This window comes from Wolffia australiana, chromosome 7 (assembly GCF_029677425.1).
Source record: "Wolffia australiana isolate 7733 chromosome 7, ASM2967742v1".
NCBI classification, from domain to species: domain Eukaryota; kingdom Viridiplantae; phylum Streptophyta; class Magnoliopsida; order Alismatales; family Araceae; genus Wolffia; species Wolffia australiana.
Window position 1 is genome coordinate 9,952,990 of NC_135841.1, and position 71,614 is coordinate 10,024,603.

The 71,614-nt window shown below is 40.0% G+C and overlaps 4 protein-coding genes and 1 long non-coding RNA gene across 7 annotated transcripts; 2 read left to right on the forward strand and 3 right to left on the reverse strand.

Annotated features, from left to right (window-relative positions):
• Positions 1-726: 726 nt before the first annotated feature.
• LOC144706085 (pectinesterase-like) lies at positions 727-2,848 on the reverse strand. The gene is made up of 2 exons (XM_078578975.1): positions 1,682-2,848; positions 727-1,531 (listed from the first exon to the last, which is right to left on the reverse strand). Exons 1-2 carry the CDS (start codon positions 2,538-2,540, stop codon positions 852-854), a joined length of 1,539 nt encoding a protein of 512 aa, XP_078435101.1. The 5' UTR covers positions 2,541-2,848; the 3' UTR covers positions 727-851.
• A 7,145-nt stretch (positions 2,849-9,993) lies between these two features.
• Positions 9,994-12,003, reverse strand: LOC144705815 (uncharacterized). The gene is made up of 3 exons (XR_013582118.1): positions 11,866-12,003; positions 11,002-11,801; positions 9,994-10,821 (listed from the first exon to the last, which is right to left on the reverse strand). It is a non-coding gene; the product is annotated as an uncharacterized LOC144705815 (long non-coding RNA).
• LOC144705811 (Leucine-rich repeat protein kinase family protein) lies at positions 11,956-15,023 on the forward strand. 2 transcript variants are annotated; one of them, XM_078578637.1, is made up of 7 exons: positions 11,956-13,556; positions 13,626-13,759; positions 13,831-14,071; positions 14,188-14,399; positions 14,468-14,523; positions 14,597-14,708; positions 14,793-15,023. In XM_078578637.1, the coding sequence occupies exons 1-7, from the start codon at positions 12,197-12,199 to the stop codon at positions 14,985-14,987; spliced, it is 2,310 nt and encodes a 769-aa protein (XP_078434763.1). In that variant the 5' UTR covers positions 11,956-12,196; the 3' UTR covers positions 14,988-15,023. The 2 variants fall into 2 exon arrangements, with proteins under 2 accessions (XP_078434763.1, XP_078434762.1); XM_078578636.1 differs by having other exon boundaries at positions 11,962-13,556; positions 14,781-15,023.
• A 44-nt stretch (positions 15,024-15,067) lies between these two features.
• Positions 15,068-19,902, forward strand: LOC144705812 (EEIG1/EHBP1 protein amino-terminal domain protein). Of its 2 annotated transcripts, none has more exons than XM_078578638.1 (8): positions 15,068-15,177; positions 15,263-16,263; positions 16,588-16,813; positions 17,830-17,997; positions 18,106-18,279; positions 18,783-18,959; positions 19,041-19,154; positions 19,222-19,591. In XM_078578638.1, the coding sequence occupies exons 2-8, from the start codon at positions 15,272-15,274 to the stop codon at positions 19,486-19,488; spliced, it is 2,118 nt and encodes a 705-aa protein (XP_078434764.1). In that variant the 5' UTR covers positions 15,068-15,177; positions 15,263-15,271; the 3' UTR covers positions 19,489-19,591. The 2 variants fall into 2 exon arrangements, with proteins under 2 accessions (XP_078434764.1, XP_078434765.1); XM_078578639.1 differs by lacking the exon at positions 15,068-15,177 and having other exon boundaries at positions 15,265-16,263; positions 19,222-19,490; positions 19,575-19,902.
• Positions 19,486-21,950, reverse strand: LOC144705814 (P-loop containing nucleoside triphosphate hydrolases superfamily protein). The gene is made up of 4 exons (XM_078578640.1): positions 21,621-21,950; positions 20,642-20,782; positions 20,010-20,252; positions 19,486-19,833 (listed from the first exon to the last, which is right to left on the reverse strand). The coding sequence occupies exons 1-4, from the start codon at positions 21,921-21,923 to the stop codon at positions 19,681-19,683; spliced, it is 840 nt and encodes a 279-aa protein (XP_078434766.1). The 5' UTR covers positions 21,924-21,950; the 3' UTR covers positions 19,486-19,680.
• Positions 21,951-71,614: the final 49,664 nt, after the last annotated feature.

Sequence of the window (71,614 nt, forward strand, 5' to 3'; positions counted from 1 at the left end):
GGACTAGTCTTGGTTAAGGTTATTGGTAAGACCAAACCGAGACTGGACCCAGTGTCCTTTCCTACCAATACCTGCCTTTCAAAGTTCCACTATAAATAGGTAGCAACCGCGAAAGTATACGGAAGGAAAAACAGGCCAATTTCCATAACTTCCTACCAGAGGCAACCATCTTTCTAGCATAAAAAGAAGGCCCCCGCCCGTCTTCCCCCCTTCTTTCCATCCTCCTTTCACCTTCCGTCTTGGCTGAATAAGGATAGACTGCGATAAGAGGAGACCCTTGTCGTGTCACAAGATTGTTTTTCCATTTTTATTCTTCCTCTTCATACATTCAAGCGAGCCTTTATCGGCATCTTGTCGTCAGCATGATCGAAATTTCGAGTCACACTTCACTAAGTTTGCTGTTGTGGTTCGCGGCTTTTTCATCGGCTCGCAATGGGGGTTTTAGATGCCAAATAACTCCTGTTATTATGGTAGATAATCTCTTCGTCTACCGCCCGATTTCCTTAAGCGTCTCTGATAAAAACTTGATCAATAATAATGACACATCCATCATCCATGACATAAAGAAACACAGAAGGGAAAATTTTATCGATATGATCCTCTCGTAACATTCTAATATGTTATTTCCCCGGAATTTATTTACGCAGCGTTCCTGATGCGGATTGGTATAGCCCGCTGCCCTGGCATTGACCAAACCTTTCGAGCAGATCAGATCTCGGATACCCATTTAGATTTTACATTCCACCGAACTATCTTTCAAGAAGATGACGATGATAAACTCCTTCTTGGGGATAATATTTATCTGTACAGGATTGATTCAACGTATTGTTCAAACGCATTACGCGAGAGAATTATATCTCAGGGGTAAAAGGTACGCCTGTGGATGGAATCCAGAAACTGCCGCCGATGAAGTTATTGACAGAGAATTGGTCAGCCTCCGCCGCGCTGGTGATGACCCGGTAGCCTCCCCACTTAACACGGCCGCTCGTTGCAGCCCCATCGCCAGTGTTCTGATACTCTCCGTAGTAGAGTGTGCTGAGAGCGAAGTCGCCACTCCACTCAAGCCACCCCGCCGGGTCAATCAGTCCGTCCAGATCGCAACGCAAGAACACCGTTCTCGAGTACTCCTTCCATGGCCGCCCGAGGAAAGACCTTACCGAGCCCAAGCTTTCCGCCGGCGAAACTCTCGAATCAACGATCGAAATCCCCGAGTTCTGGTTCGGGTCCGACCTTCCCTGCGCCGTGATGACGTTCTTCTGGCCGTTCATCGGCCTCCTTACGAGGATATTGCATTTCTGCAAGACCGCCGCGGCGTTGCCGAAGATGAAGTCCACAGTCCCGTAGATGTCGCAGTCGCGGTAGAACTGGCGCTGCGCGTACGCGTAGAGCGTGTCTTGGTAGCCCTTGAAGCTGCACTGGAAGTAAACCGAGAGGTCGGACCCGGACCGGAACGCCACCGCCTGGTACTTTCCTGGCCCCGCGGTGTTCTCAAAGGTCATGCCCTTGGCGATGAAGCCACTTCCAGTCACCGCTGCCATGGAAGAAATCAATAGTAAAACTCATCTCACTCGATAAGTTCAACTTATCGAAACGATACTTAAGATTATATTCCATAAACTCCCGCATAGATCATCGATCCTAACTTGTAAAATCCCGCAGAAACGACGAATTGAGAACGTACCCACGGTGGCGGAGGCGTAGGTAGTGGAGCCGTCTTGGACGTTCTTCTCCCCCGTGACGACAGTCTTATCCATTCCATCGCCGACGAGCATAACGTTATCGGCCGAGATCTCAACGTTCTCGCTGTAAACCCCGGCCTTGACGTAAACTACGAATCTCGCACTCCCGCTTCGATTCGCCGCGACTGCCGCCGCCGCTGAGATAGTCTTGTAGTCGCCAGACCCGTCCTTCGCCACGGTAACGTCAGCCATCGCCGGCGAACTCAGGAGGAGTCGCCGGTTCGCGGCGGAGACCCACGCCGGAAAACCCCGAGAGAGGAGGCGGCGATTCCGCCTTCCCAAGGTCGAGACTAACTCGGACCGAGCCACGGCGAGCGAGTTGCTGAGCATCTCTAAAACGTTGCCGGAAACGAACGGCGACGACGATAACCCCGAGCCCAGACCCAATTCTCTGAACCCGTCTCGGCACGTTTCGTGGTGGGTGATGGCCGCGCTCAGCCAGGTTAGTTCGTCATCGGCCGAGGAAGTCTCGTTCAGGACTCGGTTCAGCTGGCGAAGAGTCTGCTGCGAGAGAGCCAAGCAGTCCTCCCACGCGGCCCTGGTCCGTCGATCGAGCTCACCGCGGCGAACCATCGACGCGCGGGCGTGGACCAGACTGGCTCGCTGCAGCGCCTCAACTACGTTGGCTTTCGCAAAGCTCAGAACCGCCTTAGATTCCTCTTGGCGAGTACCAGAGCCCACCGCAGCTCTACAGACGTCAGGATACGGCGTCTCGCTACATGAAGTTATCGGCCCTCCTCTCACGAACCCCACTACCAGAGCAACGCCTACGTAGAACTCGCGCACTGAAACTCTCCCCATAGCTTCTTCGACCTGTTGTACGTTCAGGAGCTGCCATGGCCTTCTTATTATAGAGAACGAAGATTCTTTCTTATTCTGTGACTTTGTGTGGATAAAGGATTGGACTATAATGTGGAGACATGCTGACCAAGAACTTACCCCCCACTAAGGCGAATCCCAAGGAAAAGGAGGCCGAGTTTGTCCACGCGATGGTAGTTCTTTCGATCAAGCAAGCCTCTGCTCTGCGGGTTTTAACTAAGAGTATTGATCGGGATCCATTGACAAAAGAAGACAAGAGAGAAGAGGACTGTAGATTTCTCTGAGTTAATCTCGTCTGCGAGAAGGTTGCAGAAGGCAAACGATATTATTGTTGATATAGGTAGTTTTGAGATGAAAGTCTAGAAGGTCCGCTTGAGCATCTCGAAATGGACGTTCGCCGACTTTTCACCCTGACCAGTGCTTTACGCCGCGAGCCGGCGAGAAAGCTCAAAAAACGGTGGTCTCGTGAAGAACTATTCCTGTCTTCTCCTGATATTTTCTTCGATTCGACATAGTCATCTTCCTTGACATCAACTTCTTTGTCTCTAATTCTTATCTCCAAGGAACCATCTTTCTTCTTGCTCTCTGTTAGGGCCAAGTGTCTCTCCGGGGTGAGAAAATTGACAAGTGTATCGTTTTGACTTGCAACCGAACAATATTTGGACATGCGGACATCCGCCTCACGAGAAAAACTGCGAGGCGTGAACATGCAAAGACTTTCAGACATCATAGAAAATGATGAACTTAGACGAGGGGCCGGTGATTGTACTCTCAGTGGATTTTGTCTAAAGCCGCGAGTTTGACACACACTATGACACTAAAATGGGTTTCCCTGACTGACACGGAAATGATTACCAAGGTAATGTACGGGTTTTTCTACATAAAAAAATTATTCCCCCTCGACCGTCGTTCCAGCCCATTCCCTCGCTTGTCTCTCATATATTTTGTTTCTATCTCGTTCTCTCTCTGTCTATCGCGTTTTCATCTCTCTCTCTCTCTACTTCATCCCTCTCTCTCTTTTGTTCCTCGCCTCTCTTATCTCTGTCTTTCTCGTTTCTTGTATCTCTCTCTCTTTTGTTCCTCGCCTCTCTTATCTCTGTCTCTCTCTTTCGCGTTTCATGTATCTCTCTCTCTACTTCATCCCTCTCTCTTTGGTTCCTCGCCTCTCTTATCTCTGTCTCTCTCTTTCTCGATTCTTGTATCTCCCTCTCTCTCTTTTTCTTGTTCTTCATACCTCTCTTCTCTCTCTATCTCTCCTTTACGTATCTCTTTCTCTTTTTGTCCTTCTCTCTCTTATCTGTATCTCTTACCCAGGAGTCAGCAACTCGCAAGCCCAGTCAGTAGCAGCATTGGCCAATAGGACTTAACTTAAAGAGTAGCTAGTAAAAATCGAACATGTTCTCTTAAAACCGCTAGGATAAAAGTATGGTAAGTTACTATTAATAATAACTGTATGATATTATAAATACCAAGCAATGTTAATGCGAAACTTTTTGGATCAATAATAAGTTAATAAAGCACATGCTCTCTCTCTCTCTCTCTCTCTCTCTCTCTCTCTCTCTCTCTCTCTCTCTCTCTCTCTCTCTCCCTCTCTCTCTCTCCCTCTCTCTCTCTCTCTCTCTCTCTCTCTTCTCTCTCTCTCTCTCTCTCTCTCTCTCTCTCTCCTCTCTTCTGCTTTCTGTTCTTGATCTTCTTGCGTCTCTTGGGCTCGCAGAATCTTTACATGTTATCAGAGCACACTTGTGTTTGATATGGCTGAAGGAAAGTTTGCCGCCGTTATCGCCACCATCATCAGAAGTCCTTCCAATCAGATAAGCATGTTTACTCCCAGCCATGTTCCAGTGGTAATTACCTGGTACCACAATGTCAATAAAACTGCATTCTGATAATTATCAATTTTGGAAGCATATTATGCTCCCACCACTAATTGGATATGATCTAGCCAAGTTCATTGAGGGATTATCTATCCCAGGTTCAATACTGGCTCGTAGGGGAATATGGTGAAAAATCCCGAATTCAATATTTGGTGGAGAACTGACCAGTACGTTCTTATATTTCCCCACTAAACCATTATAAAAGAAATCATTCACCGTGTGAGCAAGGAAAGTCTTCAACAGAGGCAGGGGAAAAACTGAAAATGTATTTTTGGTCGTCAGAAGCAATCCCTCATTATGAAATTACACATGTAATTTCACAACAGCAGCAAAGGGACAAGAAAAACTGATGAGTAAGTAAAGCACTTCAGGTCAATTACAGAATCTTTAAAAGCTGTCTGAAACCAAGTGAAACCTTTAAACAATCTTTACATTTTGTGAGGTTTTGGTACAAAATACATACAATTTTGTGATTAGCATGAATGCAAATCTTGGTCGTATGAATTTTGAGCAAATAGTAGCAAATTTAAAGGCCCACGATGCATACTTAATGCATCACCAAATGCAATATGGAAATGTATTTTCCCTGATGGAAAACAATGCATATTACATGAGTAGCTTTCGTCTAATGCACAGAAAAATTTCTTCTCTAGAAGAGAGTATTACCCAAGGAACTACTCCTAAAACTATTGTCACATCGGGGAAGAGGCAGCAATCAACATTTTCAACCTTGCTGCCAGAGAATGCGAGGATCTACCCAGATTCTCAAGAAATATGCAAATCTCTCAGCTAAAATTCACAGAAAAGATATGTCACTATTCTTTAGGCTAACTCTGGAGAACATCAAGGATGACACCCTAACACTGGAGTTACACATCACATCACGGCAGAACGCAACATTATCAATCAACCACAACCATACCAAGACAATGATCATCTTCAAATGGGTAATGGTACATGTTTGAATATTCTTGACATTTCTTCGTCCATAGTTACGAATTGTGATAAAATACAGTGTTCTTAGAAGCATCTTATATGTTCTCGATATCAATCAGTTTTATCTATTCATAAATTGACATCTAACAATGATGTATTCGTCAAATTTAATTATTCTTGTTGTCTTGTGAAGGATAAAACAACCAACAGAACTCTCCGTTGAGGAACAACTGAGGACGGACTCTACTATATGAGTCCTGTTCCATCCAAGTCAGGCTACATTGGTGAAAGAACCTCCTTTGAAACACGACACTCCAGACTCGGACACCTTCAAATTCGGGCTCTAAGAAACATCATTTAAAACTGTGGTCTCCTTGCCACTCATCTTCAAAAACATTATTTTTGTGATGCTTGCAATATTTTCAAATCCCATAAGATCCCCTTCTCATCCGCTCTTCACGTTTTCCAAATGCTGTCCAGACATTATTCTCTCAGACTAGTGTGTACCCTCACCAATTCTATCACATTCAGGCTATTATTATGTTGTTTTTGTAGATGACTTTAGTAACCATTCATGGCTTTATCCTCATAAGAGAAAATTTGATCTCTTACATACATTCATAGAATTTCAGAGACGGGTAGAAAACAAATTTTCTTCCAAAATTAAATATCTACCATCAGATTGGGGTGGAGAACATCAATCTCTCCACATCCATATTAAAACTTGTACTATTGTTGACCGAGTGTCTTATCCACACACTCCTGCACTTACTTTGGTTCATAATGCCAACATGCCAAAGCAATTTTGGGATGAAGCAATAGTAACCTCAGTTTATCTTATAAACATATTAATAACTCCATTATTAGAGAATAAAACACCTTATGAATTTGTGTTTAAATTCAAGCGGAGCTACCCGAAAGCCATACATAATGCACTAATTTTATGTGAGATCATAAGGTGTGTGTTCATGGGGTATAGTCCAGCACATACTTGTTATTGATTTCTTTCAATCCAGCCAAGTAAATTATTATATCTTGTCATGTAATTTTATTTGAGATTTTTTTTTCAACTATCTTGGACACATGAAAAGACAAAAGGGTGATTAGATCTTATCACATTGATAACCCAAGCACAAAGGCATCTTCTCTTGTTAAGTCTTGACGAATCTATCCAGTTGAAAAAACTTGTTCAGCAGTACATGAAACCGTGATGAATCAAGAATCAGTTTCTTTAGAAAAATCCCTCAGTACTCTTTAACCAAGAGTTTGCAGAGGAACAGGTTCAGTTGTTAAACTCAATAACAAATACCACTAAGTTTGATCCACATAACCCAAAAAATCTGATCTACCCATCATGAGTGCTCTAGATCACTCTCCTAAACCAGTTGATATTCTAAAAACCTAAAATCTTCAAGATATATACTTACATGAAGTAATGAATCGAGCACCCTAGCAACATAGGAATACCTCAAGATGTCCAAAACCAAAAATATTATCATACCTTACCATCAAGCAACATCTCCTACAATGCTTAACTTCAAGTACATTTAGTCGTGATGAACCTACTACATTGAATATTGCATCCAGAAGTGATAACCAGATGCAAGCTATACCATCAAAAATCAGGCCTTATTGCATACCAAAACATGGTATTTGGTCCCTAGAAATCCAAATCTGCATGTTATTGGGTGCAAGCGGGTATATAGACTGAAATATAAATTCGATGGTGAAGTTGAAAAATATAAGCCAGATTGGTTGCAAAGGGATTCAAGCAATGAGAAGGCTTTGATTTTGATGAAACTTTCACTCCAGTCATCACAATACTACAATTATGTTGTATGAAATTGCAGTTAGTCAAAGTTAGAAAATCCATCAATGAGATGTTCCAAATGCATTCTTGCATGGAGATTTAAATGAAATTATGTACCTTGAACATCCACTTGGTTTAAAAATCCTAAACAATCAAATCATGTTTGTCTATTAATTTTCAATCGAAAGCAGCAACATAGAGCTTGGTCCACTAAGTTAACATCCTTTTTACATACTCTTGGGTTTGTTGGAAAAAAAATAGATACTTTAGAATTTTTTAAAAATTTCAGCTGCACACCATATTTTTATCTTAATATATGTGGATGACTTGCTAATATCCTCCCCACACTCTTCTGAAATAATCATTCCGGTAACTCACTTCAACACTACATTTTCTATCAAGGATCTCGGTCATGCTCATTACTTTCATGGGATAGAATTCAGTAAACATGATAAATGATATATGTCATCACAATCTAAATTCATTTATCAAATCCTAAATTGTTCAACCATGGAACATAGTAAACCATTATCAAACCCATGTGTTGTGTGTACATCATTCTCACATATTAATGGTCCAGTTGATCGTGGTATGTAGAAAAATAGTAAGATCTCTTCAATATCTCACTCACACGTGTCTTAACATAGTTTTTGCAGTTAATATAGATTGCCAAAATATGCACAACCCAACTCAAGATGACTGGAGGGCTTTAAAACATCAACTTCGTCATTTAAAAAAGAACCCTTTGCCATGGGTTACTCATTTGCCCAAACTTAAGAACTCACAATAAACACATTCCGTGACACAGATTGGGCAGAAGATAAATAAGATATATGATCCACATGAGCATTCCTAATCTATATTAGGCATAATCTCATATCATGGAGCTCAAAGAAGCAACCAAGGTGCATAGATCAAGCGCTTAAGCCGAATATAAATCTCTGGAAAATACTGGAGCTGAGGTAATCTGGATTCAATCTACTAAGATAACTTCAAATAGAAACATCCTTGGCTCTAGTACTGTGGAGAAACAACTTTGAAGGCACATATATAGCTGCAAATCCAGTCTTTCATGCCTGGATGAAGCACATAGAAATTGAGTCTCATTTTGTCCAAAATAAAGTGGCAGTAAAGTCATTACAAAGCCAATTTATATCAAGTCATTTTTTTGGATAGCTTCTTCATTCAGAAAGCCTCTACCGAAAGCAGACTTTGATCAATTGAGGAAGAAGTTCAATGTTTCTCCTCCATTGTGCTTGAAGGCAGGTATTGATGAGTCATCAGCAGTAGTGGCTAGTTGTACTTAACTTAAAGAGTAGCAAGTAATAACCAAACATGCACCTTATACTCGTTTAGAGAATTGCAAGACATAATCAAATATAGGTTCAAATATAGATAGGATTGGAAACACATACACAGTCATGATTCACTTAGGTCTAGCCGTTATGGTCTGATGTAACTTCTGGGTATAACTACTGAACGGTATTATAAATACCAACCAATGTTAAATTTAATCTTTGTGGATTAATGATCAGTTAATAAAGCTCACGTGTGCACTCTATCTCTCTCTTCTCCTCTCTCTTTTCTGTTCTTGTTCTTTTTGCATCTCTCAGGCTCTCAGAATCTGTACATCTCTCTCATTTCTTACCTCTCTTTCTCTCTCTCATCTCTCTTGTTTCTCTATCTTTATCTCTTTTATCTATCTCATTTTTTGTATCATTTTCTCTCATCTCCCTCCTTTCTCGGCTCTCTCTCTCATTGCTAAAATATCTCTCTCTCTTATCCCTCTCATTTATTGTCTCGCTCTCATCTCTATTATTTCTCATCTATAATAGAGATGAGAAATATCTACCTCAAGCTGCCCTTCTGGGTTTGATCTGGGGTTGACTTATATCTTCTCCTCCATGATGCCATATCTACCTCAAGCTCTGTCTCCTTAGAGCTTATGATTGATGTGCGCCAATGGCACAAAATTCTCCTGCTACTATTGTTTCCCATCATGGCATGACACCTGTTTCAGTTGACTTCCAGTTCATTGCACCCACCTATAATCTTCAAATGCCAAATACATAGAGGTGCCCACAATTATGAGGCATCCTATGATTGTCACATGTTTGAAATATGTGTGTTTATAACCAAGAAAAATAAAGGTGTTATTTTTAAGGTCATTGTACATTCAATTTGCCTAAATCAGATAATGGGAGTGAGGTCGTCTCCAGAAGGAAAGGATTTTAAAGATAGATCTAACAATTGATCTAGGGTTAGGGAAGTAAGATGATGAGTTAAGTAATACGAGTAATGATGTATAGAGAAAGATAAAATAAACGATGCAGTAATAATAATGATAATAGTGATAAGGAGAAGAGAGGCAATAAGTGGAAATCAGTAATTAGAGTACGGTAAATTTTTAGATGATATGTAATGATAAGTAATAGCAGATAGTGTGAGGGAGAATACATCTTGTTAAAGTCAAATTCTCTAATCATTAACTCCCTAGTCTCAATATACCTTTATTTAGTATCTCTAATATCTGAAAAAGGATAAAGAGGCGAGGGAATAAAAATATTAATGATAATAAGAAAGATAGTGTTAAATTATTTATAGCTTAGTGAAGTGGAGAATATTTATATATAATAAGAGTTTCATATTAAGAGAGAAGGGGCGAAGATAGGTTTTGATTTTTAGAAGAGTTTATTTAATTAGATAGAGAGGGAGAGGATAAGAGATGATATTTAGGATTAGTAAGAGTAATTAACAAGTCAATAATTATAGTATATTGTAGTCATTGGTAGATTATAACTATATAATATGGATTTTATAGGTAGATATATTTTATAAAAATATTTTTTATAATATAAAATGAAGAGAAAATTAGATAAATTGGTAGCATACGGTATGTGTTTGTCAAAATGCCTCAACGAGGCCGATCTCCTAACTTCTATTAAAACCTTACTCTGGCTGCAATCTAAATTCAACCCAAGAATCTATAACTGATAAAAACATTGAGATCTACCATACGGAGTTCATAAGCTCACCTGAATCGCGCTGATCCAGGCACATGGAGAATGGGAGCACCAATTGATGATGGTCATCCTATTTTTTAAGAGAGAATTCAATGGCTACATTTAACTGCAGCCATGTGTCTCACTATTTTCTGGTGGGGGCAACGTTAGTAAGCCCATAAGCCTGACTAGTCATTCACCTCATCAACCTTATGTGCTTTGATTCGCCCTTCGCTTGGCCTGTTGTCCTCATGAGCGTTTGCCCACGAATAAGAGGCCTATAAAAGAAATAAATTAATAATATCATGTATATTAAATGTAAGCAATCTTGCTGCTACATAAATCCCCAGCGGGATTCTACTATAAAATAATTATGCCTTCCCCCCGTGCAGGGTACATTATATATGTATTGGGTCTTCAAATGTATGTCATCTTGCTCTCTATCCACCTGGGGGGTGGTTTGATGGGCCCCTTATTTTGTGGATTATGCCTTGCATCTTGTGGGCACTCTGCCCTGGTTGGCCTGCAGCTCACTGGCTTGGACGCTGCTGCACCTTTCTTGCTTGGCTGGTGGTAATTTAGTTATAATGACTTTTCCCGTATTATTTACTTATTTATTTCTTTAAATTTTTTCTTCAGCCCTGAAAAATATAAAATAGAGAGAAAATTACACTAAAAAATATTTTCCATCCCATTATAACTTTAAACGTTAAAACATATTTTGCACAACAAATAATCGGGCCTTTAAAACATGTGAAAATCCTAATAAAATGTGTAGTTTTAACATAATGGTCAAATTAATGCATGAATTGTAAATTCACCTTTAAAATGTGGATGAATCATTAAGTTATGAGCACAGAGAGAGGGAGAGAGGGGGAGGAGGGGAGAGAGAGAGAGGGAGAGAGAGGGGGAGGAAGGGAGAGAGAGAGGGGGGGAGAGAGGGAGGGAGGGAAAGGAGGGAGAGAGAGAGAGAGAGAGAGGGGGAGGATGGAGAGAGAGAGAGAGATCTTGCATCTTGCTCGCCCGTCTGTTGTCCATCACGCTTGCCGACACCTCGCCACAGCCCATCACTGTTTCACCCACAGAAGAAAACAACGAGCAGCAGAGCAGCCACCTCTCTCTCTCTCTCTATCCACGGACGGCGCAGAATAATCTCGCCGGCGAGATTTGACTGGGGAAGAAAACGATCGCTTCTGCGCAGATCGGTGGCGGTAACTCTCTCTGAACCCAGATCAATGGAAGCTGCACAAGTCTGTTCATTTACCGCATCCCACCAAGAAAGAACTCTGCAAGAACAGTCTCTCTTCTCCCCTCTCGAACGATAATCACTACGCGTTAAGCTTTCCCTCGCCCACCAAAGATTTTTATCTTCGCGTTGCTCGTCAGAAGTGTAAATAAATTAGAGAGCTTTCCAAGCCGCCGAAAGGTGCGATTTCACGTCTAACTTTCACCGCGGAAGACGACGCCACCGGCTACGCTCCAAACAACGAGCACGCCGGCTCATGAAAGACTTAAACTTTTCTTGTTTAGAACAATACCCATCACCGTATTTCCTTGTATTTCCTTGATTTATTTGTCACTCCCAAGTCAACGGCGTTTTTCTTCTTCTAACTGGAGTAACCTGAAAACCCGGGGTTGTAGGAATTAAAGCGAGAGATAAATGTAAAATAGTCAAATATCATTACCTTTACAGACCCACTTGGGTGGCGTGGGTTCCTCCCTTTTCACAGAAGAACCCACGTTAACAAATCCTTGATCTTGTCCGAAGTTATCGATCCCTATTCACTTCTTGTTCGTATGATTTGTTCTTCAGCCGAACGATTCTTCGCGATTCAATGCAATCTCTCGAGCACTTAAGTTTCCCTCGCGTTTCTTCCTCCGGCTGACCCGCTGGAATTTGCAGAGAAGACATGGAGGCCGCCTCTCGCTATGAATGCGTGCAGTTCAGGGTTTGAATCATGAAATCGCTACTTCTATTTCATCGGTCCTCTCTCGGGGCTTGAATCGAGGACTGAAATGGCATCTTCTCGAGCATTTCTAGCCTCTTTCATCCTTTCTTGTTTCTGGGTTTTCCCCCTTTCGGAGCAATTGCAGTCATCCCAGACCGAAGTTCTTCAGCAACTGAGGAAGCAGCTCCAGTATCCGACCCAGCTTGATCCATGGAGTTACGCCGGCGATCTCTGCAGCTTCCCCCCTTCGCCTTTTCTATCAGTTATCTGCGAGGACAACGCCATCACCGAGCTGAAGATCATCGGAGATAAACCGACGAAGATCATCGGCAACTTCAACGGGCGGCCGATTCCGGGGCGGACGCTCTCGCCCTCCTTCTCCGTCGATTCCTTCGTCACGACCTTGGCGAGGTTGACGAGCTTGAAATCTCTGATCATGGTGGCTTTAGGGATTTGGGGCCCTCTTCCGGACAAAATCCACCGCCTCGATTCCCTCCAACTCCTCGATCTGAGCTCCAATTTCCTCTACGGCTCGATTCCTCAGAGAATCTCCGCAATGGGAATGCTTCGCAGCCTCACCCTCGACTCCAATTTCTTCAACGGCACCGTTCCCGACTTGTTCGGCTCTCTCTCAAATCTCACCGTGCTGAGCTTGAAGAACAATCGTTTGACAGGCCCTTTTCCTAGTTCCATCTCCGCGGTCGCAACGCTGACGAGCCTCTCGCTCTCGAAGAACAACATTTCCGGCGGATTGCCTGATCTGACGGCAATGGCGAGCTTGGAGGTCCTCGATTTGAGGGAAAATATGTTCGATTCCGGGATTCCTTCGATGCCCAGGAGGATAATCACCGTGCTCTTGAGCAAGAACTCCATCGACGGCGAGATTCCGCCCCAAATCGGCGATCTGACCCGGCTGCAGCATCTCGATCTCTCCTATAATCTTCTTCGAGGCAACCCGCCATCATCCCTCTTCTCCTTGCCCAATTTAAGCTATCTTAGCCTCTCTTCCAACATGCTCGGCGGCTCTCTCTCCCGCAAGCTGGCCTGCGGGGCAAATTTAGGGTTCGTCGACATCTCGATCAACAGATTCACGGGATCGCTTCCGCTGTGCTTGAGCGATAATTCGAGCGAGAGGGTCGTCAAATTCAACGGCAATTGCTTGTTGGGGGAGCTCAGCGGCCAGCACGAGCCTTGGTTTTGCAGAGATGGAGGGATGAAGACGGGGAGGAAGGGAAAATACTTGGGTCTGCTGATTTGCGCCATTGTTGGAGCTTGTCTAGTGATGCTGGGCTTCCTCTTTGTTCTTCTCTATCTCTGCCGGAAGTTTCGCCGTCGAGTTGTCTCCAAGACGGAGCCTCGTTTACTCTCAAATCCGTCGATGGAGCACCGTTCAACCGGTTATTCTCCTGAGCTTCTTGCCAACGCCAGTGAGTCTTCTTGTTCTTGCTCTTCGTCTTCTTCTGGAGTTTTTTCTCAAGTTTATCGCGATTTTTTAGGGTGTATTGCCCAAGCAAAGAGAGTCGGATCGCAAGTTATGCCGGCGTATCGAGTATTTTCCTTGGAAGAATTGAAGGCCGCGACGGATGATTTCAGCGCGGCTTCGCTGATCGGAGAGGGTTCTCACGGCACGGTGAGCGATAATTCATCTGGGTTTTGAAAAAGATTGGATTTTTTTTTTATTTTTTGTTGTGGGAAGAACAGGTTTACAGAGGGAAGCTCGAGAACGGGTGTCAGGTGGCGGTGAGATGTCTGGCGTTGTTTAAGAAGTATTCGATCAGGAATCTCAACCTTCGTCTGGATCTTCTATCCAAGCTCCGCCACCCTCACTTAGTTTGCCTTCTTGGGCACTGCGTGGACGGATCTTCGGATGATTCCAGCGTTAACAGAGTCTTCCTCGTTTACGAACACGTAGCCCACGGAAATCTCCGGCTGCGTCTTTGCGGTACTTTGATCAATACGGAATTTTTTTTTCAGTTTTCTTCCCTCGTTTTGAAATTTTTAAAGAAAGCAGCGTTTTACCGATGTGGGTTTCTCTGATTTTGGTTTGATTTTCCTCAGAGAAGAGCGGGGAGAAGTTCCTGCGGTGGGAGCACCGGCTGGCTATCCTGATCGGCATCGCCAAGGCTACCCATTTCCTGCAAGCAGGCGTTCTTCCGGGGTTCTTCAACAACAAGCTAAAATCCCACAACGTCCTGCTCAATGAGCATCGCGTAGCCAAGATCAGCGATTACGGACTCTCCATCATCACCGAAGAAATCGACAAGCGCGAGGTGCGATAATCGCCCGAGATTCTTCCGATGAAATCGTTCCTTCACCCTCCTTCCCCTTTCCTTCTCAGGGAAAGGCGGAGACGGCGAAATCCTCGCACGCGGCGCAGATCAAGCGGCAATCCTTGTGAGAATCTCGTCAAGTTTTCAACTTTCTTGGTGGGTTTTCTAATATCTGACGAGGGTCGGTCTCGGATTAGGGAGATGACGACCTTGGACGACGACGTTTTCTCCTTGGGATTGATCATCCTCGAAACGCTCGCCGGGCCTTTGCAAGAGGGGAAAGACCCATCCGTCTTAGCCGACGAAATGGTGAGCAAAAACAAGGAAAAAAACTTCAAAATTCGCTTCAATCAAACGTTTTTTCTTGATCTTTCGACGCAGAGAACGTCGCAGGGCAGGCTGGAATTCCGCGAGACTATGATCGACCCTTCGGCGATCGGCGGGGCCGCCGAGGAATCTCTCTCTCTGGTCATCTCCATGGCCCAGAAATGCGTATCTCTCGACTCCTCTCTCCGTCCCTCCGTTGAGGACGTCCTCTGGAACCTGCAATACGCAGCCCAAGTCCAATCCACCGCCACCCACCCTTGAAAAAACTCCACAAGAAGAGTCCTCTTCTCTCTCTTCCTCTTCCTTCTCCATCGAGAAGCGCCGGCTATGGCGGGGCCAGAACTCCGACCAAGGCCAGCGCATCGTCTGTCAACGTTTTGGCAGTAGTTTCGGGGGCGCTATCAAGCTCAAACCCAGAAGAGAGAGAGAGAGAGACAGAGACAAAACAAGGGTATTTATCCCAATCTCAAACCCATCGCCGAACAGCGATTGTTCTTCGGAATCGCAGAGTTGATCGAATTGAATGCGAAATTCAGGATCGAGCCATGGTTTTGGGGCTGAGATCGAAGTCGAGGAGGGCGACATCGGTGCAGGTAGAGTACGCCGTTCATCTGGTGGAGATTAAGCCATGGCCGCCGTCTCCGACGCTGAGAACCCTCCGATCGGTGGTTCTCCAATGGGAGAACGGCGATCGGAGCTCGGGTTCTTCTTCCCCCGTCGTCCCCTCCCTCCTCGACGGCAGAATCGCCATTAACGAGACCTTCAAGCTCCGCACCTCTCTCAAGAAGGCCGGCAATGGGGGGGCTTTCCTGAAGAACGTCCTCGATCTGAACCTGTACGAGCTCCGCCGCGAGAAATCCGCCCGCGGGCAGCACCTCGGCGGCGCCGCCGTCGACCTGGCGGAGCACGGCGTGATCCGCGAGCCTGTCAGCCTCTGCCTGCCGATTTCCTCCCGGCGGAGCTTCCGGAACGCCGCCCAGCCCTTCCTCTTCCTCCGAATCCAGCCCTTCAATCGATCCGACGCCGGCGATGAAGAGGAGGAGCTCGCCTCCTTCACCGACGACGAGGTGGAAGAAGAGGAAGAAGAGGAAAAACCGGAGATTGGACCGATTGAGGAGAGATTGGAGAAGAGTTCTTCGGATGTTCTTCCGCTCGATCGGAGGGTGCTGAAATCGGTTCGATCGCCGTCGATCGCCGCGCGGAGCGAGGATTCGGCGGAGGAGGTGAAGGAGATCGATGTTCTTGAGAGGGTCGATGGCGGGTCGGGGAAATTGAGGGGCAGGGAGAGCAGTTTCTCGCAGAGATTGAGAGTGTTCGAGCTGGAAGCGAGGGTGGGGGCGCTCGAGACGGAGCTGAGAGAGGCGGCCGCGGTGGAAATCGCTGCGTATTCTGTCGTGGCCGAGCATGGGAGCTCGGCGGTGAAGGTTCACACCCCGGCTCGGCGTCTTCTCCGGCTGTACGGCGGCGGCGGCGCCGCCAGGTCCGCCGCTTCGGGCCTCGTCCTCGCCGCGAAAGCTTGCGGGAATGACGTTCCGAGGTAAAAAAATTCAAGAAATCTTCGTGAAAATTTCTAGAAAAACTTGTAGAACTTCTAGAAAGCTTCAAGAAAACTTCTAGAAAACTTGTGGAAATCTTCTAGAAAACTTCTAGAAAGGTTGAACAAAACTTCTAGAAATCTTCAATAAAACTTCTAGAAATCTTCGAGAAAACTTCTAGAAATTTTTGAGAAAACTTCTAGAAAAACTTTCAGAAAAACTTGAACAAAACTTCAGGAAAACTTCAGGAAAACTTCAGTAAAACTTAAAGAAAACCTCAAAAAAATGGCGTTTCAAGAAAGCTTAAAATTTTTCTTCTCTTGTAGGTTGACTTTCTGGCTGTCTAATGCGGTGGCGTTGAGGGCGGCGGTGGCTGAGGGGGTTGACCCGCTGCGGTCAAAGTCAAATGGGAAGGAGCCGAGCCCCTTGAGATGGGAGTCGTTGACCAGGGAGGAGGGTGAGAGTTGGGAAGAGCCGAGCTCGTTCGTCGCTGTGCTGGAGAAGATTGAGGCGTGGATCTTCTCCCGGGTGGTTGAGTCTCTTTGGTGGCAGGTCCGAATCTCATCGTTTTTTCTTCCCCAGTTGAAAAAAATTGCATTTTTTTTTCTACCCGGGTAAAAAAAATATCATCATTTTTCTTCCCAGTTGGAAAAAAGCACACTTTTTTCTAGCAGATCATAACAGTCTCATCATTTTTCTTTGCCCAGTTTGAAAAAAATCACACTTTTTTTGTACCCAGATAAGAAAAATATCATCTTTTTTCTTCCCAGTTGGAAAAGGCACACTATTTTCTAGCCAGATCAGAACAGTCTCATCATTTTTCTCTGCCCAGTTTGAAAAAAATCACACTTTTTTTGTAACTAGATTAGAAAAATCTCATCATTTTTCTTCCCCAGTTGAAAAACAATCGCATTTTTTCTACCCTGATCTGAAAAATCTTATCATTTTTTCTTCCCCAATTAAAAAAAGTCGCATTTTTTCTACCTTGATTGGAAAGATCTCATTATTTTTCTTCCCCATTTGAAAAGAATCACACTTTTTTCTACCCAGATCAGAAAAATCACATCATTTTTCTTCCCAGATGAAAAAATCACACTTTTTTTCTACCCAGATAAGAAAAAAATCTCATCATTTTTCTTCTCCAGTTGAAAAAATCACACTTTTTTCTACCCGGATCAGAAAAATCTCATCATTTTTTGCCCCGTCGGAAAAGTCACATTCTATTCTTTGCCCGGATCACAAAAAATTCGCTTTTTTTCCGAAGTGGTGAAATCTCATCTTTTTCCACCCAGATCGTTAGAGTCTTCTCTTTACCTTAAGTTTCTCATTTTCTTCTTATTGTATCTTAAAATACCAACCTTTCCTTTCCGGATCATGAAGTGTCATATTTTATATACCCGGAGGGCAAAACTCATTTTTTTATACCCAGATCATAAGAAAATGATATTTTCTTTCTTCCCGATTTTTTTTTTAAAATCACATCTTTAGTGTTTCTAAGATAACAAAATATCATTTGTTTTCTTCTCGGCTGGTAAAATTCTCATCCCTTTTCCCTGTTTCCATGGCAGACTATGACCCCTCGAATGCATGCACTTGAACGAGGAGGTGTGGCGGGGGCCCCGGCAAGATCCACAGTGAGGCTGTGGAGGGAGGCCTTCAAGGATGCATGCGAAAGGCTCTGCCCAGTCCGTGCCAACGGTCATGAGTGTGGATGCCTACCCACTCTGCCCAAACTGGTCTGTCTAAATTGGCAGTTCATTATTTCAAAAAAATAAAAATAAATTGGCAGTTCATGGTTTCTTCCTGTCTAAGTCCTCATCTATGAAGACTCTCATGGCCATCAGATAATGGAGCAGTGTGTGGCGAGGCTCGACGTCGCTCTTTTCAATGCCCTTCTCCGTGAGCCTGGTGACGATCTCCCCACGGACCCCATATCCGACCCCATCACCGATCCCCGTGTCCTACCCATCTCCGCCAGCCAATTCAGCTTTGGCGCTGGCGCCCAGCTCAAGAACACTGTATGTCATCTCACTCTGATCTCTTGGACTTTCTCTCTCTATTGAATCTTGTTAGTTACAGAGCCTGATTCAAACAGTCCCTATGGGCTTGCCATTAGACATGATCATTCTGTTCTTTTTGTGCGAATTGTTCGTTTTGTTCGGTTTTTCGAACAGAACAAAAACAAATTCAAACAGAACATTGCACGGACCCATGTACGGTTCTTTTGTTCGTTTTGTGCAAATTTCGTTCTAATTTTGTGTGATTGTGCGAATGTGCAGTTCTTTTGTGCGAATTTTTTGTTCGTTTAAAACAAACAGAAGAGAACAACCATGTCTACTTGCCACTTATTCAACTGTCAGTTTTGCTCTATAAATAGCCTCTGTAATTCACTTGTACAATGTCTTTATTAGAATCATGGTAAAAGGCTGTGGCAGCTTCTTCCTTTCTTTTACGTCTATTTCCTCTAGACTTCTACTTCTACTCTTTCATTTTCAACAGTTCTCACTCTGTTGGCTGCCAGATTGGTAACTGGTCTAGGGGGCTCAGCCACTGGTTCGGCATCGACGACAATTTCACGGACGGCGAGGAAGATGGTCCACCTCAAGAGAAGAAGAAGCTTTTCCGCCTTTTGAATGCTCTCAGTGACCTGCTCATGCTCCCAAAAGACATGCTCCTCGATCAATCTATCAGAAGAGAGGTCTCCTCTTCTTGTCCACCACATCTGTCTTCTTCTGTGTTTCTCCCCATAACTCTCAACTCCATCTTCTTTTACTTGAAGGTTTGCCCTTGCTTTGGTGAACCAATTCTGAAGAGGATCCTCTCCCGCTTTGAGCCTGATGAGTTCTGCCCTGACTCTATACCAGATAATCTACTCTACTCATTGGATTTAGAGGTTGGAATTCTCTTTCTATTTTTTGTTTCAAATCTTTGGTCTGAATCTGGTATGGAAACTTTACTAGGGGGAGTCATCAGAGTCTAGCCATGGAGAAATTGAGAGCTTCCCCTGTGCCGCTGACCCAGTGGTTTACTCGCCGCCGGCGGCTGCCAAAGTGGCTATCGCCATCGGCGGCGCCACCATTTTCCGCAAATCAAACACAAGCGATGATGAGCTTGATGAGCTAGTCAATGCCAACGCTACATTCCCTTTGATTTTGCCGGCTGCTGACAGGGGCGAGGGGTCACTAAGATACCAGCTGCTTCGCCAGTTTTGGAGAAGTGACGAATAAATGTAAGTAAATATATTTCAGCTTTTCAGGACATTTTTATTGGGGCAAAAATCAAAGAAAAGACTCTGCAATGGCGTTGACCGCAGAGTTTGAGCAGTCAAAATTGGGCAATTGAAGTGGAAAAATGGCAAAATTTTGAAACGGAAAAGCTCGCCCCCAGAACTGGGGGGCTGACCAGGTCAATGGGTGTCTCTAGGGAGTCAACGCCGGTGAAGAGTTGACCCCGTCAACGTGCTGGAGCTGGAGCGCTGCCAGCAGGCGTTGCCACGTCTCCCTTGGTCCTGCTGACACGTGGAAGTCCAGTAGCTTCCTCTGCCTCCGATAATAATCCTCCAACAGCTTGCTCTGCACAACAGGAAGATCACCATTCAAAGGCTAGAAATGAATTTAGCATTTTTCTAAGAAATTTCAACAGTCACGGCTGTGAGATTTTCGGGGTTCATATGGGATCTTGGGGCATGATTAAGCAAGTTTGATTAATTGATGATAAAAATTATATGCATAAAAAAATACGGACATACTTGCTCCGTATAGAGTGGATAATGAGCTTCTCCATTATCAAGTCGAGAAGCCACATCCAGTGGAGAAGGTTGAGGCCTAGTTTGAACGAATGAGTTGGTGGCTGACTGTTTGCAGACTCCTGCATGATCCGACGTGCCACAGGACGAACAGATGCCGCCTCCAGAGCGGTTATTTGCCAAGCAATCTTCTCTACATTTGATGTTTACCACTAGATCGATTTGAGCTATTTGATCAAGTATTTCCTGAAAAATGACGAAAATGTAAAGCTTTCTCAGACATTCAGTTGATAAATTTCAGTCAGTCAAATGTACAGATGTATCTACCATTCAAAACAAACGTCAATAAATTCGGACATTCTGTGTATTCGAGGATTTTTGATAGATCGAAGCCACACATTCAAGGCTGACCCATCATTGGAACTTAAAAAAATAAGAAACTGTTTAAAAAAATAGGGAGAACGGGAGAAAGTCTAAAGTCGCATGCATAATCGCAGGAGTGAAATTTGAACTAATGCATAAGATCATGACCGGCAAGAAGCAGATAATCTGAGATATTATTGCGAATCTCATGATCTTTCCCGACAGCAGAAAGAAACTTCGGTATGATTTTAGAAGGGAATGCAGGGACTCACAGCTTGCAGCCGAGTTCGGGGGATTCCATCAAGAATGAACCCCCTTTCGCCTCTGGCATAGCCTTCTTCTAGCCTTTGAGATAAAAGTGCGAATATAACATCCTCCGGAATGAGTTTGCCTTCGTTCACCGCACTAGAAATCTGAAAGGCAAGAAAAAGGGAATTCAGAAAATCGAATGGCTATTCATTATTGATCATTAAAATTTTCGAGTTCAGAGACAATCTCTCTTATTTTATTCCCTCAAAAAATTGTGCAATCAGTCTCCCGGTTATGAAGTAGCTCTAAAGGATCCAGGTCCTACGATTTAGCATAAATATACAACCCCATCGACACAAAGAAGAATAGGCTAAACTCCAATTAATGCTCTTAACAGCAGTATTATTCCTATCTGTCTATCAGTTGACATTTAGAATAATAAATCTGAAGAACAAAATGCACTAGTTTTACTTATAATTTCAGTCAGATTCAAATAACCCATCTAATCAAAAGCCAGGAGATCAAGAATTCGAAAATTAGAAGACGAAAACAAGGGTTCGAGACATTAAATATCAGATGCTTCTGACAGTAGTATTTGATTATTCCATTCTTTCAATCAATTGACATTTATAATTATTTAAAGAAGAAAAGGCGGCAGTTTTACTTACACTTTCAGTCAGATTCAAACAGCCCATCTAATCAAATACCGAGGAGATCAAGACTTCGAAAACTAAAAGACGAACACAAGGGTTCCAGACACTAAACATCTGATGCTTTTAACAGTAATATATTATTCCAATCTTTCAATCAATTGACATTTATAATTATTCAAAGAAGAAAAGGCAGCAGTTTTACTCATACTTTCAGACAGATACAAACGAACACCCCCTCTAATCAAATACCGACGAGATCAACAAACAATTCTCACCATTTCTCTGAATCACGGGTCAAAAATCCCAAAAACCAAATGACGAAAACAAGGGTTCGAGGAATCTGATTCACCTGCTTATAAACAGCCGACGGAGGGTGTAGCTCCTTGCGAACGAGATTACCCATGGAAATGTAAGGAACGCCGCGAAGCATCGCGACCCGGCTAGCGTAGGCGCGTCGGCGATCGCTAGGGCTTCCCATGAACACCCATTGTATGCTCCTCCCATCCCTTTCCCCGCAAGAATCTTGGAAAGCGAGCTCGAGATCGTCTTCGCTGTCGTACTCCGCCTGGATCGCCGCCGCCGCCCCAAAGCGGCGCGCCCCCCCCGCGCCGACGAAGCGAAGCAGCGACCCACCTCGAGAAACGCCGGCCATGGCAGACTGGCGGAGCTCGGTGCAGCGTTGACGAGGAGAGAGAATCCGAGGGTTTGAACCCCCCCGAGGTTTTGAAGGGAGAGTGGACTTTTTATGACCAATATACCCTTCTTCTTTGGTGGAATTTACGCGTGGCTGGGGATGCGTGGCTGTAGGGGAAGATGGGCCCATTAAAGCTTTATATTTATTTATTTATTTTTTTTAGCCTCACAACTGCTTCAGCATGTGATAATGGGTGGGGGAGTGTATTTTGTGAACCATGGATTTGTGGCATCTTGGAATGAATGGAAGCATATCCCAAGTAGGAAACAGAGGGTGGTTTTTGTGTGCCAACCCTACATCGTTACTCAGAGGTAAAAAAGGAGGTGTATTCAAAAAATTGTTCGAATGGCGTGTCGTGTGTATGCTGGTTAAGATCTGTAAAAGACAGATTTGTACATTTTTATCTTGACCCTAGCTTTAGAGTAAAAGTTTAAACCATAAGTGCTGTTAGTTTTGTTTGTGGTTTATGTGAACACGATTCATATATTCGATCGATCACGGATCTGGATACATTTCTTCTTTTCATATATCCATATGAAAACAATTCAAATTATAAATTTGAGATGAATTATTATAATTTATTGTATTTCATGGTATGGAAGCCTGTAATTTGATAGTATGTTCTTTTATCTCATCCAAGATAATATATTTATGGTTATACTACGTTGGACCTCATATCTATTAAAGGGGGTATTTATGGGATATTTTATACATTAGTTTATTATTTCTTCATTATATATTAAATATAGTTCCCTAGTGTTTCCATGGGTATTTAATAGTAGTCAGAGAATTCCCAAAATTTTATGCCTTTTGACCCATTTTGACTTTACAAAAGTGAATGTACCTTTGCATTCAATAGATTTTTATGGATATACCTTTGCATTTATAGGGATTATTTTTATGGATTTATGATATTAATGTTGGAATTCTATATGGATTTTGTTCAATGTGTTGGGTTCTATGCCTTGGTTCGTCCATGGAAAACACGTTTCCATGAATGCGGAAGCGTGTCAATCGATCTATAAAACAAAATATTGAATGTACCTTTTGGGGAACTTGTTCCACCCTTGACTTTGCTGTTCTGAGATTGTTCTGAAGCTGTTCACGCGTCCGACCTCTAGAAGTATCCACGGGATCACTCGGCACTTGGATCTCCACATCTCCTTCTTCGATGCTTCTTGAAAATCTAGAAGATCTCCTCACCATGAAGACACTCTCCCATGGATGAGTGGAGAAGAGAATGGAGAAAGGGAGGGGCTCTCAAATCAGGCTTGCATGGGTGCTTTAAATGAGACCCCTTTCCCTCTTTATATTTCACTTAAGGTTTTTCTCAAAAACTCTACAAAGTAAAATATATCCACCAATGCCCTTATGACCTTATGCGTGTAACCCTCTAAGCTTATGTATCATTCTAGTTAATAACTTTAGTGGCCCAATAACATTTATTGACCAACCTTATTAATTAACTATATCAACATATAGATTAATTAAATAAGGATCGATTTAACCCAATTGATAGGTTAAATTTCCAGCCCATGGGGTGCCAAGCTACACCTCATGCTCTAGAAGATATCGAATAGTCTAAAACTCTCTCATGGAACTTTTACCGTCATCGGTTACCGTATATGTATAATCCCTCATCCGCGCGAGACTCTCGAAATACTTAGGGTATTGTTTACCATCAAACCCTAATCCCTCGTCATTCGACTAGTACTGATGCGTAATGGGGATCATTGGAGAATGCCTTCTCCAATATTCTCACTACCTTGGCCATGGATTTGATGGAGGACCATCCAGCTGATCGCGTCTAGATTCGTCGCCAGCCCCTACGCGGAGCCCGAGCAGACATGAAGAATCGACACTTCCACTACCAGGTTTAAAGCAATAGTCACATCGTCTTGGAGCGTGTCGTGCTGTCTTTGTGTTCTTTCTTTTTCTCATTGTCTTTGGATTGTCGGCAGGCCCCTCCTGCGTGAGTACCGGCCTCCTGCGTGTGTTTTTATCTTAATTATGATTTAGCTACCATCTTTAGGGGGAGGAAATCCATATTGGGCTTCTTCTCCCCCTAAAGATCCCTTTTAAGGGGAAGCCCAATAGGCTTTCCCCTAAAATGGGGGCCCAATTGGGCCTCCCGCAACTGCCACTTTAATGTAATACGATGTCGGCCGGGATCGAGCGGCTCGTATTACGTCACAGGGAATGAATGAATGCGTGAGATGCAAGCTGATGAAGTGAAAGAACGAATGAGCAGTTGTAGGTATCGTTGGGTGAGAGGTGTAAGTCACGCCGGACAACAAGGGGAACGATCCCAGGATCAGACTCCCAATGACCCGCTAGACCTACTAGACGACTAATTAGTGAGGGGCGTTTTATGGCCCACGAATGTTCGGTGTCTAAAAATCAAGCGAGAATCCTTCAACCTCAAGAATTCCTACACTCGACGATGGTGGCTATCCTATCTGAGATTTATGATGACAATAATGGCAGAGGACGTGATAGCGAAAGACGAGACTGAAGAAGATAATAATGCTGGAAATATGGAGGGGAGACGAGACTGACCTTTGGGTATTGCTAGTCCAAGGCGTTCGTGTAATCTCGTCGAGTTGAAGGCGAGATGTGGACGGCTCGGGTCGTACGATCGATTAGCGATGACACGTTCCGGTCAGCAGGTTTCCCAGCCTGGTGGCAAAGGCACTCGGTGATGCTGGGTCGGCCGACCTTTTTTGCGCACGCGGGCTGGCGCCGCCACAGGGCGCGCGCGCGGGTGGGCGCGCGGCGCTTGTCGCGCGCAGCCAGAAAGGTGCGGTGGCGCGCAGGGGAATGTGGCGGGGTGGATGACGCGGGCGAGCGAAGGAGAAGGATCAGGGCGCAAAGGGGTGAGGATGGTGGGGTAAGAAGTTCAAGAAAGAGGGAGAGGGCAGACAGTCAAGAAAGGTTGGAAGGGAAAGGGGAAGGGGTGCAAGGGTGAAGAGGGTCAAGAATTGGGTGAATCAAGAACGTGGGGAAGGGGGGGGGGGGGAAGAAATGGTCAAGAACGTGGGAGGAGGGGATCAAGAACGCAGGGAAATGGATCAAGAACGTGGAAGAAGGGATCAAGAACGCGGGGAAATGGATCAAGAACGTGGTAGAAGGGATCAAGAACGCGGGGAAATGGATCAAGAACGTGGAAGAAGGGATCAAGAATGCGGGGATTGGATCAAGAACGTGGAAGAAGGGATCAAGAACGCGGGGAAATGGATCAAGAACGTGGTAGGAGGGATCAAGAACGCGATGGGAAGGGGAATGGATGGTGGAGATGGGAAAAGGTACGAAGAAATGGCTTTCTTGAACTGTAACAACCAAGAACCCTCCAAGAAAGAGGAGTTCTTGACGGATCTGGGGTGTGCTCCCTCGGCGGAGCAGATTTCCCCGGTTGATGGCATGTCGGCGACGCTTCTTGAATCTCCCAAGACCCCCGGAGTAATCTCTACGAAGGCCTCTTTCGATTCTTGATGGCGGCGGCTTCTTGAAACTCTTTCCTCGCACCGGAGTGATCTCGACGGCGCGCTTTAACACGTCTCCCTCGGAGTGATCTCAACAGAAGAGACGTGGGCTCTACCCACGGAGTGATCTCGACGTGGGGTGGGGCTAGCCAGACCCCCTACACTACTCTCTACGATAGGGGGGAGACGAATTGTGAATAAACTTTTCAACAATGACTCCCAGGTGTTCCTTGGGCATGCCATCCCCTTATATAGTGAGGATGGGTGCCAAGTGAACGTGGGAGAGGACGAACTGTCGCGAGACGTGGTTCGGCCTCTCCTTACAAATTCAAAATACAAACATAAAATTAAAAACGACGAGGACGGGGCCCAACAACATTGGCCCAGTCCACGAATCTGAAAATACAAACACACATGAAAATGAGCATAAGTAAAAAGATAAAAGTTCTTACGCGGGGTACTTAAACCCCGGGTGGCGAGCGTCGGCGCGAGCTGCTCGGCGTGGCTGGCGACATCCCGTTGGGTCATCCTCGAGATGGTTCTTTGTCATCGTGGCGTCGTCCTCGAGATGGTCCTCCATCACACTTCCTCTCTATAAGAAGAAGGGTGGACGTCGAAGGCTTAGGCATGTCTTGTTGAAAATTCAGATCTCATTTTTGTCCAGTGGCAGTTATTTTTTTGTTTTTCATCGTTCTACTTGTTTCTGAAGAAGTGTCGAGTGTGTTCAAGAAGAATATTACGCCAAGAAGAAGAGGGGTCTTCATCATTGTCCGATCGGATCCTTCAGTCTGAACATTATTCGCTCGATTGGTATTCGATCATCGTCACATTGAATCATGTTCTGGTGGAAAGTTCAGAGGTTGCTGTTGATGGAGAATCATCGTGAGGAAACAGAGGGTCCCGGTGGATCAATTCTATCCTACACGGAAACTTCAAATTTGCCAGTGAATTGGCCTTTACTCTGATTGTCTGTCCGAAGTCATCGATCGGATGCTGCGGTGATGATTGTTCATTCCACAAGTTCTCATCGCCGGGAGAACACGGTCACTCCCTCCATCTATCGATCGTTGATCATGTTGCGGGATATCGTTGATCAGTTTTCTGTTCTCCTCCACCGTGATCATTTTGCAGAGGATATCGATTATCTTCCTTGTTGGCCTCAGATTCACTCTACGGACTCCTTATGGCGTCATCATTAGCTCCCGCCACCGACCATGATCAACTTTCTTCTCCTGCACGGATGCTAGTATTCCATCGATACCAACGGGTTGTCACTCATGACATCGAGTGCAACTACATTGTTTCCCTCCCAGCCTAGAGCAGTCTCCATCTTTTATTGGCTGCCGTGAAGTGTGTCGGAGTCAAATCCAATGAGCCATTTATTCTCGAAGGTTTTCTAATGCCGGACTTCTCTCTTCTATTGTGAAGGTTACGGTCCCTCCAGTCCAAAGTTCAGCATCAGGCTACGGTTACTCAAGTCTGAAGATCAACACCAGTGGTGCAATCCACGGGTCTCCCTTGTTGGTGATTCAACAATTCACGAAATCAAGATCATCAAGACGTCAACGGGATTGCTGTTGCTCTCGTGGATATCTTATCATTGTGCCATCTGACAGGTCACGTTCTTTCATCTCTATATTTAACAGTGTTGTTACCTTCCTTAGTGCTGGTTTTGACTGCTCTTGTTCCAAGTGAAAATTAGGCATCTGATAGTTTAACCACCTCGTTCCTATTAGAGAAATTTCCTTGTCGATATTGGGTCATTTCATTCACGTCGACGGTGTGGACCTCTTTGGATGAGAATCGTCCCCCACCAAGTCGTCCCTTCAATACGATCACGCGGGTCATCTGGAAATTTGATTGTGTCAAAACCCGTCTCGTGTCGTTAATTGCTTACGCCTCGAATCTTCTGACTTCGGTCGTACTTCTCGTTGAATTCTCTTAAATATATGCATCACAACTTCGCGTTTCATCATATTATTCATTCGACTTTCTTTGGTGGAACACAAACAACCAGAAGCCAGTTGTCGCGTTACATCAGGATTTTTCTACATCGTCTTCCTTGATTCAATCTCCTGTTATAATGAGGGCGTATGATCCCGTCTTGACCACTCAATCCTCTCCGTGAGCTTCTTACTACATTCGATCTATAACTTATTTGAATCTCATGATTAGAGGTTCGTAAGTCATAGTCAAAATGTTGTCGTTTACTCACGAGATGTCCTTGGTATCTCAGGTCAGTGGATCCCTAATACAACCGTGACTTGAATCAACCTGATTGACGTTTAGTTATAATACCATTCAGTGAAATCTTTCTCCAAAGAGCACCCACTATCTATCCTTAGTGTCGCCACACTAATAGCCACAGGATCAACTATACTTATCGTATAAGTAGGATCAACTAGTGCTATTCTATCCATATAATTCGATGTCCATTTCAAGTATCCATCAAATAGGAATATTTAGAATAAATGTTTAAATACTAGTGATCACTGTATTATGATCTCATCATAATTCACTAAGTTATTGCACGTATTCCTAGACTTCATTATAAACATCACAAAGAATAATAATGAACGTAAATATTTAATTCAATGAACTTAAGTAAACATGGTAGTGTGATTGGCTTGACGGCCACATAATATCCATCACAATGTTCATTATAATGCATGTACGGTGTTTACAGTTGAAGTCCATGCATACATGCGATGACTGAGAGAATTATGATGAGATCATAAGCAGGCCATCCCCATAATTTGAACACACGTTATAAATGTTATATTTGAAGGATACTTGATATAGAAATTGAAATAACTAGATAGAATTTCACTATATAGTCTCATTTATATGATGATTATGGCCATTTTCCTAACCATTGCTATCGAGACATAATTTACAAATAATAGATACTCTTAGCAAAAGAGTTCATTGAACTAATCCCAATGAATCCTAAATGTATTATACCTATTGAAAAATAGAATGATTCATGTCATGTCATAAGTGGTCCTTAGACATGAGACACAAAAGACTTCTTATAGATGGACAATTGTATTTTGGCTATGACCTACGAGTTGATATCCATGACAGCATTGGGCTCTAGGTAATGAATGAATAATTGGTAAACCTTTTCCCTTGCAGCGGAAGATGAAATCAATTCAAAACTTATCTCTACAATGTAGTACCATTTGGGGAACTTGTTCCACCCTTGTTGTGCTCCTTGAGGGAGTACTTTCAAACCATTCATGTGCCTTACCTCTAGAGGTATCCATGATCAAGGTATTGTTGAGTCTCCTCTTCTTTTTCTCCAGTTATTCTTAAAGATCTGTTTGATGTTTTCATTATCAATACTCTATAATGGAATGAATGGAGATTAAAACAGACAAGAAAGGGAAGGGTTCCCAGATCTGGATGGCATGGACACCTACAATGGGCGCCACCCCAAGACCTTATTGATAAAGTATATCTTATGCATTATAGTACATTATTGTCCAGGGCAGGGATGATGGGTGGGACGGGACAAAGATCATATCACCCTATGTCCCAATTTTTAGAGGTTCATCCAAATCATTATGTTCGGAGTTTGTACTATCCCAAATACTTTCATCCACATCCCATCCCATCCAAAAACCATCCCCTATGAGACATTCTTGTCTTTTCTGAAATCTGGGAAGAAAAAATAGGTCACCCTTATAAATGCTCTGCTCCCATTTGACTCTCACTTGGTTTCACAAGGCTTGCACTCGGCTTTTTCTCTTGCACACTAGGACTGCCCTTCACTTTTGTTCTTATGCTCTCATCTTCCGTGCAATTCCTGCTCGGCTTTCCCTCTCAGGCCCTACTTGACTCCCACGGGACAAAGAAACTGTCCCATCGACCATCCAAGGCCCTAGACGGGATGGTTATTTCATCCATGGACAAAAAAACCATTGCGTCCATTGTGTTCAGGGAGTGACAGAAATTATACATCTTGTCATTCATCCAATCTCTCAGATGGAATGCTTTTTTTGCCTATAGATGAAGTAACTGTCCAGTCCATGCCTGTGCACTATATATGCATGTGACCTTCTGGCCCATGTATCAAGTATATATAATTAATAACTCTAATGGCCGAATAATAATGATTAGCCAACATTATTAATTAACTCTACCAACATGTAGATTAACTAACTAATGGTTTATTTAACCCAATAAATATGTTAAGTTTCTAGCATGTCAGGTGTCAAGCTACACCTCATGCTCTATAAGATATACAGTAGTGCTCACCCTCCCATGGAACCTTTATAATCATCAGTTACCATATATGTATAATCTTTTGTCTACGTGAAACTCCCTCCTTAATGACTTAAAATATGTTTAGTTGTTAAAACTTAATCTGTCATTCAATTAGTATTGATGCATAGTGGGATCATTTGAGAATACCTTCTACAATATCCCTACTAACCTGGCTAGGTATCTCCTTCCTCGAGTCAAGCTCCTTGTATATGGAGGGTGGATGAATGCGTCTTGACCACTCTTTGTGCATTTCTATCTTTTATCTAATATAAGACATGTTTGAGTCCCATGGTTGGGGGATCTTATGTCTTAGTCAAAACATGGCCGTCCATACACAAGATGTCCTTGGTATCTCAGGCCAGTGGACCGATTATACAACTGTGACATGAATCAACCTCACACAAAGGTATCATACTATTATGGGATTCATATAGATAGTTTCAGCAAACTCTTTCTCTAATGAGCACTCACCATATTTCCTTAGTGTCTCAACATTAATGGATGCAGGATCAATCATATTTATCAAATAAGTAATACCAGATTGTGATATTAAATCCAGATAACTCCATGTTAGTCTCGAGTATCCGATAGATAAGAATATTTAGAATCTAAGCTTGAAAACTAGTGATAAATGTATTATGATGTAAGCATAATTCAGTAATTCAGTGGGGATATTTATCAAATAAGCATGATAAATGTATTATGATGTAAGCATAAATATCATCCAAGAATAATAATGAAAAAAATTGTATTTCAACGAACTTAACACATCATGAAAGTATGATAGGCTTGATGGAAAGATAATGTACAATAGAGATTACAAATCATCCTAGTTCAGATGGATTGACAAGTCCACAAAGGTGATTGTCTAGTCAAGATGGGATTCTCCACCTGATGAAGGCAAATTGTGTGTTAGTTGTAATGTCGTTGTAATTTTTAATTTTCCTTATTCAAATAAATTTGATAAAAATATAAAACTCAGTCAGACACATAGTTAGAGTAAGGTCTTCTCCACACGGAATGACCTTTAGATGTGAAAGTATTACTTGAGTCTGAAGTATAATGATTATAGTAAGTTATAATAAAGAGAAGAAGAAAAAGAGAGAAAAAATAAGGTTTATTTAGAGGTTTTTAGAGATCTTAAAGATAGTAAGGAAGTAGGATATCAAGATGAACTAATAGAATTATAATTAAGGATAATATGAGTGAAGGTAGTGGAAGAAGTAGAGAAGATTACTAAAGTAGAGAAGAATAGTAAAATATTATGAATAGAAGCTATGAAATTACTTACATAGTTATTAGTAAGATATGCAAGAATATGAGTCAATTACAAGGATAATGATATCAATGTTTGAGTTAGATATGGGATAAGAGATTACAGAAATAAAAGGTCAGTAATTAGTTTATAAAAGTATTTAGCTTTTAGTAACAAGTATGAGGAAGAAAGAAGAGAGAAAGTAAGTGTTATAAAGATGAGGGAAGGTGAATTTATAAGTTGTATGAAGAGTGGAATGGCTGATCAGAGAGGTATATTTAAATTTGAAGAGTAGAGAAGATAAGTGGAAGTATATAATTATTTAATTAATAATATAACTAATTAGATAGGTAAGGAATTAATTTTGTTTTAGTTTGAAGAAGCTTAAATGAAAATGTAGTAATGATAGAGAAAAAGGAGTTAAGGGTAAGTAAAAAGGCTAATAAGACTATTAAGAGCGAATCTATATTACTACTAAGTTGATTATAATAGTAGAATACGTCCTATAGATGATGAACTTACTATATAGTTATATATATGTGTGCCTATATGTATTTTATATATTTTTTAATGGCTGAAAATCGAGATGAATAGAGGTAATTCTGTCAACACCCTTGAGTTGATCGATAGAATGCCTCAGAGAGGTCAAAATAGAAGCAAGTGGATAGTTATTATTCTCAAAAAAATTTAATTGATTTTAACAAATCTGTTTTCAAAAATAAAGATTTGATATTTGAAATAGACTTGACTGGCTCAAAAAGAGGAGTTAAGTACAAGCAAGTTTACTTTCCAATTTTTTTGACACATTCCATGCCCTGAACGTGTAATCTTGGAAGGATTTGACTCCAATGAACACTGGAAAGTTAATAAGTGACATGAAAGTCATTATACAAAATTTTAAGGCCATTTTGAGAAGAAAATTCATACTCTTTTATTCCCTCTCAGTATGTCTCCCATATTTGGATTTTACTAGTAGTGCCTTCTTAAATGAAACAAAAACTTTGAAGATGATGCAGAACAGCTAGACGAATGGATGCTAACGAGTGATGAGAGGGGAAGGACGATGACAGGTGCTGGGAATTGGGATGGTTTAGGAATGGGAAAGGGATAAATCAGACCACAAATCCACACGATCGAATTTGAAAAATTAAATCCGATGAAATAGTAGTGGTGCAGGCCCTTTCCTCGTTGAGCGCAGGAGTACTGTCTTCAACCACCGCGATGATGCCAAGCACCAAAATCAATACTATTGAATTCTCATTCACGGGAAAACTCAAGAAAGACCTAATCCACTAATCGTTGAAAATTCCAGAGAATCCAAACAAATCCGAGGGCGGTGGAAGACTTCTCGTGGAACACTTGATGAAGAACACACGACACCAAAGAGTTCAGGTGTACCTCAACACCAGAGTGCGTGTCGAGGCTACGGGGAATTCTCGACGTATCATTGATGAGCGAAGAAGGGGGGGGGACGCTTGGGGTTCCCGGTGTTGAGTGGCCCTAGCGATGAGGTGGCCGGGTTAGGCCGGGTCGCTCGGTGGCCTGGGACGCTTGGGCGTGATGGACAAGCAGCGGGCGCAAACGTCATGCGCGGGTGAGGTGACCTTTCGCTGGGACGGTCCTGGTGTTGGGCAGCCCTGGCGGGCGGCCAGGTGCTTGGGCGGCCCTGGTGTGGGCGGCCCTGGCGGGCGGCCTGGTGCTAGGGCAGCCCTGGTGTTGGGCGGCCCTAGCGGGCGCCCTGGCGCTGGGGCGGCCCTGGCATTGGGCGGCCCTGGCGCTGGGCGGCCCTAGCACTAGGGCGGCCCTGGCACTGGGGCGGCCCTGGTGTTGGGCGGCTCTGGCAGGGTGGTGTGGTGCTAGGGCAGCCTTGGCGTTGGGCGGCCCTGGTGGGTGGCCTGGCATTGGGGCGGCCCTGGTCTTGGGCGGCCCAGGCAGGGTAGTCTGGTGCTAGGGCGGCCCTAGCGGGCGGCATGGTGCTGGGGCGGCCCTGGTGTTGGGCGTCATCGGTGGTTGGGGCCGGGCGAACATGTAGAGAAAGGAGGGAGAGAGGGAAGGAGAGGACAACAGCCAGCAACGCATGGCGGCGATGACGGCGGTAGCGACGGCGATCCGGGGAAGAGGGGAGGATTAGGGCAAGTCCTCTAAGAAGAGAAAACTCAATTCTTAAATAGAACTTTGCCTAGATGTTTCTTGCAGCATTGGCCTATATATATAGGCCTTGGAGGAAAGAGAAAATGCGAAAGATAAAAATAAAAGTAAAGATAAGCGACGTGATATCATGTCACGTCAGAGGGCAGTTCTTGATTTGGCGTTGATGATGTGTCTTGACGCGTGACGGGGTGTGCATAGGTGGAGACGTGCTTGATGGGGTGTGCATAGATAGAGACGTGCTTGATGCCGGTGGCTTGACTTGATCAGTTGACGGTAGCGGCGTGTCCGCAGAAGTCGTGTTGACATCGTTGCCATAAGAAGATCCAAATGATTATTATATTCTTGGTGTTGGGTTCTAGAGGCCTTGACATGGATGAATAAAACAAAATGATTCGCAGCGGAAGACTTGAACGAATCGAACGGCATTACTAAAATCATTGAAATGAGGTACCTTTGCACGAGTCTCATTCGTGATTTCTTTGATCCCGGAGCGAGACGAGTCAAGCTGCTCAAGTGTGAAACCTCTAGACGTATCCACGCGGTCCTCGACACTGATAACTTGCAAATTAACATGATTAATTGATGAATTTACATTATATTTATGTGTTTTAATGACCATATTTGCGTGTTATCATATAAAAATGAAGATAAATGACATACACTTTGATTTTGTTATTATTATTATTTTTTTACTTTTTACATGGTATTTAACCTCATTTCATTGAAGAAATATTTTTTTACAGGGCCTCAAATACTTGGCTAAAGGTTGGTAAGGGCTTTCCTAATTTTTCTGGAATTTTTCCATATTTTTATATAATTTTATATAAAAATAATCAAGACCAATATTCAGTTAAGAAATGATTTTTACAAATTTAAATAATACATATATTATTTATGTGGTATTTTAGAAGTTTTTTTTAATATATTATATATATTAAGTGCATCCACGTCATTCACCCGAAATTCGGGCGAATAAGTGTTGAATACTATTTAAATAATCAAGAGCGAGAGAAAATGAGCATTATTGGCTCATTATGGCATCGCAAATCACGATGCCATAATGAGCCAATCATCAGGTCGGAAGCATTTACGACGTGGCGCGATCCGCGAGAGAGGTACGGGTTTTATTTTTTACTTTTACTTTCTGCGTGCATTTATTTAAAACAAGAATATTCTGTCCATTAACCATGTGCACTAAATGCACGCGGCAACCGACACACGTGTTTATAAAGTCGATGTTCTTTATTTATTATTTACGGCGTCGATTCACCACATGCATTAAATGCACGCAGAAATCGACGATGGGTGTCAAAAATTGTGGCTGACTTTGTCATTTTCTGCTTATTTTACAGAAAAAGTAAAACAAAAGGGCGACATGGCATTTTCTGGGCCATCTAAATCAAACAATCACTCTTCAATGATTGGGCCTATGGACGTGGACAACAACATGTCAGATCACGATCCAAGGATGGGGAAAATGAGAACAACAATGCCAGCCAATAGAAAAATTCCATTTTTAAAGAAAGATAAAAGAGATCCAACGGCCCAGATTAATCCTCATTAAAACCTTGATAGCTTGAGATCTAGATGTCCGAATGTGCTGAAATTTTGGGCGCATGTTTGTCTCTTTTTCCCCTCTACAATCTAGACGCTTGGATCTTTAAATAGAGGTCTGAAAAAGGGCAAAATTCACTTTTTGAAGCTCTCCCCAAGGATTTGGCCAGGAAGGACACATGAGTTGCTTTGGAAGTCGATAGTTCTTGATTTTGTACTCAAATTTGTAAGTTTCTGATTTGTATTTTAAACTTTTTAGATTATAAAACGCCTTGGCATGGGCAAAATGTACATGCCGTAGAAATTGTTTCTAATGAAATTAGCATTGCATTTTGAGTCTGATTCGAGATTTGATTGTTAATCTTTAGTTTAAAATAAATTTGGAACAATTCTGCATTATTAGATTTTTAATTTAGGGTCGGATTTCACATTTTCCCCAAATTCTTCTTTTTTCTCTCTCTAGGTTAATTCTTCTAGTTTCTCTCTCTATATTTCTCAAAATTTATGGTTTGGAAATTTAATTCGATATATAAAAACCCTAAATGGAAAATTTCAACCATAAATTCATCCATCTTGAACTCCAATTTCAAAATCCCTTTCTTGATTATTAAATTCCCAATTTTAATTCATAAAAAATGTCTTAATTGGGAAATTAATAGTCCGAATTAATCTGATCTTATAATTAAAATCATTCTATCTTGAGCTTTTTGATTGAAATATTTAAAATCAAAATTAAGTTTTTACTTAATTTTGATTAATTAAAAACATTATTAAGTATAATTAAGGTTTATTAATTACAAAATTAATTCATCCTTGAATTAAGTCATTAAAAGTTGGATAAAAATTCTTGCTTGCTGCCTCCCTATGGTTCGACCCCTTGCTTGCTCTATATTCTATAATCAGTGATTAAGGGTGTTTATGAATTTTATTGTATAAGTCTAAATGTCAAATCAACAACATATTTACACTCATTTTTAGGCTTATCAGGCACGTCGAATCTCCTTGTTCTCGTTGACGAGCCCCGTTCTTTCTCTGTGGGCGTCGTTATGTCGTCCCGATCACATCAGGGATGGAGAGGGGATGTGGGGAGAGTGGAGAAGAACGGGAAGGCCCCTAAACAATTCTGGCCTGGGTGAATTTTGTTCAGGGCCTTCCTATTGGAGCGCATCCAGACGACGCCGATGAGTCATCAGAGGAGCCATCGCCGACATCATCGCCATCACCAGCATCGCCACCGGTCTGCATCCAGCCCGACCGGCACGCCAAAGCGTCCGTGAAGACACCCGGGTTTAAATACCCCGGGTAGAGCACGTCCATAGGCACATCGTTTGTTTTTTTGCCGTTATGTTTTCATCTTCGTCTGTATCGGTTTCTTTTCATCATCATTTTCGTCCGTCTTGTCATTTCATTTCCTATGTCAGTTATTTGTGTTGTAAAAGGGAGGGGGGTCTCTTATTGGACTTCCCTTCTTGGACCCTCTGTAAAAGGGGCCATCATGGCCTATATAAGACCATGATGGCCCCACGTTCTAGTTTCAGATCTGGAATTGCAATTGTCAGTAATCATCCAGGTCTCACTGTGAGAAGAGAGGAAAGGAGAAGCATCGGAGCAAGAGGAAGGAGGAGAAGAAGAAGTAGCGGAAGAGGAAAAGGAGGAGGTGAAAGAGAAAGTAGGAAGAGGAGAACAAGGGCTTTTCTTCTTCCTCCCCCCTCTTGCCCCATCGACCTCTCTCTGCCATCTACAAAATTTCGCTGGTCAATGCCCACACACCAGACGGACACCAACGGCCGTCGGTTCATGCGACCACCCTTCATCTTCTGCTGCCCGCGCATCCTCGTGTCTGGCATAGACCGTTGACTGGTCGTCCACACGCCGCTGATCTGCCCAGTCGCTGCTCACTTGCCCGCCTACGGTGATCACTCGTGCGCCCACCACCGTTCGACACCGCGCGCCCTCTACTAATTGCAACAGTGCGCCTGCATTCCCTCAAGTGGCCACCGACTGTGCGATTGTTCTCCTCTGACCGAGAGTCCTCTGCTGGTTGCATCTGCGCGTTCGCGTTCCAACTTGACAGGAGTCAACTGCGCGCGTGCTCGCCCACGAGTCCTTTGTCAGCTTCGCCTTCAGTAACCACTCACGTGCCCATGACTGGCCTTGCTCATGCGACTTCCGCCGGTTGTATCAGAGTGCTCGCCATTGGCCATCTGCTGATGCTGGTTGCATCTGTGCGCCCGTGTATCCCTTTGATGGCTGTCAACCGCGCACGTGTTGGCCCATGAGTTCTTTGTCAGCTTTGGCTGCTCGACCACGTCCTACTATTGCCTGAGCGCTCACCTTCAGTCGCCACTCGTGCACCCACGACCGACCCTGCCTGTGCAACTCCCGTCGGTTGTATCAGTACGCTCATCATCGGCCATTTGCCCGTGCACCAGTGAGCCTGACGCCTCTTGCACGCCCGTGAGTCTACTACCAATCGCTGTCTGCGCACCCATGGCGCCCGTCGTTTGGTGCCACCCGCACTCGCAAGCGCGTCGCCGTGTTACTCCTTACTGTGATCTTCGACAACTTCCCCTCACGCAGCTTCATCACCGTCTTTGAGTCAACCCTATCATTCCTCAGCACGTCCCTCACAAGTTCAGCTTGGACCGGCATATACATTATTGACAAATCTTCGACGCCGAACAACGTCACCAACGAGGTTCATCATTCCCCTTGCTCGCCCGTTAAATTACTTTCTATAGTATATTTTCGGCTGCACTCCACCGTGCTTAGGTTAGATTAGGTGAGAGGAAATTACCGAGAAGACTACGAATTTGAGCGTCTCCTTGGCACGGGCCGCGCCTGTTCGTTACGTGCGAGCCCCAACGGAATCCTTTCGTTCGGCGTCGTAGTCACCATCGTCGCTCCGACAAGGGTCAAAAGGTCACCATCATCGTCAACGGCTATCGCCTCAGAGCTCGGTGAATTCCCACACGTCGGCCCTACACGTACATTTCATCTAGGGCATCTCACATCACGTAGTTACATTCACTTAGTGATTTTATCCATCGGACGACGTCATCGATGACGTCCGACATCACTTCCCCTATTTATACTAAGTGGGTATTTTTCATAAAACCCCCAAAACTTAAGTATATCTTTTGACGTCCAAAAGACCATTTGCGTGTGACCCTCTAGGACCATTTGCGTGTATGTATAATCCCTCATCCACTTGATGCTCCTTGGACAATTCAGGGTATGGTCAACTGTCAAACCCTAATTGATCATCCGAGTTAGTATTGATGCATTCGGAAATCATCGGAGACATTCTTCTCTGATATTTCATTGCCTAGGCCAAGGACTTCATCACATCATCTTCCTTGAGCTGTCACCTCTTATACCGAGGGTGGACGATCCCATCTTGACCACTCAATCGCCTTTGTGAACTTTTTGATGCAACTGAACCCAGAACGTCTAGAATCCCAGGATTAGAGACTCATTGGCCATAGCCAAAGTACAACCGCCCGTCCACAAGATGTCTTTGGTGTCTCAGGCCTAAGGACCACTTACACTACTGTGACGTGAATCAACCTGATTGATAGTTCAGTATAATACCATTCAGGGATCCACATGGATCAATTCAGTGAACTCTTTCCACTAAAGAGCACCCACTATCTATCCTTATTGTCTCCACACTAATGGCTACAGGAACGGCCATACTCATCATATGAGTGAGGTTAGATAGTGCTTTTCTATCCGGATACTTTAATGTCCTTCTTGCGTATCCTTTGAATAGGAATGTTTAGAACACATGCTTAAAGACTAGTGATCTCCGTGTTATGATCTCATCATAATTCATTAAGTCCGATCATGTATTCATGGACATCATTATACACATCACACGTGCACTATAATGAATATGTTTTTTTAATGAACATGGAACGAGATGTGGAATGTGTGATTGGCTTGCCGGCCACATATATTTCCATCACTTGGTGGTCACATTTTTTTTCATTTTTTTTTTTAAGTATTTCTTCTTATCAGAAGCTCTAAGAAATGCATTTTTCATTATTGAAATTTCTTGGTTGAGTTTTAAAAACTTTGTATAGCATTATGTATTTGAAAACTCACTTTGGATAGTTATAAATCATCATGATCGAATATTCTCTACACCAAAGAGTTATAATCCTTTTCATTCTCCATTTACTATTGTAATACCTTATTAAATCCCCTTATAAATTAGATTAATAATGTCAATATCAATAATCTTGTGTGAGGAAGACCAATATGTTATAATTTTTATATGCAAAGGGTTCAATTTAGATCATCTAACTTATTTATTATATTGGAACAAATAACTTATTTCAAGAAAAAAAATTAAAGATAATTTATCATTACAAGTTTTTCTGATTCCCTCATTTCCTGATGTCAATATTTGTAACGAGACATTATCTTCTACAATAAAGCGTGCACATATAACCTCTTTAGAAGACGAATAAGGTTTAATACACAGGTAAAAGATGAAATAAACTTGGTTTGATAAAACACAAAGTAGCAAATCTTAAAATGTTATAACATTACAATCATAATAAATAGGATAAAGTTTAGCAGTTGGAAGTAACTCCATCAAGATTCATCCTTTATGACACACAAATCCATTTTTTTCTTAATAAGAATCCTGTAACCCTAAAAAATGAGTATTTTTCAAAGCTTACGGTCTAACTTGTACATTCTTTTCAACATCTGTGAGGATATATTAAACAGGTAGGCAAAGTCAATGATAATTGACTGAAAGGTAGGTAATATCTTCCTTCACACACAATGGAAACAAACCATATATTTGATGGAAATATATGTGGCCGGCAAGCGAATCACACATTCCACATCTCGTTCCATGTTCTTTAATTGAACATATTCATTAAGCATGTGTTCAAAACATGCTTAATAAATAGAACATATTCACTAAGCACGTGTGATGTGTATAATGAAGTCCATGAATACATGATCGGACTTAATGAATTATGATGAGATCGTAATATGGAGATCACTAGTCCTTAAGCATGTGTTCTAAACATTCCTATTTGAAGGATACATGAGAAGGACATTGAAGTATCCAGATAGAATAACACCTAAGCCAGAATTGTTTAAAGGCCTTCCCCTTTTTCCCCACTCTCCCTACACCCCACCCCCTCTCCATGCCCGATGCAATCGAAACGGCGTAACGATGTCAGTGGAGGTTGAACGGGGCTCGTCAATGAGAAGGAGGAGATCCGACGTGCCAAGGATCATGTGGATACATCTAGAGGTTTCACATTTGAGTAGCTGGACTCTGCTCGCTCCAAGATCCAAGAAATCACAGATGCGATCCATATAAAGGTACTTCCTTTCATGTTTTCATCGATGTCGCTCGATTCCATTCAAGTCTTCCACTACGGAATGTTTTGATTTCTATGTCAATTCCTCTAGAACCCAAAAATATTTACATGGAAATTTCATAAAAAAATTTAACAAATATTTACATTTTTGCTAAGATATTATAGTGATGAATAAGTCAAAATTCACTTACATATGAGGCAGATTAAACCCCATTAAATCTAGAAAATGTGAGGAACATGATGAAATATTAAGGGTAGTGATAGTATTCAATTTAAACAATATTATGTCACCTAATAAGTACCACATCGTCAAAATTGTGGCCTTCCCATGGTATATAAACTACTAATATTTTTTTTGCCAAAGCGAGTTCTTCCCCAACGATAGGCGCCTCGTTGGTTAAAATTTGTCCTTTTTAACATATTTACCCCATTGAACCTGATATTTTGGGTGATTAGTGATAACGGAAATTTTCTAACAATAGGTTCTAAAAGAATATAGTTTTTGAGACATAATATGATTTTTATGGAATTTTATAGAGATTAAATTAGAAAAGATATGATTTTTCTAAGTCAAAAGATATATTTATATGTGTTATTTGGGATTGTATTTTTTTTAATATGAATTTTTGAATTAGTTTTTGTCTTTTTTTGCGCAAGGTGACATGGCACGCTCACATCCACTCATTTAAAACAAAAAAATGAAGAAAGAAGAGAATGACATGGTGCGCTGGCGCGCCGCCACATCAACACTCGAGAAAGAGTTTTTTAATGCTTTTTATTTTGTTTTCTTTGTCCCTTTTAGGTACATGTGGTGCGGAATACGAAGAGCACCTGCACAGAATAGGAAATGCGTGGAATACCATGCGATTTGACTTCTTAACGGGCACGGAAAATGAGGACATTGATGAGGTGAGAGAAGGAAATCAAGGGCTAGGATTGGCTCAACTTCAAACGACCCTAACTTATGGTCTACAACTTCAATTGAGCTGAAATTTTCAGCGTTGGTTCATCTTTCTCTCCTCTTTCCATCCATACTCTCTAATCTATAAATAGAGTCCTGGATTATTGTGAAAATTATCTTGAACTTTCTTCGTACTTGTGTAAGCTGATTGAAAGATAGTGAGTTTTGAGGTCCATCAAATGTGTTCTTGGTGTCTTAGGTGTGTGGAGAGAAGCATTAGAGAGGAGGGGGAGCTAACCGGCACTTGTAAATTGCTGGATCATGGCAAAACGTAAGGATCTAAGGTAAGTGTCTTCGCCTTACGTTGTCTCTTTCTCATCACCATAGTTAATGTAATTAGGGTTTATCATCGTATCTTCACTCACATTTTACTCTCTTGTCTCGTCTCTCTATCCTCTCCATCATACCACTCGACATCCAATCTCTATCCTCATCCATACCATTGTCCATCATCGTGTCTTCCACATTCACTTACTCTTTTCTTTACGTTAAATTAACACATAACTTACATATTTTTAATTGATATCGCTTGCTCATATCTTCGAATTTCATCCTCATCTATCCTCTTGCTGATCATCACTAGCATAAAAATTTAATTCATTAATCACCGTTCCCTGTGAAGACGATCCGTACTCATCACTAACCAAGTATTCTTAAGTACGGGTAAATATGTTTATTTTGAATAATCTCAATTGCCAACGACAAATTAAATCCCTAAAATTGAGACTATCAATTGGCGTCGTTGCTGGGGAACACTGGCCATTATTGATTTATTTTTTTCCGAGTTCTTTTTTTTTCATATACTAATATCTTCTAGGGTAATTTAGTATGCGAAGGACAAAGAAAGCATCATTCTCAAGTGTGAAATTTTTTCTTCCTAATGATGAAGATAACTCTTAGATGTCTTTTTATAAGTTTGTGTTAGATAGCATATTATGATTTCAAATCTTCCTAGAAGAATTTATGAATTTCATGAGACGAAATATGAGAGAAATAGCATATATTAATAAATTACCTCATATTTAATGTGAATTGTGAAAAATAGATTAGATAGTGGGAGAATACGTTTTATTTAAATCATTAGTATATATATATAAATTTATGAATGAGTATTTTCAACTGAGAGATAAATAAATATTGAAAGTTGATACAGAAGTTATCAATTTTTTTACAACAGAATAGTTTACTAAAAAACTGTTATGAATTAAACATAATTAAAAATTAAATATAATTAAAATATTTTTGAAATTTATTTATGGTCCAGTGATTTTCAAAGTATTTTGAGAATAATGGACTCAGGACAGGATAATTTACAGAGTTACTGATGCGAACTAAAAAAGGTAAACATTGAATAAAAATCATATTGTATAAATGCTGAATACTATTAAGAAAGATGTGATCAAATATTATCATTAAAAATAAAATTTCTGTGAAAGTTAAATTTCCTTAAAAATTTTTCAAAAAACTTATCTATCAGCCAACTTTCTGTATGGATTGTAACGATAGATTCTAGAAAAATGATGATGTTTCGTAAAGTAATATTGAATGACATGATACAAATGTGATAGAAAATATTGTAAAAGAGAAAGAATTTCCTAAAAGTTTTGTATTAGGAACCAAAAATATATATAATTTTAATTGAGATTAAAAATTGGATACAATTCCAAAAATCATATTAATAAAGTTTAGCACTCAGAAATTATTGAATCTTAAAATAATTGATATGAAGAAATAAACTGGAAAGATTTTGAATCATAATATGATATGATTGAATTAGCAACCAAATTTTGATTTAGATAGAGGAATAAAGTTTCTTCATCACATAATACCACATAATAACATTCATGATATGGATTACAATTATAATTTAAAACTCTAAAAAATATTAACAATAAATCAGATTAGAGTGATATCATTATGTATAAATGTCCAATGTGATAGATATTGTTTCATAAAAGGAATTTCCTAATATTCTAAGATATCCATTTTTATCTCTTTTTGATAGTAAAAACTTCCTCTTTTCCGCACTGTCATCAAACCCTTATTCTCATTCCCGAATGACACGAATCTGAGTGTTTTACATAGCAATCATTAAGATTTATTATTTTCATTGAGCAACAAAATTATGATATGTTTCTTCATTGATAGCAAAACTATAATCGTTATGCATAATTGATAAACTGAGTACAACTTCTTACTGTAATCTAATCAGATATTGTAAAAATTTTTAGCTTTTAAATTACATAAATACTACATTTATTATCCTTCTATATTCAGAAAACCCAAATTTTATTTTGGTTACTGAGAATCTATTCTTTTTTAATTGGATAATGATAATCTAGTCTACCTAAAATGTCAGATTCTTAACAATCTAAAGAGATAATAAAATTTAACTTTTTTCATGATGAACCCTCAAAATATTCTGCATTAACATATTTTATTCAATCTCATCATCAGAAATTAATTTTTTACTGATTGTAAAGTATAATGATTCTCTGCAATGATTGGTAAGTTTCATATTTTATTTTCTCAGAAGAGGAAATGACATATGTTTCCCCAATTATTTAAGATATTAATTTCATATATTTCTGATTTTAGAATTCTCCAAAAGAGTCAACGGAATCTTTTTTTTAGTGATATAAATCTCACTGTATTCCTTTCCAATTTCTAAAATATATTATTTTCATTCCTCAAATTTCAAAATCTAATATGTTGTGTTTATCATATTATCATAATTTATATCAGTGAAGTCTGATATATTGTCAAGAAAATAATATTTTACTTTTATTTCTCCTCTTGGCATAGAAGTGTCATATTTTTACTCCTATATAATTAAAATTTCCTCTTTTGTTTTTTAGTTTTGTAGATCCTCCTATATTATCTCTAAGCAGCATCAAATTTTTAATTTTCAAAACTTTATTGGCTTGTAAATAGATCACTCTTATAAGTTTTTATTCTCCAACAAGTACAATCAAGTAACTATTCTTTTTCTATTTCCAAATTTTCAAAACTTTATCTAATATATTTTTATCAATATTTAATTACTCCATTTTATTTTTTACCCTAAATCTTGCACATTTCCAAAGGCATGCCATAAAAGTTTCTAGAAGAGTAAGCATAAGTCAGTATATCAAATAAATTATGAACCAATGAATTATAAATCAATTTTTGTGTTCAACTAAGCTTTTCATTATAATATAATTTTTATTTAAAATATTGTTGACCTTGAAGTGGTTGAAAGTTGAAGATTGCTTTCCTATTTCGAAAATTATGAGAGAGAGAGAAAGTAGATGAATACATATTTGATATCCACACTAATGAGTTCTTGTGCCTATCATATTATTGTGCATACCTTTTAGTAATTATGGATATTTTAGCCTATATTTAGGTCATATAGTAATTAGATAATAATAATTTGAATTTGGAAACAGTAATAATCATTTCTTGCGAATTTATGCATTTATATTTTTATTAAATCAAATTAACTTCCTAAGTTTTATTTTTTCCCTTTTTCTAGTGATTTTATTTGTGTATTAAACATGAAAAATTTGATGAGAAAATGTCCAGTTTGGACCATCTAAGCACTTCTGCCATGTTAGTTTAAGAGGAGAGAGAGGACTACAGATTCATGGTCAAGCTATTCGATTGAGATTATTGAACTTGCATATTTTGACGAATATTAAAAAATGCTTTAATTAAAATATTGAATGAAAATATCATGCATTTATGTGATAATTCTGATCATGTCTACTTTATACATATTTTTGGCAATTATGAGTCCCCTCCTTAAATTTTGTATCTTTATATGAAAGAAGATCATGGTTTTAGTTTTTTATTTATGTTTTTGTATTCTCTGTGAGTTTCTTACACACTAATTTATTTCTGTCTCAACTATTATTGATTCTTTTAGGAATTTAATAATTTTGATTGAATTTTATTGCTACATTTTTGTTGTACTAATTGTGGTGATTGAGTTTCGGATTTTGGTTGTTGATTTCACCTAGATATTGATATAATTCTCTTAATTGTATAAGCAGGAGGGAATCACAATATTGGGTATTTTAATAATCTAATAATGATATTGAACTCATTGTTTATCTTAATGATATAATTTAATGATGTTTATATTATATTAACGTAGTGCCTTTAGATTAGCATAGTTATAAGTCAATTAGAAGACATTTAATCGTCTCCCTTATTGAAATTTGTTCCCAGAATATCGATATTAATACATATATAATGATTTATTTATTTTTTACCTAACGGAATTACGAAATGGAAAATTTTTTCCACATGTGAAATATAATGGTTAAATGGATTTTCTTCTTCAAATCACTCATACAATTAAAATTTAATATTAAATTTATTTATATTGTATTCATCATCATACTTCTTTATTAACATTTTGAATTACAAGTGGAGCTTATGATGATGAATCACTATATTATTTTTCATCATCAGTAATCTTTATTCACATTTCCTTTAGGTTTATTTTTGTTCTTCAATAGGTGGATAATGATTAATTTCAGTTTACTTCTAAATTAGAGAGCATATTTACCAATAGGGTTCTGTCAATTAGAGGTATAACTATTTTTGTGACCATATAAGATTCCTTGTTTGTATAAAGTGAACAAAATTCCTCTTCTTTCTCTTTTTTTTCAATATATTTTAGGATGTGTGCAATTGAATGATCAAGATAATTAAATATTGATTCAAGCAGTCAATGCATTCATTTAGCTCATAGCTAAGACATTAAGAATGATAAAACCAATTTGATATTCTATGTTTTTTAATCTGATTTTATTAGATTTGATTAATTTTATAATGACCTTCATCATACTATCATTAAATTGTTTATAATTTCCATATTTTAATAAAGCATAAGGTTCTCTGGTGATGGATATTTACAATGAGCATTTGTGAGCTTAGCTCTCTAGAGTCATTTGGAAGCATGTGGCAAGGACTGACGCAGGTAGGGACGACTAAAGGTCACCTAAGGAAGGATAAAATAGACCACAAGTCAACATGATCGATTTCAAACATTTAAATCCAGAAAAATTGATGATGGTGCAGCCCCTTTCCTTGATCAGAGGTGGGAGGAATATCTTACAATCACTGGGGTGAAAAAAAAACTCCAAATCTAAAATCCTGAATGGTAGACTACGAGAAGACACAAACCTATTTCACTAACCTATTTTACTAAGTCCGATGAAGGCAGAAAAAGACAGATGGGAAAACACTAGATAAAATAATGTGAATCTCCAAAGAGGGAAGAATGAACCTTTTGCGCAAGCATATTGCAATAGGGCAATGTGGAAGGGTTAGGAGATATCGATGTTAGGAGTGGATGACGTGCGCTTCAACAGGGCCAGATGAGGATCTAATTGGCAGACTCCATGTGTAGAGGGCAGAGAAAGTGCGAGGAGGGCAGAAATTCTAGACGGCATAGGGTGGTGTGGGCCGTGCAAGAGGGCGACAGTGCACGGTGGCTGCCCAGGAGGTCATGCGGTGCGTGGTGGCATGGGCAAGCAGTGGTGCGTGATGGCCACACGGGAGGTTGTGTAGTGGCATGGGCGGCGCGTGGAGGCTTGGATGGTGTGTGTGGTGTGGGACGGTGCTCAACTATTAGAATGGTGCAGGAGATGGGCAGTCTCCTCTCAATGGTGACAGCGGTGGCAGAGAGGAAGCAAGAACAATTCTTGAGAAGAAAAATCAATTCCAAAAATACTAATGATCCATTACAACAATGGCCTATTTATAGACCTTTGGGGAGAGATAAAATAACTAGGAATTTCAAAAAAAGTTCAAAAATTAAATCTTAATAATAAATTAAATTTGGACCCTAGGTTTGAGCTTGATGATGACGACGTTTCATGGCACTGGTCATCTCCTCTTGTGGTGGTGGTGTCACATTGGATGATGGGGCATGGTTGTGTGCACCACCACATTTCTCAAAAGGTTCTTGAAATTGAATTTTGTGAACAACTAGAAACTTATAAATGAAGAAACCTTTACACAAGAGAATACAAGAAGATAAAACTATTCAGAGAAGACACACAAGAATGTGACTTAGCGAAGAAATAAATTGTATAGTGAATTTCTTCTACAACCTCTTACATAGTGAGAAATTAAAAAATGAAGCTGGAGGTCCAAAGTAAGGCAATGTTCACTCAAAAAGAAAACTGCAAAAAAACTTTCTTTGGATAAAAATATTTAATATTGTTCCAACTATCACCTCCTCAAGCTTGGAGCTGACTTCTGATGTAACAATCACCTCTTTGTCTACCAAACTTCATTTTCCCAAGAGATTTGGTGAGAGTATATGTTTTTTCCCTCCATTACCACATGCTTGATTATAATCTTATTCTCCTTCACACATACCTGTCAAAGTGATACCTCATGTCAACATGCTTCCAAAACTTTGTGAAAAAGTATATCATGTTACAATTGCTTACGTGTTGCTAACCAAGATATTCACTAGCTTGAACTCAACTTTGAGTAGTTATTCGATGAGTTTGTTTAACCACATACCCAAGGACATCGTATCCTTGAGGGTCATGTATGCAGCCTCATACTAATCTCAATGGGATTCACAGATTTCCCATCTTTTTGATGATTAAACATGAACATCACCTGAAGTGGAGTAAGAGAATAATTGGATCCTTCCATTTTAAACTTTTTAAGTATGTATAAAGTAAACAACTTTTGAGTCAAAGTGATTTTACCTCCATTCTTAGTCACATATTCTGACCTAGGAATTAACCAATCCAAGGTCTGTAATTTCAAAAAACTTCAGCATCTTGAAATTACATTCTCCAACTTTGGCTTCTAGATGATTTTAGTCAAAAGATAATTTATATAACTACTAATAATGATGTGGAAATAATTGGTGTGTTTGAAAATAGGCCACTTGTTCATATGATCTTTTGATGAGACCAATTGATGTCAAACTCTTTTCCAGCTTATAATACAATGGCAGCATTGGGCCATATAGAGCCTTAGATTATAAACCATTGTCTTGTTTCCTTCTTTTTCATACCCATCTTGTTTCTTCACATCGATTGTTCTTCAATCTTTCAATTAATGAATGCCATCCAAATGGTGCACAAGCTATCCAATATGAGCTGATGTGGCTAAGATGACTTGAATTGGCTTGAATCAAGTTACAGGATAAAAGACTTCATTAAAGTGAACACCATACTTTTAAGCATAACATTTTACTCTTCACCTTGCCTTAGGCCTCATTACTTACCCTTGTGGGTTCTTGTTCACCCTGAACACTCATTTGAATCTAGTGGACTTGCAATAGTACAGGTGTAGAGCTAACTTTCAAGTCCCATTTTTATTTATATATTTGAGTTATTTATCCATGGCATTCTTCCAAAATTCATGTTCCATGGCTTATATCACAGCCATGACTTTTTCTTGATATAGTTGGCACACTCCTCACCATCGTCTCGAACTTTGTAAGTTGGTGCTTAAATTTGATCAAGATTTATGTAACTTATAGGTTCACTATCATCTGTAGTTGATTGTTGACTTTTGGTTCCCTGACCTTCACCTCCATCATCTTTCATTTTTCAAACTGATGATGCCACAACATTCATGTTAACATGTTCAACTCTGAAATCAGAGAAAACAAGTGAGTTAAAGGTACTCAAAATTTATTTTCCACTGAATCATTCCAAATCCATTCACTTCTTGATGCCGGACGTCGTCAAGACGTCGTCCGATCGTCACCAAGGGTATGGGCTCGGTATCAAATCGAGGTCTAGTCGGACTACGTCGATCGACATCGTCCGACGGATGCTAGCGACAGGTAGGTATGATGACGTGAGCTAATGAGATCCTACGTGTAGTACGTGCGTGCGCCGATGAGCGGTGGATGCCGTTCCAGAGAATTGACGGGTCGCTTTGAGTGAGGTTAGATGGGCCTCCTGAACCTCGCCCGAGAGGGTCGAGGGCGAGTACGTCGCTGAACGGGGAAACCCCGCCGAAATGCTCACACACGTTGGGAGAACTCAACTCGTACCGGGCAGGTAAGACTCTCGTGCAATTTTCATCGTTTTCTCAACCTGTCTCGCTCTCACCTATCTATCCCGAGTGCGGAGGAGGCAATACGAAAGTATACTGAAGAAAGTAAGAGACGTAAAGAGTGCAGGACAAGGAGTACCTTCATCGCGCTGGCAACGTCTATCTCGTACCAAGGAGATCCGGAGGAAACAGGAGAACCACGAGCCGCCGAGGCGTAGGCACCTTGGCTAGTCGGGTGCGGTCACTGGTCGACGACCACAAGGTCCGTTCTGGCGCAGGGCTCGGCGAGCGCTGCTGGGTGTCTAATGGGTGAGCGCAGACGGAGAGAGATGCGCGGCGCAGGCGACCAGCAATCCACGCTGCAAGGTAGCAGCGGCCAGCTGGAGTCGTCGGGACGGGGTGACAGGCAAGGTCAACCGGTAGCGGCGGAGAGAGGTTGCCGGGCTAAGACGAGTTGACGGCGAGTGACCTACGCGTGCTGGTAGGGGGCAGTGATGCTGGTAGCTTGGCGACCACAATAGTCGGTCGAACGGCCGCGCAGACCACTGGCAGACAGACCAGCAACGAGCGGGTCCCGTCGAGCGGGCGAGAGAGGTGAGTCGGTCTACGGCGGCGGGTCATCGATGTGGGGCGAAATAAGGGACGGGGTGAGGCAGGGGGAGGGGATGGGTCGACGGGCAGGGTAGCGGCGATCGGTTGGCGGGCGGTGGGGCATTCGTGACGACCGAAAACGATGGAAGAGGTGGAGACTGGGCGGTGATGCGGGGCTAAGTGGGCGGGGATGCCGGGATAAGCGGGCGGTATCGACGCGGGGGAGGAAGGGATGGATGGTTGGGCGGGCGTGGCCGTAGATGGAGACGGGAGGAGGTGCAGGTCGGCGGCGGCTGCAACGGCGGTCGCCGGCGCGGACAGCGGCGACCGGCGGCGGGCGGCGGCAGGGATGAGCGGTGACCTTCCTTCTCCCTTTCTTCCTCTTCTTCTTCTTCTTCTTCTTCCTTCTTCCTTCTTCTTCTTCTTCTTCTTTCTTCTTCTTCTTTCTTCTTCCTCTTCTCACGATTTGACTCTTCAACTTCCACGTAATAAACTTCCAAAATCAAGAGTGGTAGTCTTGGGCGCCCACCCCTCCTTATATAGGATGGTCAAGATGGGCCCCAATAATAACAAAGGGAAAAGAAAAGGGAAAGAAAAGGACAGGAAAATAGGCCCATTAAGCATGGGTGGGAGGGGAAGATGTCCTCATATGGGCCTTCCCCTCACTACACTAGTAAAGGAAAGCAAAAGAGAAGTAAAAGTGGATAAGCCCGATGATGAGGGGGCGCATATATCACGCCGAGTATCTGAACTCGGGGTCGCGCGTCGCTGCGGCGGCTCGTCGTGTCGGCTGGGCACGTGTCGGTGGCGGGCTCGGTGACGATGGTGGCTCCTCGTGTGACGGCTCGATGGCGTCCGGCGGTGTTGCGCCATCACTTCTATAGAAAGATAAATACCTCTCTATACTAAGGCACATACTCCATAGATCTGGCTTCCTTTTACATACGCTATCAAGATCATGCATCTGTTTTGGGCTCCTAGATTCTTCTAGCTCACACCACAAGAGATCAACTTAATGGTTGGTTCACATCCATGCTTCCAATGGACTCTTTCCTACAACATTCTTCATGGAGGACCTATTAAAGATATAAATTTTGGTACTGGCCCCCTCTCAGTAAAACTCACATGCAAGTTCTATGCTCTTTGGTATGCTTCTCACCATCTCAATGACACTCATTTCCTCCTTTCCACTACCCCAGTTTTTATGGTGAATAGGGAGTATTCAGCTACCTCTTGATACTGATGGTGCACGCCATCAAAGATCGTTGACGACATCGCCCGCGCCGCCCGACACTGTCTCCGAAGATCGGGTGAAGAGATGCTCAAATTATTGCATTTTGTTTTCTTCGTTCTCTATCGTGTTTTATGTTCTCCGTCGCATCGTTGTGTTCTTGTTGCAATTGAGACTCGTCCCGTACGTCCTTTGTCATCGTCACAGGTAGGGGCACCTACTTTGCCTTCCCCCTTGTTTCCTTTTGTGCTTTCCTTTCTTTTATTTTTTTATGGGGGAGCCCATTTATAAGGGCTCCACTAATGGACCTATTTCCCCTTGTTGACCCATTTAGGGAGCCCATTTGACCTCTCCCCTTTATAAGGGAAGAGGGGGGGCCCTAAACAGGCAGACCAGGAAGAAAAAAAGGAAGAATCGTGTGTTTCGTTTCTGGTCTCCCTACCTCTCATAGAGAAGACGACAAGGGTGGGAGGAGCTGAAGGAGATTGAAGAGCCCATTTGATGGGATTTACCTGCCCACAGGTTGCCCATGATTCCTAATTCGTGGACGTACACATCCCCATCAGAATCGCTGGAATTTCCATTCCTGAACAATCAATGGCCGTTCTCGATCGCCGACCAGTCAATCTGCCAAGTTGTGTGAATTCCCTGCAAACGCGGTTGATCCAGCCTCTCAGATTCGTCAAGTGTGCTACCCATATGGTTCTGTTGGAGCAGAATTGTTTCCCGAACAAGTCACGGCTATTTCGGTCACCGATGATCCCAATTTTGCTCGATGGACGGAATTCTGCTCCTCAGTTACCGAAGGACAATCCGACTTGCGGGCTTCCCGTTTGAAATTTGGGATATCCCCAGGGACTGTTCGAATCTGCCGCATTCTTGCCTCTACCGAACGCCTTGCCGTGATCAGCAATTCGCTCTAGAGCCGAGGCCAACGCTGATTGAGAGAATTGGGTATTTGACCTGGACTGCCTGGGTTACGTGTGACAAAATAGAATTCTGACTCCTGGGTTGGGAATGGCCGTGCGGAGCACTGATCTGCACATCCCCGCGATTACCCTCTCGTCCGTGCTGATGTCTGGAGCACACTGGGGATAGCTGCCCCTTTGATTGGCCGCCTGGGTGACGAGGATCTCTTGCTAGGTTCTCTCTCTCCCACCAAGTGTTTGACACAACTCCTTTGGAACTGATACACCACCATCTTACTCACCATTACGCCGGGGAATCAGTATCTACATGAACATTCATTCCGCGGAGTAGTGTGGGCTCGACGAATCATGCAAGCCTCGATAGTCGTCACACCAGCGATCGAGAATCCTTGCCTCGAAGGGTGATTCTCCAACGGCCCGCTCGCCATAGTCTCTCATCTTCGTCGATAGTGCGATACACCCTCTCGGTTTGTCGACCAAGATAGGGGGTCTGTTTGAGCCGTGACCATTGCCGCTCTCTTCTCCTCGGCTCCTCTAACATTTACGTACAACTACAGCACTGCGCATGTCAAACCGTCGTGATCTCTCCGGCAAATCTCTGCCCCACTCGCTCTGAATCTCTGCCGAAGTCGACGAAGCCCTACACCACAAGCCACACATCGACGAGGTACGCCGTCCTCTCCGGCAGCTCGTTTAATTACCATTTGCTGTACTCGTTCGTCTCGAATCCACCGCGCGTGGGCTAGGTAGGTGAGAGAGACAAATTGAGAGAAAACTACGACTTTGTGAGTGTCTTACCAGAACGGACGAGTACGTCTGTTACGTGCGAGCCCTACAGATCGAATCTGTTTGGCCGTAGATGCCTTCGTCGCTCTGACGAGGTTCAAGAGGCTAGCGTCGCCGTCACCCAACGACCTAGTTGAAGCTTGGAGCTCGATGTCTCCCTCGAGTCGGAGCCTATACGTACGACATGTAGGGCATTCCTTTATTGCATCATAGTCGCATAACCCATTAGGGTTTCATCCGTCAAACGACGGCACCATCGACGCTCGATACCACTATCCTTTATCAGCACCAAACCATCATATTCGGTGTCGACTGGACGATGTCCCCGACGACGTCGAACATCACACTCTCTTACTCACCTTCATCCGATGCCTCCGGACTTTACTCAATTACTCCTGCGTTATATGACCACTCGAGCTGCCACTAGCTCTCTAGCACCTCTCAGCCACACCTGCTTCGACCACCGTCGGCTATCGACAAATTCTGCACTGCGAGCCATGCTGACAAAGTATGCCATCCTCTCCCGACGCTCGTTTATTTACCTTTTGCAGTATACTTTTGTCTCGACTCCACCGCGCTCGGGCTAGGTAGGTGAGAGAGGTATTGAGAGAAAACTACGAATGACTTTCAGTGTCTTATCGGTATAGATGAGTACATCCGTTATGTACAAGCCCAACAGATTGATTCTGTTCGACCGTAGACACCTTTGTCTCTCCGACGAGGTTCGAGAGGCCACCGTCGCTGTCACCCAGTGACCCCCATCAAAGCTTGGAGCTTGGCACCTCCCTCAAATTGGAGCCTGCATGTACGTCACGTAGGACACCCATTCATCACATCGTAGTTACATAATCTGTTAGGGTTGCATCTGTCGGTCGATGACACCATCGACGGTCGATACCACTATCTCTTATCAGTATCGAGCCATCATCCTCGGTGCCAACTGGACGACATCCTCGATGACGTCTGACATCAGATACCTTCATGCATAAAAATTTAGTGAATTGATTTGAGTTGAACTTGCCTCAATCAATTTTCAAACAACCAATCTTCTCCATTTTTCCCAATGGTCTTAACTTCATGAAGGCGTCAAATGCATCAGATTTCTTACCCAACATTGCTACATCCATCATCTCAGAGTAGTCAGGGAATAATCATCAACTAGTAGAAAAAATTATCTTCTACTTCTTGGAGAGATCGGTTAGATTATCCCATACAAATCTCCAAGCTCTAGATCAAGAAGTCCTAATGCTCTCAATGAAAATATCAATGAAAATGGTGCTTGACATAGCCGGGAATTCACAAAATCTTTGCGTATCTCCTCATTGATCTCCTACTTTGGAAGGTATTTTAACATTTTCTTGAAAATAGAGATTTTGAAGGATTTAAAATTTTGAGATGCCCATATCTCTTATGCCAAGTCCATGTTGCATCTTTCCTTGCTTGGAGGTAATTTTTAACCACTTTGAGCTTTCATCAAGTAAAGTGTTCCAATACTTCTCTTCACCCTTGCTAAAAGCCTTTCACTATCAGGACTACTTATTTAGCCTTTATCTTAAATACAATTGAGGCATTTCTCATCCAATTTTCCAGACTTAGATGTTAACTTGGAATTCTTGGATGCAAGGAACATTGGCTAGTGTCATTGGTTTTTCATCTTTAGAACTCAAATTAAGTTTCCCTCTTCCTTTAATGTCAATCCTTGAGCCATCCCAAATATCACAGTGCCTATATAGGTGTCACCAATCTCATAGAATAGGCTTGTTCTACCTTTCAAGTGATGGATTGGATCCATGTCAAGATATCACTAACTAGTCTTCAACTTGGCCTTGGAGACTCCTTGGAGTTCTGATTTCTCAACTGTATTGTCCTTGATGAAGCAAATTTAGGTTTGTTAATATGTCACTGTTATTAATTTCACTTAACTCAAATAATGTTTAAGAAATTTTAATCTTACTCAAATGTGTACTGTGGAGAGCATGCTCATCTCTAGAGAGATTAGTTCTTAGAGGTAGAGCTAGTCAAGGAGTAAGAAGAGAGGGATTAGAGATAAAAGGATAATAATATGAATAGGATATTTATTATTATTTTCTACATTTCAATTTAAAGAAAATTTAGGGAGATATCTCTGTGGGGATAAGTATAATATAAGAGGTGGTTAGAGGGATGAAGCTTTTTGAGGAGATATAGAAAAGAATGCAGCAACTGAAGAAAATGAAAGACCTAACAAGGTCTTTTTTGAATTGTATGTGAGAGAAAGCATTTATATAGGGTGTTGTAATGAAACTTTAGCCTGTTTATTTTATTAAAAACTGGAAATTTATAGAATGCAATTATCCCTAGACTAGAGAATTTTGGAAAGTTTTTTTGTTTCATGGAATTAAAATGCAGATAATAATGGATAAAATCATCTTGAGAATAAGATACAGACCAATTTTTGATCAAATGCCTGAAATAAAGAAAATAATTTTATACAATTTTTAATCACTTTTTTTAATACTTTATAGCTTCGCAATCTTGTAAGTGACCTGTGTGTATATAAAGTGACTTACCATATTGGGAGACCTCTTGGGAAGATCGTCCTTGGCTTCAAATCTCCAATGATTTGCAATGCATTTCTCCAGGTTTGTCACTCGAGTCTCTCCTATTTTATTACACTCTCAATGATCTTTCTTTGGGTTGAGGCATGCCACCTGATAAGTTAAAATTTAGATGATTAACCTAGTCGATGTGTAATTTTGAGACTTATGCAATACAATTTATAATTAACCTTAATTCACTTATTGCTGATGTAAATTGGTGAGTAAGGGGGTCGAACCACAGAGAAGACTTAGTGATTAAGATTGATTTTAGAGCAAATTAATAGATGAGAAAGTGGATTAGGTGTAAAGAGTCATAAGAATTATGGACTTATAACAGAGATTAGGATGGTATTGAAATCGTGGAATAAGGACAGGATGAGAGGAATGAATGGATGTGATGAAGAAACCCTAGTTAGGGGTTCCTATGAAACCCTAATTAGGAATGGGTGGTATAACCTATCAATCCCTACTCATAGGGTTTAAAAACTTATAACAGAGAGTGAAATGATATGAGAATGTGGAATGGATATGAAGATGGGGAAATAGAATAAAACTCCTAATTAAGTGTTTATGACTTAATTAGACATTAATCTCCCTTCATGGACCCGTATATTATGCCTGGTGCCTTGGCGTGTTGCAATAGACATGAAGATAGATCAAGAGAGGGAAGAAACTCACTTTAGAAAGAAGAAAATTCAAAATTGGCACTCCAAAGGCTTTATTGCACAAGGTCCCCTAAATGGAGAAAGACAAAATTAAGTACAAGAAGAGCCTAATTTGTGGGTCTATTTATAGGCTCAGCCATAGGTTATGGAAAAAGAAATAAGAGGTGGATCTTCCCACAAAATTTCAGCCAAAACTGCCCATTGGATCAGCTATTATGGCCATTTGAATTTTGAGCATTTCTAGCCTTTCATTTGTCTGAGTAGTTCCACGTGATCTATCCTCGTAGGGCACGAATTGGACTTGTTCCACAAGGAGAGAGGGCCACCAGTTGTTCCCCATCATCCCTCTTTGTAGGGCACGAGGTTGACTTGCTCCACAAGAAAAGAGAGAAATACCAGTTGGGCCTTGGTTTTGCCATTTTTAACCTTAAAAAAATGCTTGAAAAATATCAAATATAATTCAGAAAATTATTTGATATTCAAAATTAAATATCTCTTTATCTACAACTCCTTTTTTGATGAAATTTTCACCAATTATTTATTTTAAAACATATTATCCATTTCAATCATTATAAACATCAAAATATACTGATTTTAATGCAAGAATACTTATTTAGTGGAAATATGTAGTTTTGGTGAAAATTACATAAAATTCATGATAACATGCATACAATTACCTTAATTATGCTCTAAAATGCATGCAATAAACATGAATTATCATGATTATTTGCATGTTATCACCACCACCTCTGAATGAAAGAATCAAAGAGAAATCAATAGGAGGAGGATCTCCCTTCCCCCATTTAAAAATCAATTTCAAATTTAACCTAAAAAGATACTTCATCAAAATGACATAACAGAGTATTTATGGTTCACATGAGAGTCTATGTTCCCCCTTTACCAATATGGGATGTTCCTGATGCTTCCCAGGTGGCATCTCATTCTAATCTAGTTTCTCATTACTAGAAATTGATTTTTGCCCATAAAAATGGTATGGGGGAAAATTAATGATTTTGTCCTCTAATTGTTAGGTTTCTCTCATTGTTAGGGTTTCAACAGCTGCAAATAAATTGCAGTCATGGAGCCCCTTATATGTAGTGGTCCTTCATCCCTGTCATAAAGCTCCATCAACATGCATGGCCAGGTGTTGTCTCTGTGTACTTCTACTTCAGCTCCTTGTGAGCAACTCAATAACTGAAATAGGAGAAATAAAAGGATAATAAAAAATATTTAATCATGATCATTAAATATTTTTTAAGAACCTGTACTATCAAGATTAAAAGATATCTTAAAAGAAAGCCTGACTTGTGATGGGCTTCGAGCGGGGTCAGCCCTGAGTCTGTTATATCTTTGAGCCTTTCTTTTCTTCATGAGACAGCCCATAGATAGTGTTCCATTAGCCAGGGCCCAACATGTTGTTTGAAATCCCAAGAGGTGTTATCCCATATGGAAGAGAACAAAAAATCAAAAGCGTATATAAATGTTAAGGGAGTTAAATTCAAATTTGAAATGTCCGATATGTTGCATGTGCAGAAACCAAGCAATGATGTGTTCTCCTTGTGCGTCTTGGGCGTCTTTGCTTGTGTGTGTGGCTTTGGTAGCCTTCACTGCCATGGCTGTGTGCGGTCGAGGCTACCTTGGTGGCCATGATTGTGCTACTCTCAGCTACTACAAGAAATTTTTTTGTTTTCCATTTTTTATTCTTATTTTTTAAGGAATTCTCTTACCAATAAAAATCAAACATTACTATGCACTAAAAATTTTAGATTATATTTATTGTCTTCTTCATGCACAAACATGCAAAATCAGAAAACAATAGATAAATAATATAAAAATGCATCATAATTCAAAATTTTAAATGTGATATTACCTTAAAAATCATAAAATACATGCATTACTCATTATATGTTATTCCTTCTTGTTTGTACAATATTTATTAGCACACCGACTAAATTTATCACATCTGAATCAACATACCTATGCCATCCTCGTCTTCATCTTCATCCTTGCCATTTTTACTTTTACCATGGCCTTTTTCTCAACCTTTTACTTTTTGTTAACCTCGTCCTCTTGAGTTATCTTTTGTTTCATTGGGCTTTTCAAGAGACTTGGCTAAAATAATTTTCTCCTCACTTCTGGTTTGATAACCTTTCAGATTGTTTTTATTGGTCTTTGAAGATCCAACAGCTTCACCAAGTGTGAGAGCATACATCTCCTAAAGTTCTTAATCAAAGAAGCAACAGAGTCAAATTTATGAGCATTAGAGCAAAAAACTTTAGAAACCACATCAACTTCAGAGATTCTCTCCCTTAAGAAAGGTTACCCAACATAACCTATTACTAGTTCTCTGTCCTCCATGAAAAAGGCTCGAAATCTTTGATAACACCCTAAATTTGGTCGTTATTTCATGCTATTAGCACAATTTGATGCATTTAAAGCGTTTAAAATAAGGTTGTTGTCATATATTTTTATGTAACTAGTGTTTCCAAGTGATTTCTGATTTTTCCCTAATTTTCTGTTAATTTTATGAATTTTCTGTGATTTATTTAAGCTTGAAATAACTACTTTTAAATGAAAATGGCATGTTTAAAATCTCAGAATTTTCCAGAATTTTGTAGAATTTTCTGGAATTTTCTAGATTTTTTAAGGATCTTATTGGATTTTTCTGGGTTTTATTGGAGGAAAAAATGAATTTTAAAAGAGGAAAAGGATATATTTATAAGGAGAAAATAAGTGTTAAAGTAATTTTCCAACTTTGAGGGGCTTTTTGTAAAGTCGTGTTGCAATTATACCCCTAAAAATAGCTCTCGGTCGTTTCGGCAGGGACATAGATACAATTATGTAAACTTGGCAGGGATTTAATTGAAAATGGGCATGGTATTTTTGTGATTTCAGGAAAAAATTAGAGGAGAGAGAATGCGGAAGGGGATATACACAATTATTTTTGGGCGGCCTCAGGCGGCAATTTCCCATTTTTAAGGACTTTAATGCAAAACCACCAAAGAGATTTTCAGGTGATCAACGTGGCCTCATCTCGCTCGTCTGATGAGAATCCGACGGCGCTTGATGAGGGAGACCACCAGGAGGTAAGTTCATCGCCCGAGCTGTGCATAAAACGCGCACACACGGGTGGTGACGTGCCGTCTTTGTACTCGCCGGTGCGTTGAAGAGCACACGCGTAGATGCGTATCATATGTACCACTTGAATGTTATCGATCTTTTCGTTTGGATTTTATTTTCGTTTGGGGTATGTGACGCTTGTGAATTCAACATGAAAAGAAGCACTTAAACTGCGCCAGCCAATCCCAAGTAGACACATCATTGCGTGTGGAGTAAATAAATTCATTTATTCATAACTTTTGATCTTGAAGTCCGATTGAGATGATGTTTTTATGGATTTTCTAGTCTTGACATCCTCTTTCTATCCGTATGTTGGATCATTCAGATCAAGCCTACTTTGATAGACACAAATTAATTACTAAATGGGGATAAAATGGTAATTTTTATCATATAACCTAGGTATAAAAGCTGAATTTCGAGACGGGCAGCTCATTCTGGATGGTGCTCTATCACAGCTACAAGACAGAGAGGAGATCCAGCTTGGATCAACCTATTTGGTACCCTTTGTTTGCTTTGTATTTGAACTTTTAGTGTATCTTGGATGATGTTTTAGTTAAGTTTCTTCTTCGTTCTTCTTTATCTTGGTCTGAACTTCTAAATCGCTTGGCTTGAGAAAAATGTACAAGCCCTTACTAAGATTGAGAGGAGAGATTGAGAGATTTACCTAGCTATTCCAAGTGCACATTAAAAAAACTAGACATAAATTAAATTTCTGGGAGATTAAATTTACTTTTTTATTATCTAATAGTGTAGTTATTTCTGAATTATCAAACCTACAAAACCAACCAAACCAAATCAAAATTTCCCTCTCAACCTCTCTAATATACCCCTTTCTCTTTGGATCAAAGAAGCCAATTTAGAGCCCCTCATCTCTTTTGTTCTATTCCTCTCATCTCTTCTACACCCCTTTCTATCTTCCTTGTCTAATTAGGTTGATTTGATCTTCATTGAAGATCAAAATAACTCTAATTGGGGTTGAATTACTCAAGAAAAGCATCAAATTGGATTCCTCACTAGCTTCCCTTGGACGATATCTTTACTTATCACTACACATCTTAAGTAGGGATTTTATAAATTTTATTGTATAAGTCAAAGTTGACAACGACAAGGGATAAAAATTGTGCAAAAGTCACTCCTATTTTCGGCATATCACTCTTGCTTGAGTAGTTGAACCTTGGCCTAGCAAAGACGTGGAGCTTCATCATTTAGGGTCTTCAAAGTCTTCCATGTTTCATTGGCCATCTTCTTCACATCTAACTTGTTGATCTCACCAGAAATTACATTGAACATGACTGATATCATCTGATGATTTTTTTTATTTCAGTATAGTTGGTCTCGTCGACATCCCAAAAACTCATTCCATTGAGAAGAAGATGCCCCCTCTTAGCCTACACTTTATAGTTTAACTTGATGAGGATTGGAAACATTTTAATCTGAATTAGTTCAATCTGCCCTTTTGGTGCACCAGTGATGGCATGATCTTGCGACCAAGATTATCCCCATCATGGCATTATCAAACCAAGATTGGATCAGAACACACTCTGATACCAAATGTAGAAACTTATACACAATATAATGGTAAATTGTTAATGTTATGACCTAAATGGTAAATTGTTGACCCTACTCATTTGAATGGCTGTTCTACCGAAGATGCAGATCCTAAACAGGCCAACGACCACTAAAACAGAAAAAAAAAACTGTCATTGGAGTAACAATTTTAAAATTTCTTCAACAAAATATCTTGAACGGTTTAAGAAAAAACTCCAAATGATAAAATGTTTTAATAATTCTTATATTTTTAAATATCTTGAATTTCCAATAATCCTTTTGTGATATTTTATTCTTAAAATCTCCATTGCTTGTTTTAAATTTTTACTTTACAAATTAAGGTACATTTTGTCATCAAACTGGTGCAGAGTATATTTTCATGTGTTCATTTCCTAATATTCATTTCCGTAAGATAACTACCTGAAAAACACCTACATAAAGATTTTGCATAAGGAATGTATGACTATATGCATGACATTCACTTATGTAGTAAATCAAAAAGTTTCAATGAATGACTTTATAGGAGTGTTGTTGTTGACTCGTAAAGACTCTGGAAGTAGCTTGTAAAGAGTTATCGACTGGCTCATTATGGGTCAAGAGGTGACTCTTGAAAAGTCAATGTTCGGCATAAAAGAGTCAAGTATTTGACTTGGGAATGTAAAAGTGTGGGTTTACTGTTTGATTGCAGGTAAGAGGTGTATCAAGGTCATGAAGGCTTACTCAAAGGCATTCTAGTGATGACATAATTCTAACAAAGAGGGATTTAGGATAAAGGAAGTTATCTTGTGAAGTCAAACAAAGTTATAATGGTTAGACATCAAGCACTGAGGGAATGCATCACAAGTGCATTAGGATGAGCTTGCATGTGGGGTTACACTGAGTGATTTGTAAATGGTAAATCAGGTATCGTTTTCTATACGATTGTACAAAGGCGATCAGATTCAAGAGGCTAGACATTTAGGATATTTTAGGATCTCCAAACCAATGTGAAAAACATCTCATACAAATAGAAAAGGTTATGAGACAAAATTTTGAAAAGTATATAAAGGAAATATTACAGCCACGGAAGCAATCCAAAAGGTACATATTTTCTCATCTTTTAGAGCATATTACCACCACTTAGTTCCATCAGGGGGTAAAGGTATGAAGGTATTATTCAATTTGAGTGAAAATAAAAAGTTTATTTTCATTGAAGCATTTGAGATTCAGTTGAGGGAACAAAGATAAATTGGGTTCTGATTCAGAACCCCTTATTAACTTGATCCTTTAAAATGTTTTGTCTTTTACCTTCTCTTAGTCATAGTTGAGTATAAAATTGTGTACCTCGTGGAAGTATTAGATGTGTGGAGCAGGTTAAGGAGATGCCATCCTAATTTATTGAATGCTTAGAGGGCAAATAAGGGAAGAAGATCCTACAAGATTAATATTCATTAACTTATCAATCATGTACTATTCCCATAGCTAAATGTGTGAAGCCTTGGAAAATGGTAGTTAAATCAGAATAAGTTCAATATGGAATGGTTTACCTATAATTTAAATCTTAAATAAAAATTACATTCTTAAAATAGGGTCTAATGTCATGAAAATTCCAATTTCAAACATAGGAAAATTGGCACAAAATTAAAATTTAATCTATTTAATTAGAGAATGAATATTTTGCATGAACCTATAAGGGGATAAAAGTAACAACCGAACATAAATGATTATTAAAGACATTTTATTTCCTAAATTTCAAGAAACTAGAAAAACTAAAATTTTAAACATTGAGGATTATTGATTGATTCGAAATAGTTATATTACTGAACTTTAATTCAAAGTTGGTCTTAAATGAGTTGGAAAGTTGGCCTTATATAATGTATATTTACTGTTTATTACCTCCACATAAGTTACACAGTGATGCAGAATCCTTGAGTCAAGCTTCAATTTCTTACTCTTGAAAACACTAAATCACATAATCAGTAGCTAAAATGAACTCAATGGGTATCATTTTCTCCAATAAACTAAAGATCACATTACATAATGGAATAAGATTTTGAGGAATTGTCATTCCTTTGGAAGTTTTTTTGAATGTGAGAGAAGAAAAAATTCTGATATATTAAAGAGAGCCAGCCATCCCATGTGTATGGGAATACCAATAACAAATGTGTTTTTTAGGAGTCAATACCTTCATGTGTCAATTACCTCTTGCCATAAACCCCAGTTTTTTAAAGCAAGTAAAGTAAGTTCTGACTTGGACACGTAAACATGAAATGACTCAGTCATACCTCATTAATGTCAATGTTTTCATCCTATTCTTGGACCCACTAGCACTTTTTAAACACGTTGGTCTGGCCCATAGCCTAGTGTCCTCCCAATCTTCCCCTACTATTAAATGGTATGCTCCCTCATAATCTCAAAATTAGGGTTTTAACTCGTGGTTGCTAATTTTTAGATTATTCAATAAAAATATAAACATGTACTCACTTAGCAATCTTAGATAGTGGTTAATATATATCGTCCACATAGGGAACGGTGATTAACAATTTAATATTGTTAATATAGTGATTATTGAAATGAGATGAGATACATACTACTTATGAAAACAAGTGGCAAGAAAATGTGAGGGGAGATAGTGATGTTAAGTTGGATACATTAGTTAGTAGATAATGATGATTCTGATTTGAGAAGGTCGAGTGAATGCTAAAAATGAAATGACAATGATGCGGATAATGACAAGACTGAGGTAGAGAGAAATTCCAATATGGTAAATGATGAGTAAGTTAATGATAGGACAATGACGTGCAGGAGACAAGATGTGACTTAGAGAACATACAGAGGTGATGCAATGGCAAGACGTGGTAGTGAAATTGATCTAAGCTAACAATGATGTCCAAATAAACAACATAAAGTTAAGATACTTATCGTAAATCCTTATGTTCCACCAAGATCACATTGATTTGTCGAGTCTAGGTAAGATCCCCTCTTCTTTGTTGCTTCTTCCTACTCACCCAAGCCACCAAGAACACACTTGCTTGATCTCGGAAACTCACTACCTTTTAATCATCCCACATGAGGTGGAAACAAATTTAGGATGAATTTGACAGTGATCTGATAATAAAAAATAAGATCCTAATTTTCATAGTAATTTCATGCACTTTATGTTTATATTCTCCTTAAAATTATCATAAATCCATGTTATCAGAGTTGAAAATGAGTTATTTCAAATTTATAATGACTTTCCAATTTTTCTTTATTTGATTTTTTAACATAATTTTTTGTGAGATTAATTTCATGAATATATAAGGGGTTTATCATATTTTAATATGATATTCTGATTTTTCTGGATTTTCTAGTACTTTCAATTAATTAATTGACTTTTTATGCTCCTAGAAGTTCATGCCAGGCTTGCAATCTGCCATACAATTGGGAGGAGAGATAAAACTTGATGGCTCAAATCACTCCAAATCGAACCGATCATATCTAATGATCTAAAAGGAGTTTCGGCCTGAAATTTTGGGAGTAGTTCCATATTCCCTCGTTTATCCAACCACCATCAGGGATCTATAGATAAAACCCCCCATCATTTTAAAAAGGAAGCCCTCGGATTTTTTTCCTAATTAAGATTAGCGGAATGTTTTGCTCTTTCAAAATCTGATTTGGGCCTATTCTTGTACTCCAAGTGCAAAGGATTGAAGGAGTGACATTCAGATCAAGACATATGAAGAAAAAGCACCACTCAGCCCATTTACATTTTTCTAAAGGTGATTTTTTGTATTTTTTCCTAGGCTCTCGTCACTGGAAGCCTAGGTGTCCAATCTCTGTCACACCAGTGACAGTAAAACCATCATCACTCTCCCTTGCTCCGTTGTTCATCGGCATGTATCCACCATCATCTCCATCGCAAACAGCACAACATCTCTTTTATCCGTTGCAATCCACTCACATCCATCTCCATCTATCATCACCCAGAAATCCCAAAGTGTTAGCTAAAATATTTTAAAATTAGAAATAATTATTATTTTTTTACTACAAAGTCATATTAAAAATTTTAAAATGATTCTACGAAATCTGAATAAATTATGTTAAATAGTATTAATTTTTTTGACCTTCCTATAATTTTTTTGAATTCCTTTTCACTAGTTTGCTTTCAGTAAATTAGATTTGTTTCCTCAAATTAGTATGAAAATCCTAAAAAATATAAAACAACAGATAAAATTCACAAGTTCAATCTTAAGTCTCTATAAAATTAAACCCTTGCTCATTCTATGATCATGAGTAAATTACAAATATTTTTGTATTAAACAGAAGCCTTAAATGACAAATTTACACCTTAGTTTTTGTTCATCAGATAGCATGCTTTGACGTTGGATCAATCCTAGCCATCCATTTTTTCTCTCTCCTTATCATTGCATTGATGCTTCCTCTTTTCCATTTTGTGTTAAAGCATCCAATCATCCACTATTAATCATTGGCATGATTTCCTCATCTTCCATGATCACGTGCTCCTAGAATGTCATGTGCACTTGCAGCAGAAAAAAGATTAAAAAACTCATTTTCTACTTCTTAATAATCATAACTTGCTGATTTCATTTTATCCATAGTTTTCTTTTTTAACCTAGTTAAAATGAAAAAATGATATTATTTATCTATTATTCATTAATGGATAAATAGTATGAATTATATGATTGCACAAATCAGTTATGTTAATGTTAAGATTAAAAATGATCTCATGAGAGGTTTATGAATATCTAAAAAAGCTATGGAATTACCATGAAGCTATGTAAAAATATCATATGTACACAACCTATACAAGTCTATATTTACATTGTTTTAATTTACAATGGATCAACTTTAAGTTTTCTAGATGTGCTCCTTGTGAGATTATTCACTAGCTACAAGAATTAGTATGAAGTAGCTGAAACTTTTTTTGACTGACCAATTACATTCTTATAACGCATTCTATTTTTATATGATAAATATGCTAGCAATTGTTGATGTCCTCCTAGGATTATTTGTAAACACCTCTGAGAAGAAAATTCGTTTTTATGCAAATCCAAATTGGAAGTTACTCTTCATATCTTAGTGGTGAAATTGACTACCTGAAATTTGGAAGACCTTTTGTTTTCTTATTTTTCTTCTTGTTCTTGCAAAATTACTAAGATAAATGACATTTCACTGTTAAAAAAGTAATTTTCTATTTTTTATTTTACTGATCCAAAAGAATAATGGCACTCATTTTCTTGTAGATACAAAAGAATTTCATATTACGGTTATATATATGATTTTTTATATCCAAATAAAATTTTCTTGTGGGGAACAATGTCATGAGTTAAATGTATTTTATTAGTATTTTTCCCCGTAATCCATGATATATTTATATAGTGAAAGGGACAGGGTCACATTTTATAAGGCCATATACTACATTGCCACCAAGTTAGGCCACCAAATCAACCCAGCTATAAATCCATGAAATATTATCCCAAAAAAAGTTAAAAGAGAAAATTACATCCAAATGGAAATGTGAGACAAAATAGAGTAATAATTGAAAAAATACAGGAATGAACAACCTTTTAAACATATCCATAGAGGACCCATCACTCTGATGGACAATAAAAAACCCTCAAAGATCCTACCTTTCAAAGTCTTAATGGAATGGTATTATTTTCTAATTTATTGTGGTTTTGAGGGACGATTAAACAAGTAAAGTGATGGATTTTTGCCAAACCAATCACACTGCCATGTTTTTAAGTTCGGTAAAAGAAATATTCATTCATTATTATTCATGTGTGATGCTTATAATATAGTCCATGAATATGTGGATGTCCTAGTGAATTATGCAACGATCAGAAGTCTTGGAACATGTATTCGGATTATTCCTATTCAATGGATAATTAAGATGGACATTACCTTTTATGGATAGAATAGCATAGTCAGATCCTACTTATATGATAAGTATGGTTCATCTTGTGGCCCTTAGTGTGGAGACACATAGGATAGGTGGTTAGCGCTCTTAGGAAAAAGAGTTCAATGAATGGATTGGTATGAATCTCTGATGGTATAATACCTACACATTAATCAGGTCGATTTTATGATCATATTAGTGATATGTTGACCAAAGACACCAAGGACATCTCATGGATGGGCAACTGTGTTTTGACTACGGCTTGTTAGTCTCTAATTATGAGATTCATATAAGTCTTCGCTTGAGTGTAGTAAGAAGTACATGGAGGTGATTGAGTGGTCAAGAGGGCATTGTCCACCCTTGGTACAACAGGAGACTGACTCAAGGAAGATGATGCATCCAGATTCTTAGCTAGGATAGTGAGTATATTAGAGAAGGTGTTATCCAATGATCATCATTATGCTTCATTTTTAATTAAAGGCAAAAACATGGTGTCAGGTACGACCAACCCTAGGGTTGTGCTCGTAGAACGATCTAGGATCCCCATTACACATTATTAATATCTAAATGGGAAATCAGGGTCTGATGATTAACCATACATTAAGCCATTTTGGAGTCTCCCACAGATGAAGGATGATAGATATATGGTATTCGATGATGATGATAAAGGTTTCATGGGAGAGCTCAAACAGTACTATGTATCTTCTAGAGGATGTGTTTGAGTTTGACAGCCCCACAGGTTAAATCAATCTTTAAATAAGTAATATATATGTTGATATAGTTATTTAATAAAATTGGGTTATAATTATTATTTGGCCATTAAAGTAATTAAAATGATACATGGGCCTAGAGGGTCCCACACACAAAATAGTAACATTATTGGTGGATATACTTTTACTTAAGTGATTTTATGAAAATATTTCATCAAATAAATGGGATAGGGCACCCATTTCAGGCACACAATCCAGCCAAAGCTGCCTCCTTCTTCCTTTTCACTTTCTCCATTCAACCAAGGAGACAATCTTCATGGGGAGAAATATCCACAAGACCTTGAAGAAGAGTTGGTGAAGAAGAAATGGAGATCCAAGAGCATCTTTCTCATCTAGATACTTGAGAGGCTAGTGACAGAGGCAAATTGCATAATTATTTTTAAATGTCATTGTAAATTAATGTGCCTACAATCAAATAGATTTGATAAAATATATAAACTTACTCAAATGTATAGTTGGAGTTAGGTTGTCACCACATGGACTGGACTTTAGGGATGTCTTCGATAATTGATTTGTTACTTAATAAGATATAGTAATAATACTAAAGGTAATGAATCTTAGAAGAACTAAGTAATCAGTAAGCAGAGGGAATATTAGTTTAATAAGATAACTAGAGAAGAAATAATATCTGATATTATATATATATGAATATTATAGAAACTACGAATAATAAAGAACTAAGATAGGGAAGAGTAATATAGTTAGTGAAAAGATATATAAGCATTTAATAAGAGTAACTAGTTTAATAAGAGGATAGAAGAAACAAGACAGAGCTAGATAGATAGGGAAATATTATTTAATCAAGTATAGATAGGTAAGCTAGAGCAGTACTTATATGTATATTAAGAAGATAGATAGGGAGAGAGTTAACTAATTACCTAAATATAACCTAAGTAAGTAAATAGATTAGTAAGTATAGAGATGAGGAGAATATATTTTTATGGAATTTTATAGATGTTTACATAGTTATTAAATAGTTAATATGCCTATCTGATATTTTGTTTATATTTTTTATAGATTTTTGTATTCTATTTAGGGAATTAATAGGTTGATTAAGGGGAACACCTTAGAGGTGTTCGACCAAATTCCTAAGAGGAGGTCGAAATAAGAGAGTATAAAGTTCATTTAGTTATTATATGATTTTTATAAGTGTTTTATATAGATATTATATAAGAAAATTGGGATAGAAGAGGAAGTTCTGTCGAACCCTCAGGTGTTTGACAGAATGCCTGATAGAAGATATATATAAATCGAGATATATTCATCAAACACATGAGGTGTTCAATGAAATGTCCAAAAGAAATTGTGGTGATAAAAACTCTAAGAAAACTTGATCAATCTAGGTTCGTGAACAAAATCATGCTTTCAGCGTGTCATAAAACAGAAAAATCAACCAAAGAAATCCACAAGGTCACCTGAATCGCCCTGATTTGACGAGAAAAGGTGGCAACACCGATCGGTGCCACCTAACTTCGATATGTGGTTTCCTTTGCTCATCTCCTCCATCAGGGCACAAATCCAGGGTGCTCTGAGTCTTCTTCGGTGCCGTCCGGAGCTCTAAGAATGTTTGGAGGGATCTCACGCCCCTCCTCTCGCCACCGCTTGAAGGGATCCCCGTCATTGCTTTGGAGAATGGTCAAAAGATAGTGAAATTGGGGCCTTCGGGCCCCTTTTAATGGCTTGGGAGGGACCTCCCAGGCCATCCGATTGGAGGGGGACGACCCTGGGGGTCCTCACGGGCCATCGGATCGCCAACGGTCCCCTCTTCGCCGGCCAAAAATGGCCTCCGGCCAGAAATGTTGACCACTAGGGGCGAGATTGGACGTAATTGCCCCTGGTCGTTGGATCCTTTTCATCTAGGTCCAACGGCTGCGATTAAATTATAGCCGTGGACCGGGATTAGTGTAGTATCCCCCCCCAGCCACTTCATCCTGCCTTGTCAGCCCATCAGCGCACCCTGTCAGCCCCGTCCTCTCTCCTGATTTGTCCGCACTTGGGCCCAGCGTCTGCGTTAGCTGCGTCAGATCACTTGAGCTTATTTAAAAAGGAGTCCAGGAAAGTGAAAGAAAAAGATGTTAAATAAGACGACCAGATCTCACTGTCCAATCTTCTTTAAGAAGATCAGACGGTCAAGATCATATCCATCTTTTTAAATAAGCCTAAAATGACACAAGCTTCCACCTGGGTTGGCTCGAAGCCCTGTCTCCTTTTTGTACTTTGTTTTCTTAAAGATCACAGCCCAACTCTTACTCATCAGCCTGGCCCTATGCGATTAAAAAGACAAGGGACTTCTTACCATGTATGGAAAATTTATAAAAGATGAAGCAGTATATAAATGCGAGCAAAATTTGTATTGTTAATTGAAATAGCATACCTCTCCATTGCGTGACCTTGGCCCATCTCTAGATCTCTTTGTGGGCATATTCTCCATGTGACCGGCTGGGTGTGCGTGTCGGGCGCTGCCCCTTACCGGCTGTGGGCTGGCTTGAGCCCTACGCTTGCTGGCTTGTGGTTGGCTTGGGCTCTATGCACCTGGTCGGCTCCTTAGCCGGCCCATAAAAAAAAATTTTATTTTTGTTTACATATATATATATATATATCATTTTTTTCTTCATTTCATTTCCTTGATTTCTTTATTTAACTGTTTTCTCCAACTTCACTTCGTTTTCTTTATATATATATAGATGCATACTAAATAGATCATTAGAAAATTAAAAAATGTCATAAACATATTTTTACAATGAAAATCTTGAGTATATTAAACATGTATAAAAAATGACATTAAAATGCATTTTTTATCATTTGCTCTATTTAGTGCATGAAATGCTATATTTCATAAACTTGGGGAAAATACACATGAAATTATCCCAAAATCACTTAAAATATGTATAATTAGATGACACATTTTGGCTTTATCAGCTAGACATATGAATGACTTCAAAACACTCTCTAAGGGAGAAATTTAAGGGTTAAAGAAGTTCCTGGCTCCCCAAGGTACACTATGTTTGATTCCTTTTAGAGATATATTTGTAATTCATGTCCAACAGAGAGAAATAATGTTATCATTAAGGCAATATCCTTCAATTTATGCAGTATATTATATACCTCATGTGGTAAGTTTCACAGAAGGGGAGTGATAACTACATTTATGTACTGACCTAAGGATTGATCCCCTAACATAGGCATAATCATGAGTAGTAATTAGATTAAATTGGTAATCCCATTATCAAAAGACAAAAAATCATCAAATAAATCATGATTTATAAATATTTTCTCCGTGGATAAATTGTGTTTCCTATCTCATAAGAGTGAAAAATGGACATGGTGAATTTAATGCATGAATGCAAATTTATATGAAAATGAGTTCATGTGAATCATGATGTTTCCAAGCATAAAATTTTGTGGTTAATGACATAGATACAGTCATGAGATACACATTTTACCGGCTTAGGCATACATGGGTCTTAAATTAATATCATGATTTATGGAATCACCATGTTGTACATGTAATTCTCCTTCTCTAATCTCTTAAATAGCCGCAATAATGTTACCAAATCAATATTGTAATATTCATTTATAGAATATTTGGGGCATTAGATTGGCATGATGAATGATAGTTAACATTATTTTTTATTATATATTCACTCATATTATCATTATTTGTTAATGTTTTGAGCTTATTTGCCTTGATATATTATATTCTCTATCTATTTTTTCCTTGTGTGTCTGATAATCCTTAAAATGGGGAAATTTGATGAGACTTAGATCAGTCTCATGCAGTCAGACTTATGCAATAATATTGATAATCTTTCCTTCAGCAATCAATAGAGGAAAAGTGAGAGAAGGGGCCATTCAACTAGGAGGAAAATGTGTAAATCTCAAATGCAATTCTGGGAGTAACAAAGGGAGAAAGAGAGGGAGAGATCTAGATGTAATATAGAGTAATTAGAAAATAAGTTTGGGGAACTATGGCAAGAGGGAGATCCTTATCTTACCTAGGTCTTCTCCTTAAAAGTTACTACCTTATGTAAGGAAGAATGATGATAAGCATGTCCAAATCTTGTTCTTCTTCTGAACACCAAGATCTAGGATAGGGAATAGAGGAATGATTGAGATGGGTACCCTTGATCCTGCTCCTCACTTGAATAGAATATCTTGGAAATGAAATGAATGGAAATTGAAGATCAGATTTTTTAAGTTTAGGTTTTTGAAAATTCACTATTTATAATACTAGTTTACATCTACCTATCAAACTTTCTAGGGATTTTGGCACACTCTACAAAAACAATGATGTTACATATACTAGAGCATGAACATTTTACCCATGAACGTATGTTTGGAATTAAAAATCAAGAAGGCAAGAAAAACTTACAGATTCAATACAAGAAATGCTAAACATTTGACTTTAGAAGCATGATGTGTCCATCCAGGCTAACCATTTTCAGGGAAAGTTCTAATGTCATTTCCCCCTTTTCCCATCTGTCAT

Bases quoted from the DNA above. Each gene is read 5' to 3' on its own strand.
- LOC144706085 (XM_078578975.1), bottom strand. From the start codon at position 2,540: ATGGGGAGAGTTTCAGTGCGCGAGTTCTACGTAGGCGTTGCTCTGGTA. The intron at 1,532-1,681 runs GTACGTTCTCAA...CTTCCATGGCAG, and splicing joins CTACGCCTCCGCCACCGTGG to CGGTGACTGGAAGTGGCTTC.
- LOC144705811 (XM_078578636.1), top strand. From the start codon at position 12,197: ATGGCATCTTCTCGAGCATTTCTAGCCTCTTTCATCCTTTCTTGTTTC. The intron at 13,557-13,625 runs GTGAGTCTTCTT...GCGATTTTTTAG, and splicing joins TGAGCTTCTTGCCAACGCCA to GGTGTATTGCCCAAGCAAAG. The intron at 14,524-14,596 runs GTGAGAATCTCG...GTCTCGGATTAG, and splicing joins CAGATCAAGCGGCAATCCTT to GGAGATGACGACCTTGGACG.
- LOC144705812 (XM_078578638.1), top strand. From the start codon at position 15,272: ATGGTTTTGGGGCTGAGATCGAAGTCGAGGAGGGCGACATCGGTGCAG. The intron at 16,814-17,829 runs GTCCGAATCTCA...TTTCCATGGCAG, and splicing joins TTGAGTCTCTTTGGTGGCAG to ACTATGACCCCTCGAATGCA. The intron at 17,998-18,105 runs GTCTGTCTAAAT...CATGGCCATCAG, and splicing joins TACCCACTCTGCCCAAACTG to ATAATGGAGCAGTGTGTGGC.
- LOC144705814 (XM_078578640.1), bottom strand. From the start codon at position 21,923: ATGGCCGGCGTTTCTCGAGGTGGGTCGCTGCTTCGCTTCGTCGGCGCG. The intron at 20,783-21,620 runs GTGAATCAGATT...CTTGCCTTTCAG, and splicing joins CGTCGGCTGTTTATAAGCAG to ATTTCTAGTGCGGTGAACGA. The intron at 19,834-20,009 runs GTATGTCCGTAT...CCTGTTGTGCAG, and splicing joins ATCCACTCTATACGGAGCAA to AGCAAGCTGTTGGAGGATTA.